The sequence below is a fragment of the Colossoma macropomum genome, unplaced genomic scaffold, assembly GCF_904425465.1.
Source record: "Colossoma macropomum unplaced genomic scaffold, Colossoma_macropomum, whole genome shotgun sequence".
NCBI lineage: Eukaryota > Metazoa > Chordata > Actinopteri > Characiformes > Serrasalmidae > Colossoma > Colossoma macropomum.
In genome coordinates, this window is record NW_023494800.1 from 29,627,275 (window position 1) to 29,699,363 (window position 72,089).

General features: G+C 39.1%; 3 protein-coding genes across 3 annotated transcripts in view; 2 read left to right on the top strand and 1 right to left on the bottom strand.

Annotated features, from left to right (window-relative positions):
• LOC118820680 (corticotropin releasing hormone binding protein) overlaps nt 1–2,965 on the top strand; it is a 14,689-nt gene extending 11,724 nt beyond the window's left edge. The window contains exons 5-7 of the mRNA XM_036589085.1: nt 275–417; nt 1,538–1,655; nt 2,544–2,965. Of these exons, the coding sequence (XP_036444978.1) occupies nt 275–417; nt 1,538–1,655; nt 2,544–2,698 (416 nt within the window). The 3' untranslated portion in view covers nt 2,699–2,965. The remainder of the gene's footprint in view (nt 1–274; nt 418–1,537; nt 1,656–2,543) is intronic.
• Nucleotides 2,966–28,783: 25,818 nt separating this feature from the next.
• On the bottom strand, nt 28,784–38,423 carry s100z (S100 calcium binding protein Z). Its single transcript, XM_036588166.1, has 3 exons — nt 38,344–38,423; nt 36,653–36,812; nt 28,784–29,482 (listed from the first exon to the last, which is right to left on the bottom strand). Exons 2-3 carry the CDS (start codon nt 36,791–36,793, stop codon nt 29,330–29,332), a joined length of 294 nt encoding a protein of 97 aa, XP_036444059.1. The 5' UTR covers nt 36,794–36,812; nt 38,344–38,423; the 3' UTR covers nt 28,784–29,329.
• Nucleotides 38,424–61,375: 22,952 nt separating this feature from the next.
• On the top strand, nt 61,376–63,069 carry ch25hl2 (cholesterol 25-hydroxylase like 2). The gene has a single exon (XM_036589089.1). The coding sequence runs from the start codon at nt 61,628–61,630 to the stop codon at nt 62,537–62,539; it is 912 nt and encodes a 303-aa protein (XP_036444982.1). The 5' UTR covers nt 61,376–61,627; the 3' UTR covers nt 62,540–63,069.
• Nucleotides 63,070–72,089: the final 9,020 nt, after the last annotated feature.

Genomic DNA, 72,089 nt, shown 5'->3' on the forward strand with positions numbered 1-72,089 from the left:
TTGGCTAAGGAGCCAGAACCATGTTTATTAAAGAAGGAGTTCTAGAAACCCACTGGTGTGAACAGTTCTGAGTAGTTCCAGCCCACAGAACTCAAAATGAGCTCAAGCAGATTTCACCCACAGTTCGGATACTCATACAAAAAGCCCTGTATCTGGTGTGATCTGCCTGTTAGATGTTCTTGAGCAAGGACTGCTTGAACCTGCCTGGAATTAGATGCACTTTTCCACCTTGTTCTTCTCATCTTACCATCTTTTTTTCTCTCCTTCTCTCCAGCATGCAATGTAATCTCTCAGACTCCAGAGGGCAGGTTCAGTATGGTTATTCCAGAACAGCACAGGAACTGCAGTTACTCCATCATCTACCCGGTGGAGATCCAGATCGGAGAGCTGAGCCTTGGACACCACAATGACCTGAAGGTGCGTAGCAACAGATCTGCACCCTTCTGGCCAACATACTCAGCTGACATAGCAGAAAAAGCCAGGTGGAATTCTGGTTCTACACCTAGGCTTTTGCTTCAAAAGCCAGTGGAACTTAACCAACTGCAGCACCTTTCAGCTCAAGTTAATGACCTCTTAGCTTCCAACAACCTGGTTCTAGTCCAGTGTTTCCCAGTCCCGCTCCTGGCTCACCCCTTTCCAGCACATCTGGAGGGGCATATTTATTAGCTGATCAGTTGGATGAGGTTACAGCCGAGAAAACATCACACGTATGCAGGGAAGGGGTTCTCCAGGACCAGAACTTGCAACCAGTTGATCTCTGGAAATATAAGATAAACTCTGCAGAATTATTGCAGAACCACTGAATCAATTGTGTAGTTCCTTAGATCAGGGGCTGCCCACCTTATCTCGGGAGATCCTGCACCCTGTAGAGTTTACTTCCAACTTTAATCCATCTCAGTTGGCTCAAATATTCAGATGGCCCTGAAAACCCTCATTAGCTGGATCAGGTGTAGGAGATTAGTGTTGGAATTGAGCTCTGCAGGAGGGTAGATGTGCGGCAGTACAGGGGAGTTCAGTCCTGGTCCTGGAGCACTGGGGTCCGGTAATGTTCGTTGATCTCCTTCCAAATAAACCTAAACTTTGTCCTCAACTGTACTACAAAAATGATTCATTGGCAACATCTTAAATTCAGGCATCTTGAGATTGTGAGACTGTTGTAAGAGTATTACAAGAGTATACGATGATTTGTACTTGTTTGAAGATATAATGTAGCTTGTTTCAATAAACAATGCTTCAATTTCCTTAGATAAAGTGACTTATGGGAATTCCACTGATATATGTTCAGAATTTCTCCATAACTGAGTGTGAGCTGTAAACAGAGTGATTCAGAGTGGTTTGGTGTGAAATGGTTCAGATGTCTTTACAGTGGTGGTGATAGCAACCAGGGGTTGCCATGACTACAACACAAATATATTTTGTGTACTATTATTTAAGCAAGAGAATCATCAAACTGTGCTGACGCCTCTGCTCAAATGGACCTGAATCTTGGTTGCTGGTGCTGAGGCTGACCGCTATGATCTGTTTTCTTCCTGTGTAGCGTTCAGTCCCTGGCTGTGCGGGTGCAGGGGATTTTGTGGAGCTCCTGGGGGGAAATGGGGTTGACACCTCCAAAATGTTCCCAATGGCAGACCTCTGTTACTCATTCAATGGACCAGGTGAGCTCTTTCTATCAGTCTCTCTCTCTCTCTCTCATTTTCCTCCTCTCCTCTTGCCTATCTTGCTCTACCATGGGCAGACCGTCCAGTGTGTGACTGTCAGGTGGTACTCAATGTAAAAACTAAGTAAAAATCATAACACTAACGAACTTTACCAAATGTTTCAATAGTGATTGTTTCGGTACTGTTTTTAATTTTTTTCTTAGAGACAAAATGGAATGTTCAATCATTAGTTTTAATAAAATAATCATAATTAAGGTGGAGGGTCACTCAAAGCAAAAGAATTATAGTCTAAAGTCCAAGTCAAAAGTCCCAAATGTGTTTTCAAATTCTGCTCAAAATGAGCTAAAATTGTCACTACCGAAACACTCACTACTGATTGTTTTGGTAGTGACTGTTTCGGGAGTGACAATTTTAGCTCTTTTTAAGCAGAACTTGAAACACATTTGTCAGAACTTAAAAACAATGTATCACTACTGAAACAGTCACTACCGAAACACACACCCACACACATCATCTAAACCGCTTATCCTTCTGGGTCGCGGTGGGGTGCTGGAGCCTGTCCCAGCTGTCATTGGGTGGAAGGCAGGATACACCCTGGACAGCTTGCCAGTCCATCGCAGGGCAGACAGACAGACATACACATTCACACACACACACACTCACACCTAGGGGCAATTCAGCATGTCCAATTGGCCTGACTGCATGTTTTATGCAATAGTTATTGTTTCGGTAGTGACTGTGTCAGTAGTGACAATTTTAGCTTATTTTGAGCAGAACTAAAAAATGCTAGCCCAGTACATGACCAGCAAACACAGCTTTTCTTTACTAAGGAACCCTTGAAGAGCCTTCATTTTAAGTGTGTATGTTTATGTGTTCCTCCTTCAGCCCAGCTGAAAGTAGGCTGTGATAACACGGTGGTCAGGATGGTGTCCAGCGGGAAGTTTGTGAACCGGGTCACCTTCCAGTACCGGCTATTGGACCACCAGGAGCTGCAGAAACTAAAGGGGAACAGCGTGGAGGACTTGTGTTTAAGCGGATAATGGCCTCTCTCTCTTTCTCTCTCTCTCTCTCTCTCTCTCTCTTTTAGTGTCCTTGCATTGATCACTGGGTTCCAGGCTAACTGGAGGCTGATATTTCAGAACCTCTCGGGTCTTTATTGTACATTTTTATTTCCAGAAGAGATTATTTATTTTATACCTCATCCTTTTTTTTTGCGTTCATTTCCTCTCTAAGCTTGTGAAATCCAGTCTGTGGCTGAAGTGAACTAAAGAAATAAAGACGCATCGTGTGTTTGTGCTCACTGCTAATGTTTCGATGGGTATTTTTATGTTTGTGAAAAAAGGACCCCTGCCCCGGACCCGCTGCTCTAGATCTCTCGTTTACCTGAAGAGAATGAATGATAAGCTGCCGGTATATACAGTGACATGAGTATTACGTTCTGTAGGGGGGGACACACAAGAAAAAAAAGAATTGTTATTGTCTGTATTTATTTGTATTAAACAATTTTTGTAATAAAATCAGTCTGCATGAGCAAAGCAAACTGGATTTTCTAATCTCATTTTATTGTATTCCAACTGAAAGAATATTTTGCATAAAAAAAAAAAAAGTGTAGGCTGGACAATTATGATTGATGCAGCTCTCAGCCAGTGGTGGTTCTAGGATTTCGTTTTAGGTGGGGCCATAATGGAGAACAGGTGGGGCTTCCTGTTCAGAAGCCAAACAAACACCTTGAAATTCAAAGAGCTCCATAATTATCTCAAAATATCTCTAAAAATATTTGCATATCGCTGCTGTCGGAACAAAACCTTGTATGTCCATTTTTTCCGTTTTTCTGTTTTTGTCATAATATAAAAATACCTGTTGTTCTTTACATTGTAAGTAAATTTCATGATGAACGGACCAAACGAAACAACCCAAAATGACTTGGAAAGAAGTCTGGTTCCTTTGCCTTACATTAAAAGTAAAGTAGGTTCATTCCTTTTCCTGTAAAGTTACTTTTTGGAGATAAAAGGTTTTGTTCCGAAAACAGTGATATATTATTCACAATATACACATATAGTATTCACTGTGTTTGGTAAAATATCTAATCAAGAGGCTAATAATCTCACAACTACCAAATACAGACTTGCAAACATGTTCAGAAACCAACCTGTTGTATGGGGTCCATTTGAATGGCTTTTAAATTAAAATGAAGCATGATGGTGCCCTGCAAGAAAAAAATACAGGGAATTAAGTAACTGCTGAACAACAGGGTCACTGAGTTCTGGTCCTGGAGATCTACCATCCTGGAGACTTCAGATCCCTGTTATGACCTCATAGGTCTAGGGGTTTTAAAAGAGGTCGTACATAAGGCCAAACACCAACCCAACCGCCAGACCAAACACCACGAACCCAGATAAGACAGCAAAATGTCAACATTTATTCCTTTCATCAATCAGAGTTGCCATTCTTTAAATGCAACATAGCGAGATAGTAGAAAAGGGATAAAGTTGTTTACATTAGCCGTCTACTATAGATGCAGTACAGTAAGATATAATAAAAGGAGATGAATGTCTTCAGGGAAGAGTTATCGCCTAAAACCAGCTAGAAACAAAATCAGCTAACGTACCTAGGATGAAAAGAAAGATACAGACAGCTACCCTGAACCAAACCAGGAGAAAATGGAAGCTAAGAAAACAGGGCACCCCTGACTTTAGAGAACAAGAGTTACAAGAAACATGAAGGCTGATTAAGACAAGCTAAACCAAAGTGCTGGGTTTGATCTGGTTGGTGGGAGAGCACTCCAGACCCCTTTTATAGCTATAGCGCCCCCTGAGGCAGCCAATCAGAAGTCTGCACGTGCAGGTCCTACACCGTGTCCCAATTCAGGGGCTACATCCTTCACAGTTCTTTAAATTTCTTAAAAGATCTTTAAAGATGTTTAAAGAGCTAGAAACTTTGATTTTATTTTATTTTTTTCATTTATTAGAGCTGGAGATGCTTCTCTCTGTCGGCTCTTTGCTCCTTAAAACAAACGAAAGTTTAGCGTAAGTTTAGCTTCAGACCACATTGGCTTTTTTAACATTTGTATCATTCGCTATTCGACTCAGTTTAAACCCAATGCTTACATTTAAAGTGTCTCCTCAGCCGCCGTTCGCTCCTCTGTTGATGCCGCCACGTTCTCGAATCTTCACCACCACACAGTTAACCTCAGGATATGTTGGCTGGTGAAGGATCCAATGGGTGGATCCTTTATTGCCATGGAGAAGAAGGGCGCATTTCTTGGCCACATATGAAGGAGCCTTTGAAATGGGACAGCCTAGTCACGCCGCTGTGACATGATTGGTCTCCAAAAGCAGCCTCTGAAGGACGCAGCCCCTGATTTGGGATGCAGCTCTAGTAAAAGGATAGGTGGGACAAGACGAAGACAAAAGGCCAAGGCAGCAAAAACAGGTATATGCACTGAAGGGTCGTAATACATACCTGACTCTACTATTCAGTTGCTTCTGAAGGTCTTCATTACCTGGCTGCAGGGTGCTGGATCTTCAGGACCAGGACTGGGTAGAATCGGTGTATATGAAATAATTCAGGCATCTTCTTTTGATATCCCTCCTCAACAGTTATTATAAAGAGCTCTGCTTATCATCAGGTCTGCGTCTTCAAGTTATCAGTCCTTGGGCACATATAATTAAGGGGGGGGGGGCTATCTGGCTTATTGAGTGGTCAGGAAAATTTTTAATGGTTACTAAAGTGTTGCTTAGATGTTTCTAGGTGGTTGCCACAGTATCCAAGGTAGATGGCAATGTGTTGCTAGGTGCTACCTTCAACTGCTATTTTAAAACCACTGCCACCTTAAATTCAAAGCCACCTTAAATTTACTGATATCTTAAATAGAGCGCCACCTTAATTTTACTGCCACATTAAATCCACTGCCACATTAAATTTACTGATGCCTTAAATTCGCTGCCGCCTTAAATCCACTGTCACCATAATGCCAGTGCCACCTTAAAAATCGTCCGTTTGTCGTCCGCTGTGCAATACCATACATCAGATTGCTTAGAAAAGTGCAAGCACACTATTCAGGCTTTTCCAACTTAATTATTTGGTTAACTAAGTAGCCATACAGTGGAGAAATCCTGTTTTGGAGCTCGCTCTGTTGAACTATACATTGTTTTTGTGTTGGATAACATTAAGGTAATATATTCGATGCTTTGGGGTTCAGAACTGGCCTCTAACCCTGCAAATACTTTTCCTCTTTGAACCTCATCCTGCATGTGCTTTGAGAAATATAAATAAAAATAGAAAAATACAAACTCAATTCATACACAAGGCCTAGGAAGCACCATGATGGCAGCATACTAACTGCAATGTTGCAAAGTTATGGTGGTCTACCAGGTCTTCCAGGTGGTTGTTAGGAGTCTTTAGTTTATAATCAGGTTTTGAACTCCAGTTTCGGAAACTTACTTATTTCCATGTTGACGTTCTCCTTCTTTATGGCAGTGAATTATTTAATATATAATCTCCTCATAAACATCAACAAGCTACTTTCGTGTGGAGATTCAGTAAATGAAGGTGGTGGTGGTGGGGGGCGGGGGTATCACAATTTAGGACGAGTTCCCTGAGAATCAGTCATCAGACGTGTTTCAGAGAAAGTAGTTGTTTTACAGCAGTCATTGTAAACTGGGGGGGGGGTGGGGGGGGGATGGGGGTCACGCGCCTCTCGGCAGGTTTTAATGAGACGCGCGGGCTCACGCTTGATTAAAGGTCGCGGCGTGCATTAGCCCGGTCGGAACCTTCGCGCGCCAGAGAGACTTTAGCGGGATTAATTGACAACGATCTGAAACTCCCCGCGGGGGGCGCGCGCTCAGAGGTGATGCAGCTGCGCCGCTCCCCCACCGCGCGCATCAACGGAAAAATCACCACCGCGTCGGAAATTACTCTACCTACTCACGCGCCTCAGACATCAGAGAGAGAGAGAGAGAGAGAGAGAGAGAGAGAGAGAGAGAGAACATAAGAGACAGAATAAGAGAGGGAGAAGAGTGGAAGAGAGTACGAGAGAGAAAGTGACAGAGATGATAAGGGAGAAAGAAAAAGAGAGAGAGGAGAGAAAGAAAACGAGAGTGAATATGGAACAGAGAGAGGAAAAGAGAGAAGAAAGAAAGAGTGAGAGAGAACAGAGAGAGTAGAAAGAACAAGAGTAAGAGGGAGAGAAAAAGAAAGAAGAGAGGAAGAGAATACAAGAAAGAATACGACAGAAAGAGAGAGGAAAAGAGAGAACGAGAAAGAGAGAGAGGGAGAAAAAACAGATAAGAAAGAAAGAGTGTGTGTGAGAGAGAGATAGAGAGAGAGAGAAGAACAGAGAGAGTAGAAAGAAAAAGAATAAGAGAGAGAACAGAGAGAGAATACAAGAAAGAACACAACAGAGAGAGAGAGAGAGAGGGAGAGAGAGAGAGGGAGAGAGAGAGAGAGAGGGAGAGAGAGAGAAAAAGAGAAGAACAGAGAGAGTAGAAAGAAAAAGAATAAGAGAGAGAACAGAGAGATAATACAAGAAAGAACACGACAGAGAGAGAGAGACAGATAGAGAGAGAGAGAGAGAGAGAGAGAGACAGAGAGAGAGAGAGAGTGAGTTGCATCATGGAACGCTGGGTGCATCTATAATCAGCTGTCTGTGCTGGTGAGGGTGTTAATGAACTGTCTAATCTCTCTCAGGTGTTGCCTAAGACATCCACCTCCATCTTCTTCTGATCTGGGATCAGCTCCCACAGGACTGTGTTGGGAAACAAAGGGTAAAAACTGACCCTAGATCAGCTGTTTGTGGTCACTGGTGGGTCACTGTGATCCTGAGGTCAGTAATGTCACTTACGAATTCATGCCTGGTTTCCTGAAAGGAGCTCTGATGATTAGAGCTACTACAAATGTGATCTGATGCCTCAGTTTTGGGGAAATTGGAGTAAAGATTTCTGGGTGTTGGAGATGCAGTGGAAGCACAGTTCCCTCATGTTTTCCCACCTTCAAAGTAATGCAGTTTTGACCGCTGCACTTTCTGACAAGCAGACTGTTCAAATGAGTAAAATTGGCTGCTTTCTGGAACAAAACGATAGAACGATAAGAAAGTAGGTGAACAAACTGTAAGTTGGCTTGAAAAAGCCAACTAATTACTTGAAGACATTAAAATGACGGATGACTGCTGTTGGTAGCTAAAGTATTGCTTAGATGTCGCTAGGTGATTGCTACGGTATCCAGGGTGGATGGTGACGTGTTGCTAGGTGCTACCTTAAACTGCTACTTTAAACCCACAACCACCTTAAATTAAATGTAATCATAACTAAAATTCACTGCCACCTCTGACACCTTAAATTTATTGATCTCTTAAATCCACTGCCACATTAAATCCACTGCCACATTAAATTGACTGATACCTTAAATGCACTGGCACCTTAAATTTAAATTCGCTGTCACCTTAAGTTTAGCCCCACCCATTCAGCCTACAGCAGTTTAGTCTTGCCCATTCAGCCTACAGCAGTTTAGCCCCACTCATTCAGCCAATCAGAACAGAGCTCATTTCCATATATCAGTCTAAAAGTCTTAAAAGTACAGTAAGATTCATTCATTCATTCACTGTTTCCCAAGTTCTAAAGAGTGGTACCACTTTATCATAAGATTACCATTATGAGTGGTTTACATTTTAAAACACCTTAAAAATCATTCATAAGTAGTGACCAGATAGTGAGCTCACATTAATCTATAATGTTAAACCTCAGATCTCCTGGTTACTGACTTGCCTGTCAGCTTCCGATTCATCAGATATAACAGCTTATGGTTGTGTTATAACTGCTTGTCAATGATTTTAAAGTGTTCATGATCTAATCAATAATATTTAGTAATAAACTTACAAAGACAATTCCAAAAAACCTGGGACAATAAGTAAAATGCAAATAAAAACAGAAAACAATGATTTGTTAGCTGACTTTTAGAGATATTTAGTGTTCTACCTTTTTAATATCAGTGAAGACAGGGCAATGTGAGGCTGAGAAGTTTGTAGAATGATCAAAAACATCTGTTCTGGAATACCACAGGTTAACAGGTGATACCATGATTGAGTGTAAAAGGAGCACTCACAAAAGACTCAGTCTCCCATTTTGCAATAAACTGCGTAAGCAAATAGTCCAAAAGTTTAAAAACAACATTTCACAATGTGGCATTTGCAAGGAATTTAGGGGTTTCACCAAACACAGTCCATAACATTATTAAAAGATTCAGAGAATCCAGAGAAAGTCTCTGTGCTTAAAGGGCACGGCCAAAAACCAGTACTGAATCACCGTGACCTTTGATCCCCAAACAGCACTGCTTTAAAAACCAACATGCTTCTGTAATTAATATAACAATATGGGCTCAGAAACACTTCACAAAACCCTTGTCAGTAAACAGATTTTGTCACTGCATCTACAAGTGCAAGTTAAGACAGCTATGCAACATCAAGAAACGCCGCCATCTTCTCTGGGCTCTGATGCACAGTAGAGATGTGTGCTGTGGTCTGACGAGTCAACCTTTCAGATTGTTTCTGGAAATAATGGATGTCGTGTTCTCCAGACGTAAGAGGAAAAGAAGCGTCCAGATTGTTACCAGCATAAAGTTTAAAATCCAGCATCTGTCATGGTTTGGGAGGAGTTTTAGTTTGTAACTTGCAGACCTGTGAAGGCAACATTAATGCTGAGGGGTAAATATGCTGCTGTGGCTTTGTCGTAAGAGAATGCAGGTGCTGGACTGGCCTGCCTGAAGTCCAGACCTGTGTCCTATTGAAAAAAGTTATAATTTATAATTAGTTAAATTTCTATTTTTCTATTTTTTCTGTTTTTATTTACATTTTTCTTACTGTCTTAATATTTTTCTAATTGGCTTTGTAGTTAACACTGTTCATAAACCCTTTATAAGTGCAGTGTTATTGTAAAGTAGTACCAGTAGCTCCATATTACCTCTGTTAGCCTGTTCAGAGTAATACATAATCATCTCCTGCTTATGCAAGACACGTATTGGGCCGAATATGGGTGCCTGAAATACATCAAGCCCCCTTTAGTCTTTCATATTAAAGCAGTGTTTATCTCAAAGGCACAGCTAGCATTAAGGTCATTTTGGAAAATGGAACCAAGTTCAGCATCGGTTTCATTTGTCTTCTATATGACAGAGCCATAATTCACATGAGTCACAGGGTGAGGGCTGAGATACAGAGAGATGAGGCGGGGGGGGGGAAGATGAGTGGAAAGATGAGCAGGTGATGAAAAGAGGGTGTTATTGTGTGATTAGGTTAATAACCTGCTTCCTGTTTGCCAGATCTGCTCAATGGGAGCTAACGCTAGCTCGTGCTGTACTGTGGGGTTAATGATGTCATCCAGGCCAAAGCTGCTGTAGGCCATTATGGGTCAGGGTGGTCCACACGCAGCAGTTATAATTTCAGATAAGAGAGTTATTGTAAATCTCTGCATGACCAGTGTGTTGAAAGGTAAACAGAAAGATTTAGGAGCATAAATCAAAGTGTGGGGCATTACAGTCAGGACCCTCGCTGTGGACAGGCCTCAGGGGGCCACAGACAACCAGGTAGACTTGCTAACAATTGGTTAGCGTTTACATTTTCTAAGGACTATGTTATTTATTGTTTTACATAAAGCTCAAATCTGTGAAACTGTGAAGGAGTCTGGAGGCCAAGAATCTGAGAGAGCATAACTGACCCCCCATCACTCATGAAGATGCTAGCCAATGCAGGTGTCTGTTAGCTCATGTAACAGAATTAGCAGTTAGTGTTCTCCTGCCACCACATATGACGTTGCGTTAGCCGCAGTTTGTGAAGAAGTGATGGACCTTCACATGTCTTGGAGCAGTGGTCTCCAACCCTGGTTCTGGAGAGCTACCTCCCTGCAAAGCCACAATTTCCCACACCTGCTCCAGCTAATCAACCTCTTTCCAAGTCCCTGATTGGCTGGATCTGATGTATTAGACTTAAATAAGGGGCGGAGCAGCTTATTGTGTGCAGGTTGAAATTAAACTCTGCAGGAAGGCAGCTTTCCAGGTCCAGGGTTGGAGGCCACTGTCTTGGAGGAAGCTAATGCTAGCCTTCACCCTCCTAGCATGGTAGCACTGAATAATAGAAGGAGACCTAGCTAAAGGAAGGGGGAACCAAATACATATATGTACGGTTCCTTACTATATGTTTGAGTTTTATGTTTAAATAGCCATTATGTTGTGGTTGTACTTGAAGTCTTGCTCATTCTGTCCAAGATGTGCTACGAGTTCATTGAGGAGGTCATTTCACTCACCTTTCATCATTTAGATCGCAAATAACCCTAAAGCATCAATTATTCTAGCTACATAAATCACAATAACAACAGCTAAGAAGAATAGGATGGAATGAAGGAACAAGCACCCATTTAAGCAGCTGTTAGCATAGCTGGCTAGTTAACACAGCTGGTTGCAGAAAAGTTCAAGAAACTTGTTGACTGTTTTCATGGATCAGGAAACCAACAAAATGAAAATCTACCATCCCCCTCTCAAAGTTACTCAGGAGGATCTGCTCTTTAATCATCCAATAAACCACCTTGTTTTACTTTCTTGTCAATCAGTATAATCGTGATAATCGTAATGTGTTACCTGCATTTTGACTGAAACTCGTCTCATAAAGAGATGCTCGCAGCTGTTGCAGCTGAGTTTCAAGTGAGTTGCAGGACGCTTTACGTTGTGCAACTCAAAGCATGATTTAGTTTCATGTAGGTCTCGAGCAACTAAAGTTGCATGTAAGTTTCACTGCTGCATTTTAAAGACGTAAAGCACTTTAGGCCAGCTTTCTCATTTTACTCCATACACATCATTGAAAAGAAGCATTCTTTAGAGTTTAAAAAGGCGACATCTGAAGGCCCCCTAATGCTCGGCCTGCATCACGTCTGCGCCCCTGAGAAAACTCGAGAGAATTCACTTGTGGCTGAGTATAAAGAACAAAAGGCGCAGGTTGAAAAACAGCTAATGCAGAATGAGTAGCGTTTAAAAGCTGAGACGTGCGGCCTGTTGCGACTCTGCTCTCTCTGTCTCCGCTTATTCGGATGCACAGTTTATAGTGCATTCACACATACGTGACCTGAAGGTTGTTATCTGCTGCTCTGTTCTGCCGTAGGCGGTTCCTCTGCCCACTCTCTATTGCTATCAGTCCGAGCGCTGTGAGTGTTTGTGTGTTTTGCTGAGATTCTTTGGTGCGTCGTATCTCTGTGTGCATGCGGAGCCATGGAGCGGAGTGGTGGAGCGGTGGAGTGATGTTATCACTGGTTGGAGAGTTTGGGCTTCTAGACAACACAGCTGTATGACTCACCTTAACCCACCTGAGCTCTGAATCACTCGTGTGCACACATACAAGTGTTTGTATATACACTCACAAGCAAACGTTTGTGTGAATGATATATTTGAAATATTTTTGACATGTGAAAAGAAGCACAACTCCATTTTTTGACATTTTTCTGCATATCAGTGCACAATTTCTTTATATTTGATTAACTTCAAAAATAAAAATGTAAAAAGTCATTATGGCATGTGCAAAAGTGAAAAAATGTCTGGTTCCATTGACTTACATTAAAAGTACAGTAGGTTTTTTCATTCTCCTGTAAAGTTATCATTTTGGAGATACAAGGTTTTCTTCCAACAACAGCGATATATTAGTATATACATAAGTAAGATGAAAATAGTGTGCAAATGCAAAATCTGGATTTTTGTTTCACATTTTTGCTGAAACATGAAAACAACTGAGTAATCTGATCAGTGAACCAGTTTATGGTATATATCTATGCAATGTAAAAAAATGTTGTTTTAACTCAAGAAAGTTAGGGTTTGGGCTGCCTTAAAATGTTAATTGAGTATATTTGAATGTTGAATAGTAAGTTAACAGAACAAGACATTGTGTTTTTCGTCCTATCAACTTCTTCATTGAAGTTTAACCCCTTAAAATCCCAAGCTTATTGTTAGGTTATAGAAGTGTGTTATAAAACCTTGCGCCTGTTGGTGGGCACTGGCCATTTATGGGGTTAAATAACTCAAAATTTAGGTCTAAAGTCTAAAGTCAAACATTGTTAAATATTTCAGAAGCATGTACTAACACTTTGTTGAAAGTGATGTTTTGAAGTGCAGTGTGGGAGGGGCTCTAATGCTTAATCCCTGCTTGCAATGATCCAATTGGTTACCAAGTGATGACAAAGAAAACAAAAAAGTTGGTCGATAAACCTTTATCGATATACTGTCACATAATGGACTGGCAGTACAGCTGTAGGCCCAATCTCATTTCCTATTTTTAGCCCTACCCCTTGTTTTCGAGTGTTGCCCCTTGGAACTGAGTTACAGGGTAGTGGTTAAAAATCTCCCTCTGAAATGGGAGCCTCAAATAAAAAGAGCATCACTTCATTATCAGCTACTAACGCTGCTCTGTAGGCGACCCTGCCAGTCTGCAGTGACAGCAGAGGAGGGTAAAGTTCAGCTCCTCACTGCTGGGCTTTAGTTACCTTTAGGGCATCATATGACTTCAAAGAGGGGGGCAATTACTTATTATTACCCACCCATAATTCTTCAGAGATATGAAGCTGAAGTCAGATTTTCGCCAGCTTCTTGTTTGAATTTTCCTGTTCCACCTTAAATGGACCTTAAGGTGGAACGTAACACTCTGTTTGGAGTGAGCCTCTGAAAAACCTGTGTTTGGAGGGCCATATAGCCCTAACACTTCACCCTACCCCTCTAACTCAACAAGAATTAGGACACCCTACCCCTAGACGTAAATGTAAGTGGTAGGGGCAAGGGGTAAAATGGGATTAGGTCGCAGTATAGTTCCGGGAAATACAACCCACAATATATGGCCTATAGTCAGAAAGCTCTGCTTCTCGACTTAAGGTGGAATTTGAAGTTCGTTGATGTCTCCAGGAGAGTTATGTTATTTAGGTCTAAACCTAACATGTCCTGAACGTGAGGCCACCTCGACGTTCATCTTTAAAAAGTCAGTCATCTGTACTAGAATACATTACCTCCCAGCCTCGCACCTTCTGGAAAACAGAAGAACAAAGGAACATGCTCTGAATCCACATTCAGGCTCCCAACATCTCCAAAGCTCTGTTTACATTTCTATGCATAATTCCAGTTCAGAGCCTTTCCGAGCGCGGCGGCATCTTTCAGCACACAGCAGCAGTGGAAAGTTGGCCGCTGGCTCAGGAATGTTCTGACTTCATGCCAGTTTAACAGATCATCTCAAACCCCACTGAGCCTCACCTCCCGAAGCATCAGCACAGAGCTCAAAGACGGCAGCAGCCTCCAGTGCTCTCGGCGTTCCCTCCGGCCACTAAGATTCAGCACCATCCTCTGTATTTCAGCCTCTTGTCCTTCCCTGATTTCTACTTCTGAGGAAACTTATTTGAGTAGAGATGCAAAGAAGGAGTATTTAGGTAATAGAAGTTCACTGTGCATCTCCCAAATCTCAACTACATGCTGTCTGAATCTGTGGTGCTGCACATCAAGTCGATTGGTTGGGAGAGTCCTAATAATACAGTGACGTTTGACACTTTCAGAGACGGGGATTCGAGATCTCGAGACCTAAGATTGGTAAAATTTCAGCTAAAAACATGAAGAAAGCTGATTAATTGGGAGCATCAGTACTGCAATGCTGTTCTGCTTCAGGTGGTAGAAGCACCAGTTTTGCTACGGTTTCAAATTATGAGCCTTTTATTAGAGAAAAACCTTCAGTCTGAAGGACAGAGTTAAATGTGATGTTTGAAGGTGCATTTTGTAAGAGTTTTGGTTTAAAATATTCCAAAACTTACTAAAATTATCAACAGAATGTAAAGAACTGACAGTAACGTCACGTCAAAGATGTCTATCTATCATGTTGCAGAGATATCCACTGAAGTTAATATGCTATCCAGCTAGTCCTGGCCCATCCTGTCTCGTAATACCACTTTTTACCTCAAGAGGCAATAATGAGTCATTGTTGTGTCAAGTCTGCCCTGAGAGTACAAAGAGGTAGCACTGCCCCGAGGGCATATACTAACCTCTTGTCAATCACGTTGTAGGTGCTGCCCCTAGTATGACCTTTTAAGGACAGATGAAATGAAATGAAAGGAACAGTAATCGACACAATGGCTGAAGTCCCTGGCAAGCAACCATTATCACCCCCGCTGCCTCACTCCCAGCAAGAAACCAAAACTAGAGTTAGCATTGAACTCCACCACTGGAGTTCTTAGCGATGAAAGGGATGAAGTTTGATGCCAAACTCGCAACATTTCTTCTAGACTGGCAAGGATTTGCATTTCCTTGTTTTCTACCATGGGGTGGAAGCCACAACTTTCTTGTGATGTGTTGCCCCCTGTTTGTTTGGAGTGTGCAGTATGAATTCGACAGGTTGTGTCATCGTACAGATTGCTCCTTTAAAGGAAAGAGGCAAAACATCTGCATTGTACATATTGTAATTTTGGGTATATTTTTGTGTAGTTTATCTTTGAACTAAGTTTTAGTTTATTTTACAGATCACATTCCCTTTAAAATGTGATAAAACTTCAGCTAGGCTAGCCATTATGCTAGTTAGCTAGTGTACTTGCTATATAACCTCTAGATTAACCAACCATTTCAAGTTGTTTTGCATTTCCGCACTGCAAAAATGGAACCTTTTCAACTGAAATAATCCTAAATCTAGTCAATATATCTAGTAATCAAACAAAGAAGCTGAACGATGGACTGACCACCCCAGAGTCCAGACCTCAACACCACTGAATGTGTTTGATTACTTCAGAAAATCATCAACCAGCTTCTAAGACTGAACTTTGGAGGTGTGTCTGCAGATTCTTTGAGGAACTGAAAGTGAGTCTCCTGAAAAGAATGGAAGCTGGAATAAAGTTCTTTACGAAAGGAATGGTTCTATTTAGAACCAGCAGTTCTACATAGAACCATTTCATGCTTAAATGGTTCTTCAAATTAATGGAGAATGTTGTGTAAGTTTCTATACAGAACCTTTTTCAAAATGGTTCTTTATAGCACCAAAACTGGTTCTGCTATTGTTACGATGTCAAGGTTGTGACAGTAGAAGAGCCCTTTTTGGTGCTGTATAGAACCATATACAACAAATTCTCCATTAATCTAAGGAACAATTTTACCATGCAAAGAACCATTTGAGCATGAAATCATTCTATAAACACTCTTTAAAAAGTGGTTCTTCATGGGTTCCTTAGTAATGACAATGGTTCTATAAAGAACCTTGAACACACAAAGAACCATTTGCATGCTTAAAGGGTTTTGAAAAGGTTGTTCAGATTAATGGAGATGATGTTGTATGTTGTTCTCTATAGCACCAAAAAGGGTTCTATTCCATTGTTATGATGTCAAGCTTGTAACAATAGAAGAACGCTTTTTCGTTTTCAAAAAGGTTCCACGTAATATTGTGCGACACTTTCTCCATAAATCAGAAGAACCATTTTACCATGCAAAGAAGGCATGCAAATGGTTCTATATTTAACTCATGGTTCTAAACAGAACCACTATCTTTGCTAAAGAACCCTTGAAGAACTAAATTGTAGTGCAATTTAGTCCAAGACTAGGTCTAATAACTGTCAGAGACTCCATCAATCTGATTTAACCATGTAAAGAACCATTCAAGCATGCAAATGGCTCTATATAGAACTCATGGTTCTAAATGGAACCATTGTCTTTACTAATGAAGTGTGCAGTTAACCTTGACTGGTGACGCTGACCGGCTGATGGCAGAAGAGAATCTAATCACTGGCTGCCGTTGGTGATGACTGTGCTATTATTGAGGCAATAATTTCATCAATAGGTCTCTCACTGATAGGACGGTGCGATCTGGCAGGTTTAAATTCTCCCCTAAAAGAATTAAAGAAGAACAGTGTGTCCTTAAGAAGTCCACTAGAGTGCAATATCAGCAGAAACACCGTAACCTTCTGAGGCTCACACATAATCTGTTTGTGTGCGTGAAGTGATGTCACAGCTCGCGTCACCGCGGTGTGAGATCCTGTGTGACCAAACAGTCAGTGTAGCATGAATGAGAGAGAGACAAGAGTGATGCAAAGCCCTGTGGACACACACACACACACACACACACACACACACACACACACACACACACACACACACACACACAAAGCCCTGTGGACGGGAGCAGCTTTGTTTCCACAAACAGACCGTAAAAGGATGAGCTCTGGACAAACGCACAAGAACACACTCTCTCAGGTTTGTTTATGTCAGTTATCAGGATATCAGTGTCAGGGGTGATTGATAAGTTCCATATGTAGGTATGTATATGTATTAGACATTATATGTCCCAAAACATGTAGAAAGAAAATATTTCCATTTCCATTTTAGAGATACTTGTTTTTTAATTTATTTATTATTAATATTAATATTATTATTATTATTATTATTATTATTATTATTACATGTGGATACTCAACATATTAAGTAAAAATACAATATCAAAAATAAAACATATATATATATATATATATATATATATAGTGTGCCATAACTTTTGCACAGGCCACATTTTATTACATAATGTTTGCAAATATGTAATGTAAAAAAAACAGTAATTGTGCATTAAAATGTGCAAAAGTGTGTTCTCAGTAGAGAATGTCTTGACTTATTTTCAACAACATGTAATTTGACAGGGGTGCCAAAACTTTTACATACAACTGTGCAGAATTTTCTAAAGGCTATTGTAACAATATTTTGTGGATGGATGAGACCAAAATAGATCTTTTTGGTTTAAATGAGATGCATTATGTTTGGAGAAAGGAAAACACTGCATTCCAGCATAAACACCTCATCCCATCTGTGACACATGGTGGTGGTAGTATCATGGTTTGGGCCTGTTTTGCTGCATCTGGGCCAGGATGGCTTGCCATCACTGATGGACCAATGAACTCTGAATTATAGCATCAAATTCTAAAGGCAAATGTCAGGACATCTGTCCATGAGTCGAAACTCATAAGAAACGGGAAAAGCCACTCATACAATTAAGGAGATAAAATTAAGCCAAATGTATGTTGATTTCTTAATTATGTTGCATGCCGTCGATCAGCTAGTTAAACAGTGAACTTTCTCATGTTAGTTGTATGATTAACACTATACAACTTCAATTTCTCATCTAATTGCTAACATAACAAATTATGAAACTTTGAGGCTAAACTGAGGAACTAGTGGAGCTAGACCAAAGCATGTTCACTAGCTAGAAACATTACGAGTGGTCCAAATACAAACAAATTATGGGGTTTGCATTTTACAAGCATTTGTATAATTTGTAATTACTCTCACATTTCTTCCATTACAATGGCATATGTTAGCCTGTAGTATGTGTGAAGCCAAAGACGCTCTTGACGCAGTGGTCAGTTCAGTCTACGGCCAAACCACAGCTGTTCTGAGGTCAGTAGTTGAGAACCAGTCACTGGTGTCCATCACTTTTTCCACCCTCAAACTCATAGAAGCCCTTCAAAAATACGAAGGACCTAGTGTTGATAATGAACCGAAGGCTTGAGGCAATGACAGAAAACAACAGTCGCTAAGCTAGGCTGAAGAAATGAGGTGGAGCTTGGCAGATTCTCACTGGACAGTGCTTTTAAAAAAGTCTTTAAAAAGTTGGCATGGTAAATATTCTGTCCCCATTTGATTGGGCAGTCTTGACATACCCATGGCTCCACCCCTCAGTAGCCTCCTGTGTTATCAAGCTGCCACTGTTTCCACATTAACCTCTTGAAACCCTTTGGACTTCAATGAAAAATAGTCTAACTATTCTTAGGTTGTAGAAGCGTGTAATAAAAGTCGGCAGGCCCTGGCCTTTTAAGGAGATAAATCTCCTGACTGTAGATTTTAAAAACCCTTATGAAACTTCTGAGGTCTTGAACTCAATGTCCTCATAGCTAGTAAGGGTCATGAATCAGATCCAAAGCTGTGGTTCTCATATTCCAGGCTCTAAACGGCTCAGATCCTCACAACCTCTGCACCCCGGGCCACAACTACACTGGCACGCCAGTTCAAGTCCTCAACTTCTGGGCTCCTGACTTGTCCTTCCTGGAAATCTAAGCATGCCTGTAAGGCTGGGGTTTGTTTTTTTAGTGTGCCCCTCAGTGGTGGATGGAACTTCCCCCTGACGTCCACACTCGGTTCCTACTGCTGTGATCTTACTTCTGTCTTTAATTACTTTACTTTAAAAATTCCTTAATTCATCTTCATCAAAGTCTACATGTCTTCATTTGTAGATCACGCTGTGGTGTACATACATATATATATATGTATATATATATATATATATATATGTATTATGTATTAGTAATATGCATGTTATATATATGTAATTACCTGTATGTATTAATAATGTATATATTCTATATATGGCCCTGCCTATATGGAAAAACAATATTCTATGTCTAAGTCTCAATAATCAAACGGAAAAGAAACATGGAACATGTCCTTAAAATGTACAGCCACAACCCCCTCATCGCCCCCTCCCAGCCCCTTGCGCGCCGCTCCTCATGTGTCGGGGGTTTAATCTGAGTCCCTCCTTCTGTGTAAGGCTGTGAGGGTGTGAAAAGCAGTGGGCAGATTTAGGATGATTTGGGACGACGTGACGCGTTTGGCACAGCCGGACAGTCGCTGACCACGGCGCCCCGAGGGTCCATCCCCACAGAGACGTACGTCACCTTCCTCGTCACTCTCATCATCATCATCACCTGATCTGGACGCTTATGTGGGTCTGAATGGAGGGTGTTCACATGTTGTCTCACACTGCAGCTCTCGTTTCAGGGCTGGAGCTGGAGTTCAGCTGATCCCCTCTATAAACATTACTGCTGTTAAAGAAACAGCTCGGCCAACGGTCTCGTTTACACAGTTTCCTCCTGACCTCCACTGTGGTCAGTCAGCCATGATCGAGACGGAATTAGGGTCCTGCTTTAGAGTTATTAAAGTTATGATCGAAAACCACAAAAAATATATTTTTTTTCAATTATTTAAATTATTTATTTGTACACGACATCTACTTCACTATTTATATTATTCTAAGAAACGAAATCAGGCAACACTTTCTTTTACAGTCCCTTAGGTTCTAGATATTAACCAGGTAAGCATAAGGTACAAACTCAAAAGTACTAGATAATTACTTTGGGTAAGAGACAGGCTCATAGGGACTCTGACTCATTCGTCTTCATGTTCTCAGGGAGTATCTCCTTTTGAGTCTCGGTTCCTCTCAGTGGTTCTTCCTCATGCTCTTAGAGAGTTTCTCCTTTTGCATCTTGGTTCTTTGCAGTGGTTCGTCCTCCTTTTCTTAAGGAGTTTCTCATTTGAGTCTTTGTTCCTTTCAGTGCTCCCTTATCATGTTCTCGGGGAGTTTCTCCTTTTGCGTCTTGGTTCCACTCAGTGGTTATTCCTCATGCTCTTAGAGGGTGTTTTCTTTTGAGTCTTGGTTCCTGTCAGTGGTTCCTCCGTATGCTTCTAGAAAGTTGCTCCTTTTGAGTCTTGGTTCTTCCTCATGCTCTCAGAGAATGTTTTCCTTTGAGTCTTGGTTCCTCTCATTGCTTCTTCTCTAATCTTGTAAGGTGTTTCTTCTTTTCCATCTTGCCTCTTATCAATGGTTCCTCTTCCTCATGCTCTTGAGCAGTGTCTGATTTTGAGTCTTGGTTCCTCTCAGTTGTTCTTTCTCAACCTCTTAGAGAGATGGTTCCTCTCAGTGGTCCTCCTTCATGTTCTCAGAGAGTTTGGTTCCTCTCAGTGGTTCTTCCTCTTGCTCTTAGAATGTTGTTCCTTTTTGAGTCTGGGTTCCTCCTCATACTCTTAGAGGATGTTTTCTTTTGAGTCTCGGTTCCTCTCAGTACTTCTTTATCTCCTTTATGTTCTCAGGGAGTTTTTCTGGTCACTGTCTCCCTTGACTCTCCCTGGAAAGCTACTTTGAAAAATGACTGCTGTAGAACCAGCAGTACAAATAAAACTGAACTGAATGGAATCGACTCTGTTAGATGAAGTTAGGAAGTGAAGGCAGTAGATCTCCAGAAGTTGCTACCGTACAGTGTTTTAAACAAGAACTCGTCCACACTATCCATCTCTCTCCTGTTTGCGTCTTAGAGAGAGAGAGAGACGGATGGAGCCGCCCCTCTTTCTGCTGTATCACTCACTTAATGAGGAGTGGGGAAGTGAGGGAGTGAGGCGGTGGCTGACGGAGGAGTGGACGGACGGAGGGAAGCTGTGTGGAGAGATAAGAGGAGAAGGACGAGGTTTCTCTCTGATAAATCACGCTGAAAGCTGATGATTGGGAACAGTGGGTTTATCCTCTGAAACAGCAAGGAAGCGGATATCATACATTCAATAGATAGACCTGAAACATCCGCCGTCCACCCCTCCCTTATCTCATTCTTCTGTTTTCCTTTTCCTTCATTCTCTCCTGTCTTTCTAACTTACAGAGTCCCTCCTACTCTGTCACTCTCACTTTCCTCTCTTAAAGCAATAGTCTGGGAAAAGAAATGAAGTTGGCCCATTTTCTCCTCACCGCAAATGTAGTACAAGATATGTTTGGTGACTGAAGTTTGCTTCTTTAGTGTTAGCACTGGAGCTAAAGGCTAATGAAGCTAACGAATAGTGGAAGGTTTTTAGCATTACAGACTAGCATTGTGTCAACTGTGTTCCCCAATCCCAGAGGACAGAGCGGTCAGATTCTAAACGGCTTTAGGCTTCACATAACAAGGCTTTGTTTGCAGAAAACCTTCAATTGTTTTTCAAAGGAAAAAGGCAAAACATCCTAAAATGGTTAGGATGAGACTCAACTTAGACCAGCACCCCAGAGACCTCAGAGACTTGAGACTTGACTCAGACTCTCACACTAGAGCAGGGGTGCAGAGCTTCAGTCCTAGAGGGCTGGTGTCAAGCACAGTTTGGTGTTTTACCTACTCAAAAACTTGATTACACTTATCTTTGATTGCCAGGTTAAGTGGGTGCATTTGAGTAGGGAAACCTCCAGAATGGGCTGGACATTGGCGCTCCAGGACCCCTGCTCTGGAGACCAAAGGCTCGACTTAGACTCACATCTCAAACGCTAGACTTGACTTGGGCTTGCACTTCAGAGACTCGAAACTTGACACTGACTCGCACCTAGTCTCAGGCTCTCACCCCAGAAACTCCCTTCTCAGAGACTAGACACTTCAAAGACTCCAGACTCGATTCGGACTCCCTCCTGAGACTTGAGACTCGGACTCTCACCTCACTTACTCGATGCTCAACTTAGACTCGGATGAAGCAGCTTGTAAAAATCTCTGCTATGGCACACTGTGGTCTATGAAGCATAAATTATCAGTACAAAAATCGTATTTAATCACAAATTAAGAATAAAACTAGACATAACTATAAAAGCTTCTCACTCACTCGTGCATTTCTTGCTCTCTCTCTTTGTCTGAGATCCTACTTTTCTGTTGCTGCTTTTTTTCAGTTAACTTCCTGACCTCATGTTCTCTCTCTCTCTCTCTCTCTCTCTCTCTCTCTCTCTCTTATCCTTCTCACGGTGGCTCTGCTGTTGGATCCTAATCAACACCCCCCCACTGAGTGACGTTAATGGGACTCCTGCATCGGTCTCCGTGGTAAAGACAGGGTAAGTCTTATCTTACAATCTCTCAATATGGAGCTGCCAGCGGCCTCCCATATCTCTCCTGCCCACGGCTATCAGACTGCTACAATGCCCTGAGGTAGCAGTCCATTCAGGGCAGACTGGCCCGAGCATTCTCACACAGCTCAGCTGTCCCCAAAAAGGAAAAGCTAGAATTCCGTGCTGGTTAAAACGCAACACCAGTGAAATGGACAAGATCAGTGTCTTTTCACCAGCTAATTTCCAAGTGCTGGGGTGGTGTTAGGTGCCAGGTCATAGGGGGGACATCTAGGGACAGAGCTTAAAAGCAGTACTATATCATATAACAATATAGGCAAACCTGCGATCGTCTCACATCCGATTCCTGTATTAACCCCTACATGGACCCCTGGGTGTCCTGATAGATGGAACCATGCATTAGTGTGGATATGCAGTAAATGGCCTGATACAGTTCTAAACATACCCTACATAAAAAATTTTTGTTTAAAACTAGATACATATTTAGGAGTCTAGCAGGCTGTTCTATTAATCTTCATCATTTTCTGAATATATCCATATGTTTGGTAGATCTGCCTTAGTATTAAACCCAGTGTGGAAAATGAATGTGTTAGCTTAATGCTTACATAGTGGGCACCAGTGAAAATTGGCATTATCGTCATAGTGGTAACTACTGGAATATATATTACAATGATGTGTGACTGAAAGTTCTATGTCTATGGATTCTTTGCAACAGTAAAAAACTTTAAATAAGTACATTTCTCTATAGAAGTTTATTGCAATTACTTTTACTAAGAAATGAAATTATTATAAAACATTGGTGTACATGTAAATGCTTAACAGCACCATCCAAGATAAAACCACTGTAATGTTTGGTCTCTTATGGCTGTTTGCTTTATTTTCATTGGGTATCTTGTTAATGCTGATTGGACACCACCTTTTGTCTTGCTAATTTTAGCAAGTTAGTTTAGCTAGCAGACTTGCAAACTATTATTTCTACCTTACTACTGCTAAGTCAGCTTATCTAAGTAAAAAAGGTATGGTTGTTTGGACAGCGGTCTTTCCATGGATGACCCACCCATGACTACATCACAGTGACCAATAGCCATCAACCTAGAACCATAGAGGAGGGAGGAGAATGGAGGCGTGCTAAGAACTCATTGGTTTTGCTGATTAAACTCTACTTTGAATAAAGTAATATTTAACTGTCATTTTTGTGAATTTGCAAAATTCAAAAAACAACAAGCAAGAGGGAATATAAATTAAAATATAAAAATATATTTCACTTCCAATTCATGCAATGTTTTACTTAAACACTTTTGACATCTACATAAATGAACAGATGTCTCAAAGAATTTAAAATAGAGTTTAATGTTTTAAAGTTTTAAAACATTTAATATTAATATATTTGTTGTCCTGCATGCTTTTTTATTGATATAAAATTGTGATGTCAACAATAAGAAGTTATTTTCAAGACAACTTTTGGACTGAAGACAGATGGAGAGAGAAGGAGAGACAGACAGAGAGACAAAGATAGAAGGAGAGAGCGAGCGAGAGAGAGACAGTGAGGAGGAAAGGAAGACGCAATTTTCGCTGCAAATGAAATGAATATGATTAGAGGTCATTATGAGAATGCAGTCAATTACGGTGTCAGAGATACTCTCATTACAGACTATATATAACCTCCTCTCAACCAGGAGGGCCTTTTTAAATCAGCCAAGGCGTGTGCCGCCTCTCCACCGTAGGACGTGGCAGAAATAGCCAAAGTCATGCTGGCCGTCCGTTACAATGAGGAGCTCTGTTTGCTTTCTCCGTCACGCTCCTGTGTCCAGACGCTCGTCCGTCCTTCGGGATAAAAAATACTGCTTTTGACTGACAGCTCCTGGAAATGAGGACGTGTGTAGAACTATTACATCACACCCCATCACTGCAACAAGGCCTAAGCAAGATCTATCCTTCAGAAACTCAATAACCCACCTGTCCTTCAGAGACTTTACAAGCCCACCTGTCCTTCAGGAACTCAAAACCCACCAGGCCATCAGAAACTCTACAAGACACCTGTCCTTCAGAAACTCAATAACCCACCTGTCCTCCAGAATTTCTGAAACCCACCTGTCAGTCGGAAACTCTACAACCTACCTGTCCTCCAGAAATGCTACAACCTACCTGTCCTCCAGAAACTCTACAATCCACCTGTCCTCCTTAAACTCTATAACCCACTTGTCCTCCAAAAAACTCTACAACCCACCTGTCCTTCAGAGACTCAGTAACCCACCTGTCCATCAGAAACTCTACAACCCACCTGTCCTTCAGAGACTCAGTAACCCACCTGTCCTTCAGAAACTCTACAACCCACCTGTCCATCAATAACTCTACAACCCACCTGTCCATCAGTAACTCAGCAACCCACCTGTCCATCAGTAACTCAACAACCCACCTGTCCATCAGTAACTCTAGAACCCACCTGTCCATCAGTAACTCTACAACCCACCTGTCCATCAGTAACTCTACAACCCACCTGTCCTCCAGAAACCCTACAATCCACCTGTCCATCAGTAACTCTACAATCCACCTGTCTTCCAGAAACTGTACAACCCATATGTCCTCCAGATACTCTACAACCCTGTCCACCCTTTGGCTGCACCCCTGGTGTTCAAAATTGGTACAGTCTGTTAAGCCCCTAATAAAACCTCCTGAGCAGTGTTCACGATTTATTTGTATTCATCAATTAATAAATTCATTCATTTTGTTTAATAGGATGCGAATGTATTCACATATGTGGTATATATCTTTGTCATGGGGGAGACATTATGTGCTTTCTGACCATAAATATTCAGGTACTGACACAGTTTTGTAGCTCATTGCGGTTGATTTGAGGGTGTGTACATCCAAGTAAATCAAAAATGTTTTAATACTTTGTCCTGCAAGAAAGTAATGGCTTCTTGTGTTTCTTGTACTGTTCATACACAACAGTAACAACAGTATATTACTGTCTCTAGATTGTTTTTGAGTTCATTCAATTAAGTTCTAATACCTATAATGTGCGTGATTACTTCTTCATACTCACACAACACGCACACACACAGGCACTGACTGGTGTGTGCGTCATGCCTCTGGTCATTATGTCTTTGTATCAGCGCTCTCACAACAACGTTACTCCACTGTCACGTTCACACGTCACGAATCATCAATTTCATCAAATGACACATTGTTCTGATGGAGTTTGACGTATGTCTCAACAAGTTCACCCATTATTTTTATAATCTACGTTGGAAGCAGGTTCGTGCACAGACATTTTGAGGGGTTCAAGGGAAAAAAAAACAACAGAAACGTACGTTCAACTTAATTATTTAATTTACTGTGTATTGCAATCACTCTTATAGAGAGTGTCAGTGTAATTATGTTTTTCCAAAAGCAGCCAAAAACTGCAGCATTACTATCTGTCCATTGATTTGAACCTCAGCCATCAACATGCTAAGCTGTAGTTTTACTCGCTACCCTGTTTAACTCCTTAAAATCCCAGGCTTATTGCACATTAGGATTGTTATTCAGTGCCTACAGGGACTTCAGTGCTAACTGGTTGAGCTATTCTTAGGTTATAGAAGTGTGTAGTAAAACTTTGGGCCCACCGGTGGGTGCACTTTATAGTCCACAGAATGTGATACAAATCCCCATATTTTCACAAAAATTAAAAATTATTGTTGTTATTAACTTAATGTAGGTATTAACACTAGTCTCAGTCCCGGTGACCCTTTATTGGCACTGTTGTCCCAGTTTTGGACCCTTTGCTCTACTCTATACCCCTGACCCAGCCAATGAGGCGCTTGTTAATGAGTTGAATTAGGTTCGCCCGCTAAGAAAAGCACAAAACTGTGCCTAGTGTCGGGTTGGCAAGACTGGGATTGGGAACCCATTTCTTAAACAACCACATAATGGAATGTAATGCACCAGAGAGGGCGCTCAAGAGCGATGAATCTTGTAGACCCACAAGGTCTATTCCCACAGTGAAAGTGAGCCTCAAATTTATTACACCTAACTGACCAAGACTGTATGGTCTGAAGGCAAAGGGGGAGGAACTCAAGGAATGGAGTCATTTCCTCAATAATATTTTTAACATTGATCCCAAAAAATCTCATTTAGCTTGATTAAGCTCAGCTAAAACTGTCCCCATTTCTCCTCTGTCAGTTTCCTCTGAAAGCTTTAAAGCTTGTTTAACCCTTAAAATCTCAGGTTTATGACACACTAAGGCTTATTACTCAGTAATTACAGGGACTTCAATGCAAATGGCTGAGCTATTCTTAGGTTTTAGAAGTGTGTAATAAAACGTTAGACTCACTGGTGGGCCCTGGACATTTGAGGGGTTAAATGTTTATACTGTTATCCTGAGAGGGAATATTTTGTGCTTTCATACACACCTAGAGAGACGGTTCTTCAAGGGTTCTTTAATTAAGGGAATGGCGCTATTTAGAACCATGAGTTCTATACAAAGCCATTTCATTCCTTAATGTTTCCTTGCATGGTGAAATAGTTCTTCAGATTGATGGAAACTGTGTTATGGTTCTATCTAGAACCTTTTTGAAAATGGTTCCTCTATTGTTACAAACACGACACTGTAACTATAGCACAGCCCTTTTTGGTGCTGTATAGAACCATTTTCAAAAACAACATTCTCCATCTGTGTGAATAACCATTTCACTCATGGTTCTAGATAGGACCATTCCCTTCACTAAGGAACCCTTGAAGAACCACCTTTTTCAGTGTGTATGAAAATACAAAACATTCCTGAATAACAAGCCTTAGTATGTAATAAGCCTGGGATTTTAAGGGGTTAAAATATGAATGGTATAGCTTATAAGCCTCTTTGAAATATATATACATATATATATATATATATATATATATATATATATATAGTAAACTTAGTAAATAGTCTTTAAAAACAGTGTACAGTGTAAATGGACGCTGCAGTCTAAATGAATGAGCATGTCTGCGTGTGCAGGTGTGTGGATGCAGGTGAGGGACCGGCTCTAATTGATAACGAGCCTCTGGAGCTCAGCACGCTGGAGAGCAGCGGCGTGACGCAGAGCTGCTGGAGAATCATTCTCTAAAGATAGCACAACCTCTCACTGCAGTGTTTCCCACCGGCTCTAAAGCCCGCCTGGAGCACTGCAGGGGTTTACACACCAGCAGGACCAGATTAGCACATCACTGAGAGCTCGGATCATCATGTACAAGTGACATCTAACCATCTCTAACAAGCAGGAAAAATATAAGACATATGAAAGTGTCTGTATGACACTGGACTGTAGAAAAAGCATTATCTAACTTAAATTTGTTGGCCTGTTGGCATTTTGTGGTAAATATTGGAATAAAATGTTCATTTTAGTTAATCAGAAAAGTAAACTAGTACCAGAACACATAAAGTATAGCTAGAAAAACTTCAAGATCTAAGTTTAAATTTAGTTTATTTTTGGCTAAATTTGGCTTATTTTGGCTATTTTGAGTTCAGATCTACCTAAAAGTCACTTCATGTGGTAACAAGTTAATTTACTAGTTTTATTCAATCGAAATAAATACTTCGAATGATTGATTCTTTCAATCAACATAGTTTTAAGTTGAATAAAACTAGTTCAGTTGCTTGTTACCACATGCAGTAATATCTGATGAGCCATTTTTTACAGTGTACGCTAACAGAACAATCAAACCTTGTTATTCCATACATATAGGTCAGCTGTGTTACTTTTTAATGGTAAACCATATTTTTTCTATGAAAATCAGAAATATATGTTACCTCCTGAGCTCCTGAGGGCTAAAACCATCTAAGTGTTCACCCCAACATCAGGACACTATGAGTTTAAACCCCACCCAAATTGAATAAATTTCCTGTTAGGATTTTATGATGGGAGTCCCAGGCAGTGTTGAAACCGAGTAAAACTAATTCTATATATTGTTTACCTAAACGTGAATTTGAGTTATCTCAAGAAAAGCTTTACCTTAGACTTTTGATTTGAGTGACTTTTTCTTTTTTCCGTTTTTTTACAGTGCATCGCTATCTAAAAACCTGGAAAAGGCATAAAGTCGAGAGTTGTGTGCAAATGTTTTTTTTTTTTGTCAAATTCCATGTTGTTGTCAGTTTTCTAAGCGAATATAAGTGAAAACATCCTCTACAGAGAAAAAAAAAACACTTTTACACATTTTGATGCACATCTAATAGCTGAATTTAACATATTGAGAAAAAAAAACAGAAAAACCACAAATATGTCTTGAGCAAAAGTTACAGCATATTTTAGATTTTGTGTTTTATTTTTTCCCAGTAAATTAAACTCAGCTAATAAATACAAATTGTGTACAATAATTTCCATATTTAAGTGTTTTTGCTCTAGGATTTATTTTGCTATTAGACTGGGGGTGTTCAAACTTTTTTATAAAGTTATGGACAGATTTGACTGTCTGTAGTCTCATGCTTTCTTGAAGACACTAGTGCATATAAGCTGCAACAAACATGACCCACATACACACCTTTATTTCCAGTATGTTTATTAAGTATCATCAGTGTAGTACAGTGTATTAAATTCTATTTTAATAACATTTATAACAGACACACAAACGCAGTGACTCTGAATCATTGCAAAGCCCAGTTTAGATGCTGATTTCATTTAAAAGACCTTTCTGATTTTTCAAACCTGCTTTGCTGAACACAAATAGTTAATTAACATTCTTTATGTTGCTTTTAATGCACTACAATATACAGTAAGAAATGCATATAAAGTATTTAAGTAAATTAAGATCCAATTACAAATTACGCCTGATAAATTAAGATTCCACGGAAGCCGACTTACTTTAGCCGGCAGATCTGTAAACTTTAGATGACAAAGACATGGAACGCTAGGAAATGGATCCTGATTCAGACTCACACACACACACACACACACACACACACACACTCAGTATAGCTGTAAAGTCATAAAAGGCTAACAGCAATAAAAGGTTATAGCATGTAATATAATGTGTATCATCTACTGTCTACGTATGAGTGCGTTATACATGCTGCTACTGGAAGCTGTTTTCATTTGTTTTTCTGCATCTCCTGGAAGAAATCGTTGCAGGCGACGGTCAGCGCCGCCACCAGCACCACAAACTCGTTAAAATCCACCTCGTTGTCTTTGTTGGAGTCGAGATCGTTCATGATCTTCTCCACCAGCATTGGGTCCTTCTGGGACTGAGAGAGGGAGAAGGAGATGATAAAGATGATTCCAACTTTTGGTAACAATTTATTTTAAGGTGCGCTTCTTAACGATTACTTTGTTTTTAGCTAGCAATTAATAATGCCTTAGTAAACAGAGCCACATCATTTGTAAGCAAGCTTAGAAATGTGATATAAAAAAGGTTTATATGATGTTTTAATAATGTAAATTAGTTATTAACTGTTTGTCGCCTAAATGTTAATGAATCATAATCATTCAGTTTCAAGCATACTTGGAATATCTTTGTGAGATGTCAATCAAGAAATAATGATCTGAAATCACAATGATCAAACATGGTAGTACATGCTATGAAATGGTTATATATAAGTTGCGAGTATAGGAGCAGAGAAATGGCCTTAACATCCTGAAATATTATCAAATTTATGGTTATAATCAAATCGTTCTTTCAAATATCTTGATTAATGAATTTGCAAGACAAAAAACTAAAGTGGAACTTATTCATTCGTAATAACCACTGTGTTAGTAAGTGCTAACAAATGATATCTTTATGTAATAAATTGTTAATAACAGATATTGGCTCCCAGATCTTACAGTAAAATGCAGTTAAATAATGTAATTTGTGGAAAACGTTGTTACTAAGAATTTATTGTAAAATTACAGCGCTTAGATTTATGAAGCATGACCGTTCACTAGCATTTACTACCATGTCTGGTCACTGTGAAACCAGATAATTATTTCCTGTTCATCTTCTTCATTAAGACTATCTGATACCTGCATTTGAAAGGTTGCAATAAATTGAACTCATTAGTCAACACATGGTTTATAACTAACTTGGAGAAGGTCGTACTAATACATCATATAATGCTTGCTTGCAAATGACGTGTTTCTATTTATTAAGGTATTATTAAGTGCTTGCTAATAGTTAATAAACTGTTAAGATGCAGTCCTTAAAATAATGTTAGCCCATTCTTAAATTAGTTGTAATTCACAAATCCATGCTCTGCCCACAAATACATTCTCTACTCTAAAAAAGATGGTTCTTCAAGAGTTCTTTAGTAAGGAAAAGGGTTCTATATAGTGCCATTAACACTCAAAGAACCCTTTGCATGATTAAGAGTTCATTGCATCATGAAAAGCTTCTTCAAATTGATGGAGAATGTGCTGTAGATAGTTCTATTTTTAACCTTTTTGAAAAGGGTTCTACATAGCAGCCAAAAGCGTTCTTCTACTGTTACAAGCATGTCATTTTAACAATAGAAGAACCCTTCTCAATATAGAACCTTTTTCAAAGAGGTTACAAATAGAATCATCTACAGCAAATTGTGAAAAAACCCTTTCATAATGCAAAGAACTCTTAATCATGCAAAGCGCTCTTTGAGTGTTAATGGTTCTATATAGAACCCTTTTCCTTACTAAAGAACCCTTGAAGAGCCATTTTTTAAGAGTATACAGCTGTGAAATTGGACAAGCTTTAACAGAAGATTAGCATATGAGTGTTATGTCTCAAAATGTTTACCTTCAAAACTGCATCTGAACCATCCCAACAGTGTGGCCTGTTACATGCATACAAAATAAATACCATTTGGAATGAATGATGCCCTCACTAACAGGGTTGTTGTGGTGGTAAATTCTCAATTTTATACTTTTTTATAATATCTGCTATCTTAATTTAACCCCTTACATGGCCAGGGCCTGCTAGTGGTCCAATGTTTTATTACACATTTCCATAACTTAAGAATAGCTCAGCCAGTTTGCATTGGAGTTCCTCTAGTTACTGGATAATAAACCTTATTATGTAATAAGCCTGGGATTTTAAGGGGTTAAACTCTGGCTGTAAGCTAAAACATTTCTGCAATGCTGTCCCAAGTGAATATTGTCTGTGCTTCTAGAGATACAGCGCTCAGAGCAAGTGGCAAAAATAGACTTGAAGCTCAAAGCTTTGCTTTCTTTGTGAATGCCTAGTACAAAGGGCCTCTTTGGTTACACAGGAACACAATTCTGTCGCACTTCTGGTTTAAAATGCACTTAACCCTGTCATGCTTTTGTAAAAGAGTTCAACTAAAATGGAAATATGCATGTGTTGGGGTGATGCGATGAGCTCTGAAGCCCTGCTCACTAATAAAACTCAGTTGTGTGGTACAGTTTCTCTTTAGGCTGATGAGATTTTTGCTGTGCATTGTTGTGCAAAGCTTCATCTCACAACAATAGCTATGAAAGAATGCATTTGTGGGCGGGGCATGGAGAGGTCAGAGTGTTCATTCTTATTTACACCTCATATAACTAACCAACTTTCTGAAGACTGGGACCAAATTATGTAACAAATAGAATCAGGTGTCCTTCTGCTTGATTGGAATGAAGGCCTGGAGCCACACTGACCCTTTGCGGATAAGGTTGGTGCAACGTGTAGTGTACCATGATTGCAATCAATGTTTATTAACTTAGATGGATTTAGATCTGACAGTAAACCAGGTATACGTTAAACAGACCCGGTCACTAAAAACTAATCAAACGACCAAAATAAGCAGCCTAAACTGAATTAAATACAGTTTGTGCAGATGAAATATGCTAAATCACCCTGAATGTGTCACTGTCAAAAGGAAATCTACATGCAAATAGAACATTTTCCTTCTTTTCCATTCCTTTGGCTCAGCCTGATTCCAACGAGCCCATTCAAACAGAAAATGAACAGAATGCCGTCGTTCTGTTAGGGGTTAAAAGTGTGGTAAAACATACATGCCTCAAATTGCTCTGGCTGTACAGTGTATTTCTTTTCCTTTCTTTCCATGGCCAATCACGCAACTCCCCTCCTGCAATTTACACGCAGTTATCACCACGGAAACCCATCAAGGGACCAATGGTTAAATCCAGTGACCCGCAACACAAGAGCCATCAAACTCCAATAACCCCCATTATATACTATCATAAAGAAAGATTACTTGTATGATGACTCAGAGTTTGATAGAGACAGAATGTCTTTAATGGACTCATTCCAGTGTCTTCTCTTCGTGATTAACACCAGCTCACGCTCTTCACATCCATCCATTCATCCTCTCTTTCTTTTGCTCTCTCTACATCTCTCTATTTGTTCTTTTTTGCCTTTTTTTTGCTTCAGTATCTCATTTTCTCAATATCTCTTTGTCTCAGAGTTCAGAGTTATAGGCACAAAGGAACCCTGAAAATCTTCTGTATGTATTATAAATGTACAGAAAGTCATTTATTCATTTCCACTGAGCCACTGATGTTTCTGAGGAGATAATATAAGATAATATAAGTTTATTCTAGAATAGTGCGTTTCCTGAAGAAAATGCCAAGTGATTCCACAGCTTAAGCGATTTGAGAACGGTTGCTAAGGTGTTGCCAGGCGATTGCAATGGTATTTTATATGGTTGCTAGGGTGTAGATAGGTAGTTGCTGTGGAATTCCAGATGCTAGGTGGTTGGTATGGTATCCCAGGCGGTTGCTAGATGGTTGCTATGTATCCCGAGATGGTTGCTAAGGTGCTGCTAGGTGGTTGCTATGGTATCACAGGTGGTTGCTTTGGTGTTTCTAGGCAGTTTGTGTGGAATTCAAGGTGGTTGTAAGGTGTTTTTAGGTAGTTGGTATCCCATGGTATCCCATGCAGTTGCTAAATTGCTGCTATGCAGTTGCCATGGGTGCACGGGGTGTTTATTTAATCGATGGAAGGAAGTTGCCACGTGGTAGCCACGTGTTGTTGAAAATGAATAGAAGTATATGAGAGGAAAGAGAGATAAGAAAACGAGTGTGGGTCACTATGGCTATAGATTAGAGCTTGGGGAGCTGCCCTGAGTGAGAAAAAAAGAAGAAGAAGAATATAAATTGAATAATCACTAATAAGACAATAAAATCCACTTCCATAAGGAAAGAAAAAGTCAAACATGTGAGTTTATGAAAGTCCAAAACCTGATTAAAAGCTACAGAGAAAATGGGGCTACTAACAATCACCTGAAAGACCTGCTAGACCACCAAAACTGCCTCCATCAGATAAACAGCACTTAAAGCTACAAAACCAGAAGTCAACATTTCTAAAAGTGTTGTTATTGTGGTTAAATGCTGTTTGATTATTGTGTCAGTTGTACAGGATTGTTTGATATGAAGAAGCTGAAGTCAACCATTTTATCATGGGACGGCCATCTTTGTGGAGAGGTGTGAATTGTGTTTCGCAGCAAGGGGGTCTTACAATTCCCTGTCCACCTCTCATTGCTCGCTAGCAGCTCAACAACATTTCACACAGAGAGAGCGTCCTAGTTCATTTGATAACAGAGCTATGGCAACAATATGTTATTTAATTATATCAATTAAAAATATTCAACATAATTTCAATTCTGCAAGTGGAATGGCCACTAGGGGGCACTGCAGAAAGAAAAAATCTGATATTATATTCAGTTGTTGAGGCTTCCGTATCATTTTCAGTTATAAATGTGCTTTCTGTTACATTGTACTTAATGGCCTTTTTTGACTGGAAATGAAATAAGTAAAGTGTCTCTGACTTTTAATAAAACAAACAGTTCCAGTTCTAAAATCTGATTGGCTGAGACTCATGTAAAGTAAAATATATATGCGAATGACCGGACACATCAACTGAGCGCTGCGTTAATACATTAAGTGCATCCACAACAATAAATCATTAAAACACATTGTATTGCTCATGTTGTTTAGCAACTGTGGCCTAATCTTAGCAAACCACATTGCTTTGCTGAAGCTTTTTGATGTTTTTAGTACCTATAGGTCATGTGTTTCATATATATATATATATATATATATTTGTTACAATTGTTTTGCATAGCTTTCTTACAAAGACCAGACAGTTTTGTCATGAAAATATACTAAACGAACACTGTTTCAGCAACCAGCCGCAGAACTAGAGGAGCATAACAGAGGATAAAGAAAGATGGAGAAGCAAGCAGGGAGAAAGAGAGAACAGATTCAGACTGACCTGACCTCTGATTTGAATCAGAATGCAGCAAGGAATAAATTAGCATATATTAAACCCTTTCTAACAGTTAAAGCGTCCCTCAATAACAAGAGTATTTCCAGGGCCTTTAACACTATTTTCTTTATCTTCTCATGAGCGCTTGTGCATGTAACCTCCACCTCTCGGCCAGTGATCCGGACTAAGCGGCTCTCCACGCAAGAAGCAAATGAAACAGAAAAAACATGGACTGGCTGAAAAGTTCACAGTCGAACGAGCCACTGATAATCAACATGTCATGAACACACATACAGATCCGGCGCTCATAATCACCATCTCCATGCGTTACTGTGGTGATTTTCAGTGTTCTGATTAAAAAACATCATTAACTGAGGTTCAGTGAGCAGCTAATAAGGGAGATTTATGCTTAAACGTGTCATGTTTTCTTAGAGAAAAGAAACTGACTTGTGGCACCACTGAGCGCCTTGCGAACTTGCCAAGTAACTGTTCCTACTCCCCCCCCCAACTCCTTTTCCCTCTCACTCCTTCCATTCCTCTTTTTCCTTTGATCTGATTGCGTGTGATGAGCCGTTGTTTCCACAATTGATTCCAAATTTTCAAACGCTAAAATATTCATATGAGACAACAACATAACAAGCTTGATGTGAATTTCCATAAACACACGCAGCCCACTTTCTCCTTTATGAGGTTGTGAAAGATGGGTAAAGCGACGAGTGCAGCCACTCCCATCATTTCTCATTTCCATAACCACTCGCTCTCCTGTTGTATCTGCCAGAGATCAGAAATAGTGAGTTTTAAAGCGATAGTTCAGCCAAGAACCAAATTTACACTTGTTTTTCCTTGCGTCAAATGCAGGCCATGCTTGGGGTCTGAAGTTTGCTTCTTTAGGCTGGCTTTACACGGTGCAGCTGGTTGCATGTTGACAGTTGCCTGCAACTTGAGGTTTAGATGATGCAATTAAAAAACAATCTCTGTTGCACGCAACACATCTGATTACCGCACTAATTGGGCAACTCGGTAACATATCATCGCCGCTTTCAGCTGATTTGTTAATAAATGGCAGGTAATGGGAAAGAAGTTTACATTTCATTTGTTGCAGAGATGTGAAGGTTAGGTTTGCTTGTATAAAATATATTTAAACTCGATTAAATACTTATACAATTTTTTTAGCACACACCAAAATGTAGGCAGTGGGTAACATTTTAGGCCTTCTCTGAATGATTTCTGTGAAATCAAAAAAATACTTCTGTAATCTTAATTGATCGTCCTTGTATTTAAACTCTAAATATGGTAGTAAAACTCTTATTTCATTGTTTTGTTGGAAACTAAATGGTTAAAGTCTAGAAACAGCCAACAGCAAATGATCCAATCAGAGCTGTTTTCTCTGTGGTATCTAGGTAGACACAGCCAAGGGAGCTCTCCCATTCGTTAGGACTTCAGGAGCTGCACTGAAGGCCTTGCATGATAGATTCACAATTACGAAGTGACTGAGAGATCAACCAATCATGCTTTGGGACCAATTTTGAGAGAAATAAAGGTCTTTTGGAGGTTCCAGACACAGCTGACTGTGAATATGAGTCTAAGAAGTGTTTCAGTTACTTGTTAGGAATGTAAAACAGCGGCACCAGCACTTTGCCACACTTTAAAGAAAGAATCACTGGAAAACTGATACATACAAGCTCAAATATATGTTAACATCTGCCACAAGCTATACATAAAACATGTTTCACAGGCTTTGGATGAAGAAGTTTAATCTAAAACAGACAAAAAAGGTTGATGTGAACTGCCAACTTAGTACTGTCATACCATTGCAAATCCCGTAGGAGTGCTAGCAGAAGTTCACATCATTGTTGATGTAGAGTGCTGATATTTTAGGCCTGAACTGAGGCACTAGCCCTCTCAATCACTGCCTCTCTCTACATTAGCCTCATAGCTCTAGTGCTAAAACTAAACAAGCAAACTTCAGACACTTCTGAATCATAAACAAACACTTCTTGGCTGACCGACTACATTTGGGGTAATCAGATAAACCTGATTTTTGGCTGAACCTTTGTTTTCTGTGTTTGCTGTCGCCTCACTGAGCCGAGTGGATAACGGTTTCTATAAACAGGTGTTGGCGTGGAGAAACCTGTTACAGATAAAGGCTTTGTCGCTGGCTCTGCTGGGTGAGAGGTTTGGTTCTGGCGTGGGCGTGTGGTAAGAGGTTTTGTGTTTTGGGGGGTGGGGGGCTTACTGTGAGGAAGTTGGTGAGTTCGCTGTTCAGAAGGTCCTTCAGCTCCCCCTTGTTGAGCTTGTACTTGTCTCCTTCGCTGCCTGAGTAGTTGTGGAAGACTCTGATCAGGGCGTCCATGGCTCCTTCTAGCTGGCTGGGCATGATGACTGCACAGATTAAACTACACAGCAACAGTCAGTAATTAAACCACAGGTAATGGCAGATTTCCCGCTCTGAGTGGTGTGGTTTGCAGTCTTTGGCCTACATGAAGTGGTTCTTCTGTGGTGTCACTCCAAATAACCTTTAATCCCTTAAAATCTCAGGCTTATTACATACTGGGGCTTATTATTCAGTAACTACAGGGACTTCAATGCAAACTGGCTGAGCTATTCTTAGGTTATAGAAGTGTGTAATAAAACTTTGGGAACTGGCCATTCAGGGGGTTAACAGAACGTTTACTTTTTAGGAGTGTAGGCCAAGGACTGCAATGAAACCACAGCTAAACCACACCGAGATTGAGCAGAACATGTGTCTTTGTCTACAGTTCACAGCGCAGAGACCACTTGCTTAAAACATTTTAAGTATTTATGTTAAGATAAACGGGATAAAAGGGATGCACTTAACATTTTGCAACTGGCAAAAACTTTCCACTTAAACATTCCCTCAAAGCGATTTTACACAGCTTATTTAAGACAAAGGCCAAAATGCGCCTAAGATGTTTTATGTAAGTGACCACAGAACTCAGGAATTACACTGCATACCATATATACAAGTGCAGACTTGAACATTTTGATGTAAAATGTAAATCAAATGTAAATGTAATCCAGTAAGTCACTATATAATCACATAATTATGTAAATGCATTTGAAAAATTATGCATTGTAAGATGAATATATGGCAAAACAACAATGATAACTGTAGACTGTATCATCATTAGCATCAGGCTCCTATTATTATACAGTGGATGCAGTTTCATCTTCATTCAGGATCAACCAGCCCTGATTAAACTACTTACATAATTCCTATGATTAAAAGAACTCAGTGAAGTGATTCAGAGGGGTTTGGTGTGAAATGGTTCTGATGTCTTTACAGTGGTGGTGATAGGAACCAGGGGTCGCCATGACTACAACACAAATATAGACATTTTACCATGACCCTATCTGGACTAAGCGGTTAACGATGATGATGATGATGATGATGATGATTTACTATCCAGAACCACCAGTGAACCTACACGAGTCTTCTGAGTTTATATGGAATGTTGATGATGGAAAACAGTGGAGAATCTGAAATAATCAGTTTTCTTTGGGGACTATTTTGCCTCACAGCGCCCTGCATGTATCCCTCCACCATGAATGGAGTTTAAGGCCTTAATCTTCTCAAAACTATCATAAAACAGTGTCTCAGTCATCAGGCAGTGAATTCATAACCATTTCATGTAGTAACTTTCTGTGAGGGAGCTTTTAGAGGTGGACGTCTGGTTCCTATCACCACCACTGTGAACAGTTCTGACTCTAGTTTCTCTAGAATGCAGCGTTTCACACCAAACCACTCTGAATGACTTTTTTTTGCATCTTAAATGCTTAATTATGCAAAATGTTTATGGTAATAAATAAATAAATTAATAATCCCAGTGATCATACTGAAATATGCATATAGTATAGTATATATAGTACATATATATATGAGAGAGGCAGAGAGAGAGAGCTTACCTGAGTGCTGGAGACAGGTGAGAGCTGGGTGTTGATGTTCTTTGAGATGTCCGGAGAGGCTGAGGGTGGAGGAGAGTCTTCGGTCTCAAAGCCAAGAGTCTGGGCGAAATGTCTCGAAACAGCTTGTTTATGAACTTACCTGTGACTGTGCCCCTCCTCCGATGCCATGGCGACAGATGACAGGCAAGGAGTGGTCCCATGGTAACGCTGCACATCCTACCTGAAGCTCCGCCCACAACGCACCTGCTCACCTGCGTCAAAGGAACAGCAGTCTGTTGCAAGTATTAAGAATGGAGTGGAGGTGCTGTTTTTCACCACCTCATTGTTTCTCTTTTCATCCATCCATAGAGTTTATTATGGATAAACATAATATGGATATATATAGATAATATATGGATCATGTTCATTTTTTCCCGTCTCTCCATTCTTCTATAAACTATTACTGTTCCAGAAACCAGTTTGATTGAGGTACAATGTTCACTTTAACAATCTATATTCAGCTGATCAAAGTGATGAAAAAAATAAAGTGTTTCCATGTAGAACCATGAACATTCAAAGAACCTTTCGCATGATTAAAGGGTTCTTTGCGTTGTGAAAGTATTCTTCAGACTGATGGAGAATGTGCTGTAGATGGTTCTATATAGCACCAAAAAGGGTTCTCCTATTATTACGAGCTTGACATCATAATTATAGCAGAACCCTTTTTGGTGCTATACAGAACCTTTTTAAAAAGGTTCCATATAAAACCATCCACAGCACATTCTCGATCAATCTGAAGAACCTTTATATGATGCAAAGAACCCTTTAATTATGCAACACGTTCTTTGAGTAATCATGGTTCTAGATTCTTAAAAAAAAAGATGGTGCTTCAACAGTTCTTTAGTAAAGACAATAGTTCTATGTAGAACCATGAGCACTCAAAGAACCTTTTGCATGACTAAAGGGTTCTTTGCATCATGAAAGCGTTCTTCAGACTGATGGAAAGTTTGCACGAATGTGCTATAGATGGTTCGATATAGACCTTTTGAAAAGCGTTCTATATAGCACCTAAAAATGGTTCTTCTATGGTAACAGTGTAACAAAAGATTCTCCATCAATCTGAAGGACGCTTTCATGATGCAAAGAACTCTTCAATCTTTTATATATATATATATATATATATATATATACCTTTCTTGCTTCTTTATCCTCGTCTCTGATTACTGCAATTTTTTTGTATTTTTTTTCTTTTTTTTCTTTAATAACATTAAAGGAATATGTCTCAATGGAAATGTTTATGATTTCCAATCGATCAAACACAGTGATCACTCAGTCATCTTAGACCTACACATCAGTTCAGAGATCAATCAAGCTCTACAGTACAGCTACGATACCTGTTCACCCACAACCAGAATACATAGAATCACTGGAGTTAAATACAGATCTTGTACGTTACAATAGTGACCTTTAAGTTCCAAAGCAACCGCCAAAGCTTAAAAATTCACTGCAAAAAATGGTTTCTTGGCAGGTGAAATTGTCTTAAATCCAGTTAATGTATCTAATGTTCTTCATTCTCAGATTATTATAGGAGCTTATTATAAGATTACTTAGCTTATGTTTACTTGTTTTTAGTGATTTTAGTAAGTTGCTTGTTGTACGAAATGTGCTTGAAACACATAAAATGATCTGAAACACAGTGACATCATTTAACTTACTAAAATCACTAAAAACAAGACAAAAAATAGAAATAAGTTACATCATCTTATAATGAGCTTCCAACAATCTCAACATGATAAGAGTCAGAGAAACTGACTAAATTCAAGATATTTTCACTTACCAAGACCCCATTACCAAACTATATGACATGTAACAACTATCATATCAATACAACCACAAACATAGGAAAAATTTAATTTACTCAGGATGAATATGAATATGAACACCTGTATTGTGCACTTCACTACAAGTTCAAAACAAACTACAAAATTCAAACAAAATAAAATAGAATAAGTTAATATAAAATAGAAATGTAAGACGCAATACAGCCTGAGGTGTCTGTGGACACGCCTGTGGTGTGGGTATGTGCAAGTTCTAGAGTGGGGCGTAGTAGAATAGCTCAGGATGGAGCACCATAGCTGAGGTAGTGCAGTACACTTGCAGGACACAAATAAACATGCTCTCACTGGAGAACTTCAAATCACGCGCTTTATTTTACTTTCAGCTTGGAATAGTGAAAGTCAGTTGACAAAGAACCAGAACAGAAAAACAAACAGAGATCCACCTTAAAAAATCAAACCCTGCAACAGAAATGATCTAAAAACCCCACTGTAAAAAGTGGCTCGTCAGTTCAACCTAAAAAATGACTCCGTGTGGAAACAAGAAATTGAGCTAGTTTTGTTCAACTTGACAAATGACTTTGATTCTAAAGAATCGTTCATTCAAAGTAACTTAAAGAGTCAAATAAAACTAGTTTGATTGCTTGTTACCACATGAAGTCATTTTTTTAGGTTGAACTGATGAGCCAGTTTTTACAGCATAGTCAAGATATATACACAGTCTAATTTGGAGATTCTTGTAAGATTATTATGAGATGATTTAACTGATAAGTTGGTAAGCAATTTTATCTACTCTAGTCATCTTCTTGCACTGACAGGTAAATTTAATTGTTTCAAGAAAAAATTGCATATCATTTTGTTGGTTTTTGAGAAAAATATAACGCTTAAAATAAGTACTTTTTTGTGAATAGATGTGGATAATTTAACTAGATAAAATGACTTAAAACAAATAAAAAGTGTCGTTCCAGTCAAACAGCCATTAAGTACACGTTTTTCAGGACAAAAAGCAGAAAATGACTCAGAATCCTCAGCAGCTAACTCTACTCTCAGCTGTGTGAGTCAGTGACTCACTCTTTCCCTTTATTCCAGCTTCCATTCTTTTCAGGAGACTCACTTTCAGTTCCTCAAAGAATCTGCAGACACACCTCCAAAGCTCAGTCTTAGAAGCTGGTTGATCATTTTCTGAAGTAATCAAACACATTCAGTGGTGTTGAGGTCTGGACTCTGGGGTGGTCAGTCCATTGTCCAGCTTCTTTGTTTGATGTGTCCGTCTCCTTTTCTCAGTGAGGTTCTTCTTGATCAGCTACACATCCTTTCAGACCCACAGCGCTGAGTCGTCTTCTCACAGTGGAAGGATGGACAGAAACACCTGTGGATGTTTTCAGATCTGAAGCAGCTTGATTTTCTCCTCTCTTTCTCTCAAAGATGAAAGCTTTAAGTGCTGTTTATCTGATGGGGGCAGTTTTGGGGTCTACCAGGGTCTTCTAGGTGGTTGTTAGGAGGCACATTTTCTCCGTAGCTTTAGGTCAGTTTTATTATTAGTGTCATCATCATCTTTTATCTAATCTCCTCACAAATATCTCCTCCGAAATGAATAACTGGCTGTTTTAACTGGAGATTATATAAATAAATGGTGAGCTCTGACTTTTATACTGTAAAGTATGTAATCTTATAGTCTTTGTCCAACAATAATCTGAAAATGAGAAACTTTTGCTACTTTGTCTTGGCTTGAATGATTTCACTTTGCAGTCATTAGACTTTTGATCTTTATTAGAATCAGTTTTATTACTATTTCTCGTCATTTATTCAACTATTTTGCCCCCTCACTGCACTGAGCCCTGTGTATGAGAGTGTAATCTGGGTTTTGCTGTTGTAACAGTAGAGCTGCTGTGTACACTGTGGAAATCTCCTCACCCTGGAGAGATCTCTGACACACCTGCTGCAGCTCACAGCACACAGCACGTTCACATTAATACACACACAGTCTAGAACCCTCCGCCCCCCGAGGCTCTGTAAAATAAGCCCGGACACACTGCTGGAATAAACAATCAGCCTCAGCTTTACGTCACGTCTCCGTGATCACGCAGCGTTCCTCCCCAGCAGACACGCTCTCCAACAGCTACGGTCAGAATATGTTACATTAATCACACTACAGCTACTTTAAACATCATCAGCTCATAGGAGATTCAACTCCAGAGCTGCTATATGTTCTTAACCAATTCTTTACATAATGATTAATATTAATAATAGTAATAATACATAATAATATATTAATAACAAATAAATATTTATTTACAAAGTCAATAAATACATTGATATATAACTAAGTGATGAAATAATAATAATGTTATTATTAGTAGTAGTAGTATTTCTTCACTTAGTTATTTATTTAAATATTTATGTACTTATTTACTTTCTTAGTTAGTTATTTTGTTAAAATTAAAATATATATACTTTTTTTTATTATTATCCTGTTATTATTATATTATGCTATACATTTCTATTTACAATTTGCCCTATGCTATATGCTATATGCAAAAGAAGTGCTATATTTATAAAGTTATTTTAAAAAAATCATTTTAGTTTGAACATTATTATTTCTTTGTATAATTTCTCCTTAGTTATTTTGGTAGTTATTTCTTTTTTCAAATGACTTTTGTTATTTATTTATTTAGTTAGTCATTTGGTTATATTGTAAGCATTGTATTCAAATTCTAAAATGTTATTTTATTGAATTAGTTTTTTATCTGTAAGTTTCTCCTTTTATGTTTTTGATGTACTATTTAATTGTAAAGCATGAAAAGTCTGCTGTATTTATTTATTTATTTATTTATTTATTTATGTTATTGTTTGTATGGAGGAAAACATAGCTGTAAAACACCTAGAGGCCAAAATTTGGCCATTGCAAAAAGTCATAGATGTTTTTAGTGCTTATTTTTATTTATAATGTTTAAAATTCTCATAACTCATTTTTTTTTTGTATGGAAATAAAATCATTGCAAGTTATTTTACTGTTCCAGTCATAATTTGTGTACAATATTATATCATATCTTAGTGGCTTCAACATGATTCTCAGTCATGCATTAAATATGAAAGTAATAAATAAATATATAACAATATAAACTAATAAATAATAACAAATAAGCAGGTGCATGTGTTTTGAAATGTGTAATTCAGGGCTGTTTTGGAGCTGCAGAGGCAGATATTTACTATGGCAGTACAGATGTAGAGTCATCTTTTAGCGGTCAGAGATGACCCTGATGACTCTCCCTGTTGGGTCCAGGCGGCGGTCTGAGCCGTCCGAGTAAGAACGCTGCTGAAGGACTGAAGATGCCACCACAGTGATGTACAGATTTACTGTGAGGGAAATAAAGGAAATGAGCTCCTCAGATTCAGGAACAACGTCTCCCCTCGTCTGTTCGGGATGGACGCAGGGGAGGCTATTTTTACTGCTGTTGTCTTACCTGAGGGACAATCAGAGGTGAGGCTCAGGTGCATGTTTCTCTCTCTCTCTCTCTCTCTCTCTCTCTCTCTCTTTTCTTGAACCTGAAAGTGTTTTCCGTTTGTTAGGATGATGAAATGTTTCCCCTTGAGAGTCGTAGCTGCTGCTAAACGCTGGAAGTGAGAGATTGCAATACTTCTAGCAGCTCTCTCTCCCCCTTCCCTCTCTCTCTTTCTAACTCTATCTATCTATCTATCTATCTATCTATCTATCTATCTATCTATCTATCTATCTATGTATCTAACTCTAACTCTAACTCTCTCACTCTCTCTTACTACCTATCTATCTCTTAACTCTCTTTAGCACTCTATCTCTAATGCTATCTCTGTCTAACTCTATCTCTCTCTATCTCTAACTCTATCTCTCTCTTTCTGACTTTCTTTTACTCTCTCTCTATATCTAAATCTCTCTCTCTCTATCCCAGTCTCTATAACTCTATCACTCTCTATATCTATATATCACTCCACCTCCAACTCTCTCTCTTTCTCTCTCTCTCTCTCTCTCTCTCTCTCTCTCTATCTATCACACCCTATCTATTTCTTTACTCTCTTGCGCTCTCTCTCTAATGCTATCTGTCTAACTCTATCTGTAACTCTCTCCCTCTGTATATACCTAATTTTATCACCCTCTTTAATTCTCTCTCTATATCTCTCTAGCTCTCTCTCTCTCTGTCCCTCTCTCTATCTAACTCTCTCTCCATCTCTAAATTTCTCTCTTTCTCTCTCTAACCCTTTCTATATCTACGTCTATCTATCTATCTATCTATCTATCTGTCTGTCTGTCTGTCTGTCTGTCTGTCTATCTATCTATCTATCTATCTATCTATCTATCTATCTATCTATCTATCTCACACAGACATATCTGCAGTTCCAGAGTCTCTTATAACCCATCACTATGAATATGTGAAGAGTCTCGACTGAGAACTCCAGTCTTCAGTGGTCTCATATAAAATAACACCTTTTTATGTTGAAATGACCTAAAAGGGGATTCCACCAATATTTTCAAATTCCTCGAAAACTCAGTGTTTGAGATGTAAACAGAGTCATTCAGAGTGGTTTGGTGGTTTCTTGACAGTGGTGGTGATAGGAACCAGGGGTCGCCATGACTACAACACAAATATAGACATTTTATTTACTATCCAGAACCACCAGTGAACCTACACGAGTCTTCTGAGTTTATATGGAATGTTGATGATGGAAAATAGTGGAAAATCTGAAATAATAAGTTTTCTTTGGGGACTATTTCACCTCATAACACCCTGTATGTACCATTTTAGGGGAAAAGAAAAGCTGTGCAGATATTATTATTGCATTGAGATTCTGTTTTTGGTACATTAGCAGGCTGATCTGGGGATAAGGGGAAGTTCAGGATTCAGTGTCTGTGTTAATTTGTTATTAATCTTCCATGTGTCAAAGCTGTACTGTGAATTGTGCATAATTAAGTGAGTATATGCAAAATGCTGGTGCTTTCCTAGCATGCATAATCCAGTATATGAACATCACAGGCACTTCAGTTCTGATAACCCTGAGAAACGATGTTTTGCTTTCTATGAAGCACCACACAGTTTCACCCCACTGTGAACCAATTATGGTGCACTCGTTAGCCAGTTAGTTGGCTGGTCTAAAAAGCACCTTGCATCCTGGTGGCAACTGCTACACAAAGAAATATCTGGCACAAAGCTAGTAAGCTTGTCATCAGTGTCCTCAGCTTATGACTAAAAATTGCTATCATGTTTCCTGATAGCATTACTTAGAGGTAAAGAGAAAAAGCAAAGGCCCTAAAACTGAACCTTGTGGGACTCCACAAGAACTGTTAACATTTCTTCCTGAAAGATTTCCCAGTGAAACTGAGAACAGGACTGTCTGTTCATCAAATAGGATGATACCATAGCTTTAACACATTTAGAAACAAAAGCACATTAAAAAAAAGCATTAAAACGTTACCAAAACACATTTTGAAAGAGAGCTAGTGAAAGTGGAGGAACCCAAAATTAGCACAGCCAGTCCTATTTTGTTACGCTCCATTTCATTAATACACCTGAGCCAGGTATGGTACATCCTACGCCCTTGATGTTCTTGGCTGAGGTGCGTTTTTAGCCTGAGCAGAATAAAAAGTGGACTCGCTTGGAGTCTCTGAAGAGCAGATTAAAAACCCCTCGATTTAATGAGCGCAGATTCACAGTATTGCAGCTCTGAGCTGTTTCAGAGAACTGAAAACTGACCTGCCAGCTGCAGAACGGGATTTTATGCATGTTAAAGTTCTGCAGTTTGCACCATGCCAGATTCTTTTGTTCTCATCTCACTCATATAGATGGTGCATGTCTGACCCCTGGAGGCATCATGTGGTACTGCAGGTGCTATAATAAAAGTTTAATCAGTAGAAAAGTGCACAACACACCCCGTGGACCCTCAGAAGGCTCCAGAATCCAAATTAAAATGAGTACTGTGAAGGTATTCTGACTTTATGATGTTGATTAAGAATACAGGGTCTATGAGAAATAAAATGAAATACAAATTCAGAAAAAAGGCCATTATTACAGTTAAATTGCAGCCGACTGTATGCTTGGATAGATGAGCTGTTGCCCTCACAGTAGTGCTGTAACAAGTTCTTGCTCTTGTTTTTTACTCTGTGTGTATATCACAGAACACAGAGATAACACTTCAGACCAGTTCCTGACATTAATTAGACCTAGTCTAGAATGAAACTGCAGTACAATTAGTTCGTCAGTTCTTTAGTAAAGGCAATGATTCTGTTTAGAATCATTTGCGTGCCTAAATGGTTCTTTGCATGGTGAAATGGTTCTTCTGATTGATGGAGAATGTGTTGTACATGGTACTACATAGTTACAACTGTTACAATATACTCTATATATATTTATATATAGAGTCCTCTATATATACTCTACTGTTACAAGCTTGACATCATAACAATAGAAGAACCCTTCTTGGTGCTACATAGAACCACATACAACACAATACAACTCCATCAATCTGAAGAACTTTTCCAAAACCCTTTCTTTGGATGTCCATGGTTCTATATAGAACCACTATCATTATGGAAGAATGCTTGAGGAACCACAAGAGAACTTTTTCATGATTAAATGGTGAAATTGTTCCTCAAATGGAGAATGTATTGATTATGGTTCTATATAGCACCAAAAAAGTGTTTTTCTATTGTTATGATATCAAGCTTGTAACAATAGAAGAACCCTTCTTGGTGCTATATGGAACTCTTTTCAAAATAAAGCACATTCTCCATGAATGTTAAAAATGATTTCACAATGCAAAAAAACATTTAAGCATGCAGTCGTTCTGCATTGAAGTCATGGTTCTAGATAGAACCATTGCCCTTACTGAAGAACCTTTGAACAACCATGTAATAAATCATCACCACATATAAACATAGCTTAACTTACATTGTAATACAAAACCAAACTGTGCTTACATGGACATTCTTCCACACCAAACTAACCCAGTCAGGCCTTTATGGAGCTGCTTTGTGCACTGGGGCTCAGTCATGCTGGAACAGAAAAGGTTCTTCCCCAAACTGTTCCCACAAAGATGGAAGCACAGAATTGTCCAAGATGTCTTGTTCTGCTGAAGCGTTAAGATTTCCCTTCACTGGAACTAAGGGTTCTAGACCAACCCCTGAAAAACAACCCCATATCATCATCCCATTATTTTATATTTGGCACACATGTAGTCTGAATGCAAACATTTGGCCCCAGTTTGGCTCCCATAGTAATATCATGGCTCTTTTTTGCTTGAAGTCTATGCCATTATCAATAGCCGCCAACATGAGAGTCATCTGAAGGGGTCGCTAATCTACATTAACCTCTGATCTGAAATAAAGGTAGAGCAAGCTCACACGTCATGATGGTCCAGCTAAAGCCAACTATCTAGTAAAGCAAACAACGCTAACGGTGCTTTTGTTTACTGCACACCGAATGTCAGATTTGTTGAAAGGTGGAACGATGGCAGTGCAGTGGGTCTAAATGAACTCAAGTCGTCACTGAGGGCATACAGTGTCTGTATGTTGCAAATGTTGCAGCAGCATTGGGAAAGGGCCACATTACAGACACATGCTTCTGTGGAAACACTGCAGTTCAGTTGGATTACAGATCTCCCTCTCTCTCTCTCTCTCTCTCTCTCTCTCTCTCTCTCTCTCTCTCTCTCTTTCTGTCACATGCACCTCTAACTCAGCTCATTCCCCGTATGGTCTTTTAGATAATTTAGCACAGTGGTTCTCAGTCGTGGTCCTGGAGAAACCTGGTCCTACATTTTTTATTGTTTTCCATGCTTCAAATAATGAATCTTTCATTACAGAAGAACCTTCAATCTAAAGGACAGAAATGAAGCACTACATGCAGTCAGTGTGGTGTTTAAAGGAAAGAGGCAAAAACAACTTTAGTGTGTTTGGATAGCGTGTATGCGAGCTAGTACAATAGCTAATTTAGCAGCTGCAGACTAACTACAGCCTAAACCCTTGTTTAATGTTGTTGTTTGGATAGCACATATGTTAGCTAGCACAGTAGCTAATGTCGCAGATGTTTAAGCAAATTACTGATCATATCACTTTGAAAACTACAACCAAACTACCTGTTACGCTAGCGAGCTAGCATGCCTGCTATACAAACCACAGGCTACCCTCCTGTGTGAAGTTGTATGATAACGCTCAGTGGTGAACCATGACTATTAGTGCTAGGCCTTCAGTTCACAGCCATAACTGCCAAACCTTCATCAAAAACGAAGAAAAAAAACCACCTTTGTGCTCATTTCTGCTAGCCCCACTAAAGGATGCTAGTGGTAGGTTAGCACTAAGTTAACAGTGATTCATGTGACCGTTTTGCAGCTGTTCTAGAGAGACAAGGCATTTTTCCCTATAGAATTGGTTCCACTCATTGTAAATCAAAGTGTGCTTGACTCCTCCATCACTTCCTAATTATGTTGGCAGTTAATCTAATGTGTAAGGCCTTCAGTGCAGCTCCTGAACTCCTAGCCAATGGGAGAGCTCGCTTGGCTGTATCTACCTAGATACCACAGAGAGAGCAATCCTGAGTCAATAATTTTCCATTGGGCATTTCAAGACTTAACACTTAAAACACTCCAACGAAACCTTAACAATGAAATAAGAGTGTTATTACAATACAAACAGAGTTTAAATGCAACAAACATGACGATTCTCACAATGAAGTAAGGCCTAGATGGTCTTGTGGGTTCTCCACTGGTGTACGCGTTAACTAATAGTTTAGTTGGTTGTTAGCTTATTTACCCATTAACTGTACATTAACTGCTGCTTATTACATTATACATATAAAGAAGCAACATGAGACCATGATTCTTATTTTAAAAATATATAATATAATAAGTCAGAAGTTGATGAGTAAGCAGCTCCATCAATCAGTCATCAAAAAACAAGGCTCACTCTGAAAAACAGCTAAGAATCAAATAAGAACCACCGAAAACAAAACCCGAGATGAACTGACACAACAAGCAACAGGTGGTGTGAATAATGAGGGGGTGGAGCCGGAATGTTCCAAGGAGATCCAGGAAGGTGGTGGGCCTGTGATTTTCAGCTGCATAGTCATAAGAACTGGACATTTGCTTTGGTCTTAATTAAAAAAAAAGAGAAAATGTATCTATAAATCATTAAATTAACACATAAGTATCAGTTAGTTGCTTCTTTATATGATAAAGAATCATTAATCAGTTCATTATCAGTGTAATAAACAGCATTTAGAACAAAATTAGTTAACAGCATTATCAGTTACGAACTAATAAGTACTCGAACAGTTACTAAGTAATAACTAATTCTTATTGAAGAGTTGACTATTATATCAATAAGTGATGAATGAATTACTAACAACATCACTGATAATTTATATGTGATTAATGTGAAGTGTTCCCTTTCAATTCAAATTAGCCCATTTTAAAGCTTAGTTTTCAAGGTTTCTGTATCGGAAAAAAGCAGCATCGTACCATCTCTAGCTGTGACCCCTGTGTTACAAAAGAAGAGCTATAAAGAAAGAAAAGAAGAGACTCTTGAAGGGCTCATCATTAGCTGTTGAGGTTGACTGGGTGCTTTGGTGCTTTAGAGCAGGGAAAGTGCACTATGACCAGATTTGGCAGCACTGCAGTTCAGTCACACACAGAAAAGGAGTTGGCACCAGTGCTTTACACTGAGTCATGTTTTTTTATATGTATATATATATATAACTGTCATTCTTCCTGTAATCCTTGTGTTGGTGTAAAGCGACTATGACTCATTAGAGCAAACGATTTCAATGCAAAATGAAGCATGCAAACAAAACCTAACATCTCCATTTTTGCTGGTTTTCAGTTTTTGACATAATCTGAAAATATCTGTTACCCTTTGCATTGTCTGTAAATTTCATATTGAATGGACCAAAAGAAACGACCCAAAATGACTTGGAAAAATGTCTGGTTCCATTGACTTACATTAAAAGTGAAGTAGATTTTTTCCTTCTCCTGTAAAGTTACCATTTTGGAGATTTTTTTCCGATAACAGCGATATATTTGTATTTACTGTAACATTAGTGTCTTGCATAGCAAATAAACTTTTTTTTTAAAAATATAAATTAATGATATGCCTAAAACTTCTGCATATAAAAAAATGTTTTAAACTCATTTTTAGCAGCTGCATTCAAACAATCGTGAAATTTGTGAGTGCTGTGGCCCCTTCAGTACCCCCACGTCCTCCATCCCAGCTTCTCCAGACCTCCAGTGATGCTCCGGAGTACTGTATTCACAAAACATCTCAGAGGAAGTGGGCTGATCTTAGACCACAGGCATTATTTATAGAACATACTTCATAAATCATTTCAAATTTGTTCTTCTGATATATCCTCAGCATTTGCATATGATTGAGTTGTACAATTGTTTATGAATCTTGCACTGTAATGCTTGAAACTGGCTCTGTGTTTATAGGTGAGGTTGGACATTTTCACACACTTTCAAGTCAAATTCACATTTTACTCACATGCAAACTTTCAGATACAAGCATTTTACAGTCACATCGAACTAAGGTTTTATAAACGAAGCCTCAGACTCTTCTTGTACCAAATGGTCATGTTCAGGTGTTCATAGAAACAGAGGCAGGATCAGCCTCCCTCCTTCTGAAGTGGTTTATGATTGCTGGTTCTGGACACTACATGATAAAGAATTGGAAAAATGTACAGCAGAAACAGTTGTAATCTGCTGTAATACAGCAGTTCGCTGTAAAAATGGTGCATTCTGAGAAATAAGAGTCAAGCTTTTAGTCAAAGAAGGTAAAATGTTGGACTTTTAATTAGCTGTTATCGGCAAAGCACGTTGGGAAAGTGGGCAGTACTTTGTGCAGTCTTGAGCAAACTGTTTCTGAATATTGTAGTGATAAGGGTGGAGCGTCCCACCAATTCTTGTTGTTCAGTTTTGTAATTTCCTATTTTAATTTCATTTTTCGTATCTCTTTATTTTACAGTATGTAGTATTTAACAGGTAGATATGTAGTACTTACAAGTAATTTTCTGGTATGTACTTTGCACTTTCATAGTACAGGCCAGTGCTTGGTTGCATAAAACACTTTAAATGAATTTTCCTCAAGATTACCCTCAAATATTTCTAAAGTGTGTTGCACAGAAGAACCTTATTAGGGTATTACTTAAGGGTTTCCTTAAGTGAAATCATCATACATCCTTACACTTTCCATTAACGATCAACTTTCCCTTAAATTATCCCTCAAACATTGCACAAAGTTCCTTAACTGTCATTTCCCTTTGTTTAACTTTAAGTTTGAGAGGGCAGATTTGACCATCGCTAAATGTATAAGCTAGTGTGCTGGAAGATGATCTTGACTGCCACACCATTAGCCAGTAATTGTTGCTTTGCTGACGCATTTTCATGACACCTATCAAAGCTTTATTAATAGAGGGATTTATTTGAAGCTGTGAGCTGAGCTTTGCTCTGCTTTGCTCCACCCATATAGACTGATAGATGTCATTAAATTTGATCAGAGTGATTTTGCATGACGTGATGTAGGCACGTGTAGAGCCATGATATATATATATATATATATATATATATATACACAGACACACACACACACACACATATATATATAGTCTTCCGGACAAGTTTCCAGTGGAGTTTTTGCCTGAAGTGGCAGACATTCTGCATGTCTATTGTTTCTGTGTGCTGGTTGTATGATGGTTAAATTAAGGACCGATGGTTAAATTAAGCAGTTCATTTTTCTTCTTGGCAGAAGCAACAGCTTATCAAAACTCATTTAGGAGAGTCGGACGGTTTCTAGAGCAAAACTTCAGTAATAAATATTAGCATTTAGAAGTTAGGGTAGATGTGCTCCTGCAAGGATGCAACCAATTGGTGCATACTGAGCATGACCAGAGATTCACTAATGTTAGAGAAGATGGCAATTTTCTGGCAGAAATCATAACGCCAAGAGCAAGGGCTGCGAGCTGGACAGGAAACTACAATAGCACATCAAATGCAACAGTGTTCATTTGGTGGAATATGACAGAGGTGCCTAAATAGTCAAAAGACCATGAGAAACAAAAATTACAGGGATATTTTTACGCAATTTTTACAGGATGTGTATATATTGAAGGGAGCTACAATGGCCCAATATAAAAGAACACCTCACTCTTCCCTAGAACAGAAGAACTGAGCCTTCAAACAGTCTCATAACTGGTCTTAAACCAGAACTTACCTGCTCAACTCTGCTGGTAACTATTTTTAGTTAATTTCTACATTAATCAATTGACTATTCATACAAATAAAATGTCAATTTTTGAACCTTGTATCTCCATTTTTCAGTTTTTGACATAAATTGAAAATGCCTGCTGACCTTTACATTGTGTGTAAATTTCATCAAGAATGGGCCAAAAGAAATGGCTCGAAATAACTTGGAAAAAAGTCTGGCTCCATTGACTTACATTACAAGTAATATGTGTTTTTTCCTTTTCCTGTAATGTTACCATTTTGGAGATTTTCTCTTTGCACAACAGCGATATACGAATACCAAAAGGGTGTTGTGGAATGCATGACAACGTTTGGACACTTGAGAACAAAAACAGAAAAAATACCATTCTATGTATTTGTTACCCCTTTAAGGTGAATACAATCAATTGGTGCTCACTAAACATGTCCAGAGAGTCTCTAATATAAGAGGAGATGACAGTCCTCTGCTGTTAGACATTGGTGAAAAGCATAGCGCCTGGCTTGGCCAATCAAATGAGACCTCATAAGGTGTAGGCTAATCGTATCCATGATGCTCTTCTGAGTGTTACGACAGTTCTTTTCAGCAATGACAAAACAGGTCATGAGTGCTGAGCCATTAACGTTAGCGCTTTACAAAAGTGAGTTTTGGAGAAATCATTACTGATCACTGCTGTTGTAATGCACTGCAATACCGATGGCTACACACTACAGCTGTTAGGTCTGCACATACTTGCACTGCAACCAAGTGTTTGTTCAGCTGCTGTAGCTAAACTTAACAGCAGTTAGGGCCACCATCAGAGATGCTTCTCTGAGTTACTGTCTGCTATGAACTGTTGTGTAACGTGAAAATGCATTTTATTGTCGGAAGATGTGTGAAATAAAGGTAAATTAAAAAGAGAGAGAAAAGAGCACCATTTGGACGGTGACTTGCCAGTTAAATGGATGCTATTTGTCCTGCTTTAGCTGATTTGTCTGGTAGAAAACAATGAAAATTACTATGAGTAAAGCTGATTCATCTTGAGTGCATTAACTTTGGCTGGGTAGAGTTAAATCTTGAAGATTAATGGGTTGTTTAGAACATTAAGGTATTTCTGATGGGCTAATGTCTGAGAAATCTTTGGTTATTTAACTTTGTAAATGACCAGGGCCTTGCCAGCAGGCCCAAAGTTTTAGAGCTCCACCAGTTTGCATTGAAGTCCTTGTAATTACCGATTAATAAGCCTTAATAAGTATGTAATAAGCCTGAGTTTTTTTAAAGAGCAGTATATGTTACAACTATATACAACTATAACTATAAATATAATAAAATATAACAAACAATATATAGCCAAATCATTATGAATTGCTATTATATTATAGTCATAGTCCAACTTTGCATTTGTAACTGGAAGCAATGGTCAGGTTATTAGTGAGGTTATTTGTATTACTACATAGTAATAATAACATCCTGATCTGCTCCCAGGGGATATATGGAAAACATATAATACTTAGTTAAGCCATCCTGGAAGGATCAATTAGATCCTCAACACATATTTTATAACATATACAGCAGTGGTTTTCAGCCTGTAGGCTGCAGCCCCCTCAGTGGGCCATGAAGGTACTATAGTAAACACAAACATTCATTACAATATTCATTTAACCAAATGTAAGATTAACCCTCTTTCGCACACATGATGACAGCATCATGAATTGTTTCACTTTACTTACATAAAATGGACCTGACTATTAAAACCTAAATAAAAAAATGCATGCATAGGTCCTTCGGGAGTATGTTGCCTTAAGGCAACGTTGTGCAATAATGGAAAGAAGTTATCATCAGAGCATCATAAACAGAATTTGTTATTCTAAATATTTCACATTAAACTACCCAATTTGTTGATCTTTAAATAATAAAAATGCTAAAAAAAATCTTTTTCATGTTATTTTCGAAGAAAACACATTATGAAACTCTAAAAAGTAATAGAGGTTTAAAAATGCCCAAAAAGAGACAGCATAACCAAATACACATTTTTTTTTTTTGGTTTATTCAAACTATTCCCTTCATTTTGCTTCATTTTGAGCATTCCATTGTCATTAAATATGTATAACGTCACTCTAAAGTGAAGAATATGGGTTTGTTGCCCTGAGGCAACATCATGCAGTAGAGGGTTAAATAGGACAAATATTACTGATTATTATTTGCAAAAATTAAACCTTATATTTATAATATGGGAATATGAGAACTGAAAATGAGTAACTACAGCTCTGTGCTGTTTGGTCTCAGGTCTTTTCACAAGACTAAACACAGTGAATAGATATCTAAACCTGTCGAATTGAGCCAGAACTCTGTTTGCTGCATTCCTCTCTTCAGCCTGATGTCCAGGACTCGGTAGCTGCTGAATCAGCTTTCTCCTTTAGGTGAGTTCAGCTTCCAGTTACCTCAGACAGAGTCATCGCATTCAATTTCCACCTTACCCCAAGACCGAGACAAGTCCAAATGAGGTCGAGACCGAGACCGGACTTGAGTACTGCAACACTTATAAACAGGAATGCACCAGTCATTTATCACATACTACTCCACAGTATTTTATCTTTTGTTGATGAAACTGTCTCTGTTGAAGATGAACGACAGGACAGTCGATATGTCTTTACGATCTACGTCCACAAAACAGCGGTTTGCTGAGGGTACTCAGGCATTTCCTCTGTTTACTCTGAATCACTCACTCAGAGCCTCTGGTCCCCCTGCTCGCACCCATCACCCTGCGGAGGGTCTCTGGCAGGCCCCAACTTGCCCTAGCATTATTAAACACAGTTTGGGTCCTTTCTCCAACCAGGAATCTGCAGTGTAGACAGGTAACTATCTTGAATGATGGAAGTCAGTTAATGTTTTGAGAAGATAGAAATATGAAGTGTTTGCTTGTACACTCTTAAAAGAGATGGATCTTCAAAGACAATGGTTTTGTATAGAACCATGAACACTCAAAGAACCATATGCATGCTCACACGATTCTTTGCATAGTGAAATGGTTCTCCAGATGGAGAATGTGTTCTATATAGCACCAAAAAGCTAGCATAAGTTGTAAAACTACCATGAATATGAATAAAATGGGAGACTGTTATGGGAATTATAGTAGTAGTAGTGGTGAGTACAGCTGCTTCAGTAAATACATGCCTATGTGACAGTGTGATACATGCCTAGGTTACAGGGCACCTACAACTCAGTACTTTTTTCCAGTACAGTAATTCAGTCCATATTAATTGGTAGTTTGAGCTGAAGACAATAAAACAGGTCACTACTGTGTAATTACTATGGACAAAAGCTCACTTTATTCCACAGGCCTGTTACTACAGTGTAACTACAGTGGGGCAGTCATGGGCTGGAGGTTAGGGAACCAGCCTTGCGACCCCCTGATTGATCCCCTGAGCCAACAGTACATTAATATGTGATTAATTACTGTACTGGAGAAAAGCTACATACTGTGTATCTCTCTATCAAGGATGCATAGTTAATGCAACTGTTTGTAGTACTTACCACTATTTCGTAACTTATGTATACCTGCTGTTTCTCATATTAGTTACTCTGTACTTACATATTGAACATACTGCAAAGTATGCATTAAGTATTACTTGTAAATGCTACATATTTACGATTATCTTCTGAGTAAATACTGCTGTACATACCTGTTGGTTTTTATGTAATGTAAACACAAAATATGTACCAGAAAATAACTTGTAAGTACCACAGATTTACTAGTCACTGACCATACCTTAAAATAAAATGCTACCCTTTTTTATTTTTGTTTTCACATGTTATTCCCATGCAGGAGTGCCCCTGAAATCTGATTGGCTACCATACACTTTTAGTAATAAAGATTCTTTGCAGGTACATTTTTCATCCATCAAAGTACAAACAGTGTAAATGTTCCCTCAAAGCTCCAACAGTGGTTTTAAGGTCTGATTGTGAACCTTAAATAAGTGTTTCCAGGTGAAAAGTTCGTATTTGTACCTTTTCATAACCGAATGTTTTAAACAGAACAGTAAAATAAAGTCCTGGAGACGAGACGGGGTGTGTGGAGTCAGTACAGCTTAGAACATATCATTTCAGTGGATTATGGTTCAGTTATGTTCCCTGACTAAAGGTACTGAGATGTACGCTTGAGGGTCCCACCCCAGTGACAAGAGGGGCACTGCCCAAGTGACAGTTTACCTTTATTTCTGAGAGTGTAGATGCAACCCCAACATTTCTACCACGACATCGGCTGCCACCTCGCTGTGGGGTGGGTGTATGTGCCCTAAAGAGGAGAGTTGTTTCGCAGTTGGTGATCGATGGAACAACTGCCCAAACTCTCCAACCCCAACACCAACCCATTCACATTGTGAGTACATCTCGCCTCTCCTGCTTTGGCTTTAAGGGGAGAGTGGTTTCACTACTGGCAATTGGTGGAACAACTGTCCAATCCCTCTCAAACCACCCCTCAACCCCACCAACCCCCTCACCCATTCACAATGGATATTTGGTAACTACCATCTCTGTAATAATAATAATCATACATACATACATACATATCTCATCTAAACCGCTTATCCTTCTGGGTTGTGGTGAGGTGCTGGAGCCTATCCCAGCAAATTTTATTTATAAGTGCCTTTCAAGATACCTAAGGACACTGTACACATAAGATTAAGACAAAGATATAAAGAAAAGATAAAACATATAAATGAATTTTAGCATTGTTTTGAGCCTGCAACACTAAAAGCCATCTTAAATCTCCAAATGTATGCAACCTGAAGGGTGGGACAGAAAGCAGGTAGGTGTCAAAGGACTGGAGAGAGTGTGAAGGTGAATAGGAGCAGTAAGGTAAGGAGATACCAGATCATGCAGGGACTTAAAAACCAAAAGAAGTGTTTTATACTGTATATGGTAGCAGACAGGGAGCCAGTATAAACTTAAGACAGCGGGAGTTTTATGTTCCCATGGTCTCAAATGTGTAAGAACCTTAGAAGCTGAGTTCTGGACTTCTTCAGACCACAAGCAGGAAGCCCCCCAGGAACAGCATTGCAGTAGTGAAGCCTAGAGGTCATGAAAGCATAAATAGGGGTCTCAGCTACAGAGTGGGAAAGAGAAAAATGTAACTGGACAATGTTCTTAAGATGAAAATATATGGTTTTAGTGGTGTTTTTAATGTGGCCATTGAATGACGATGAGAAGACCAGAACGACAACATGATTCCTAACCTGGGTGACAAAGAACATCATAAAACCTGGGATAGCCAGTGTGGATTGTCCTATTATCTAAGGTGACAGAAAATGCAGTTAGTATAGCCTGAGGTCTTTGATTTAACCAATCAGCAAGTGGAAGTCTGTTTGAGGATTTAGTGTATATATAGATTTGCATAGCATCTGCATAGCAATGGAACTAGAGGCCATGTTGTCTAATGCCACATGGAAACATATACATCATTGTCGGAGCAAAACCTTGTTTCTCCATACTTTACTTTTAATGTAAGTCAGTGGAAGCAGATTTTTTTTCCAAATAATTTTGGCCCGTTTGTTTCGGTTCACTCATCATAAAATTTACAAAAAATGCAAAGAACAACAGGCATTTTTAAATTATGTCAAAAACTGAAAAGCAACAAAAATAGAGATGTGAGGTTTTGTACAGATAGCAGTGATATAATGAAAAGTAAAGGGCCAAGAACTGAGCCCTGGGGAACACCATTGAGGAGAAGAGATGGGTCAGGCCTAAACCTGCCAATAGAAACAAATTGTTGTCTGTCAGAAAGATATGATCTGAACCAAGTACAGAGTCAGTGATAACAGTCAAGTTCTCAAGTCTGCACAGCAGAACAAGTATGTGTAACAAGCCAGCATTAGCTACCAATAAACCATTTGTAACTCTAACCAGTGCAATTTTAGTTTTTTTTTTTAATTCTTAATAAATTTACATGACCAGTCTGAATATGTAGTTAATTCCCAAAGGTCCTTACAACACTGGGCCCAAGAACGATGACAGTCCAGATTATTTAACTTATTTCTAGATGTCATTTTTTTCTGAGGGATTTTGCTTATTTTTTACATCTGCCAATATAGTGAAATAATGCCACTACATAAAATCCCTACACGAAGATAACATCTACAAATATGTTAAATAATTTCACTATATTGACAGGTCATTTTGCTTGTCTGCAAAAAGAAGCAAAAATAATCTGCCAATAATTTCCATAAGTACTCCATAAAATCACTCCAAATGAGAAAATATGTCTGTACATAATATTATAATAAGCTTGCAACATCTCAAGATGAGAGATATTAGATAATTTTGAGTAGATTTTCAACAATTTTACTTCAAAACATAATTTTTGTGCAGTGTAGTTGTGGGTTTTCCTGTTAATACTGTATCTCTACAGAAAAAGACTGTAGAAATACTGTAATCAACTGTATAGTAATTGTATAATTCAGTACTGTAAATAAACAGTAAATTGCACTCAAAAATGTGTGGATATGAAACAAATGAGTTGTGTTGTCTTCAAGTAACTAGTTTATGTGAAATGGACAAAAATGAATGCAAGGACATTTCAATGAATGAAAACTGTTGTTCTTGATATAAAAACATAAATTGCACTGAAATGTGTCAATTTTGTTCTATCAATAGTTAAACTTGACATTGAGCTAGCAAAGTCTATACCGACTCTGTTCAATTTGGCTGAATGCAAATGTGTGACATATTTTAATTAAATTCATAAAACAGTTTATTTTTCTGATGCAGGACAATTCCACCAAAATTCTTTACAGTGTAGAGCTCTGGTATTGCTTAGTGTCACATTATAAAGATAACAGCTGTATCATCTGTACTGTGGAGCCAGTTTGATAGGTGAGATTTGCATAGCTTGACTGGTTTTGCAGTACTACAGATGCATATTAATATGCCTGGCATGGCTTGTGTAGAGGCTGAGTTTAATAACTCAACAAAACTCCATAGAGACGGGCGCCGCAGCTCCCTGACCTACCCCCCCCCCATCTCCGCTTTTCTCTTCCTCAAACTCCATCCGTCTGAGAGAGCAGCGCTGCTACTGCTACTTCCTGCTGTAAAAAAAAGAACAAGCTATGACACATCAACAGTGTTTCTGATCTCTACAAGAGAGCGACAGCCAAGACATGATTAATTAGATCTGTGTGAAAGAGAGAGAGCGAGAGAGAGAGAAAAGGAGACTATACAGTTACTCAAGCCCAACAACTATATACATATTTATGTGGATGTTACGTAACGTGTCCTTTATGTAAATATGGAAATGCTGAATACTTATGAGGTGCAGATTATGTAGCAAACTCCAAACGAACTCTTTTACAAAATGAAAACAACAGGAGCAAGAGCACTGCTTCACATAACGGGGAAGAGCCAATTAATAAATCTCTTTTTCAAATGCTGTACCAAATTCTGCTTAAAATGATGGTAAAATAGGCAGATCTCGCTGCTGTGGGCTGTTTATTGGAGCTGTAACTGTAAATCAGTGACTCATCAATTTATGTGCACTGAGATTGACATGATTTCTGATGCAGGTCTGAGATCTGAGATATGCTCCAAAAAAAGATCTCATTTAGGAAGCAATTCAACATCATATGCAATGATTTGGACTGCCTGTGAAAGATACGTAATCATTTTTGACCATGTGAAAAGGATATTTGGTGATTTTTGATCATGTGAAAAGGAAAATCATACTGAAATCATAAAAAAATCTGGAAAATCATATTAGGGAAATCATATTCAATGATTTTTGACCATGTGAAAACAAAAATTCAAATATTTTTGACAAACTGCAATAAATATTCGACATTTTTTGATTATGTAAAAAGATATTACATGATTTTGATCAAGTGAAAAAGATATGTAAAGATTTTTGACCATCTGCAAAAGATATTTGATGATCTTTGACCATGTAAATAAAAGAAATTCAATTATTTTTGTCCACCGGCAAAAGATATACTGTAATTTTTGATCTTGTAAAAAAATATATGCAAAGATTTTTGACCATTTGAAAAAGATATGAATGATTTCTAACTACCAGCAAAAGGCAATCAATGATTTTTGATGAAGACATTGAACTGGTAAGAGATATTTCATGATTTTTGACCACTTACAAAAAATATTCAATGATTTGAAGTCAATAAATATGGTCCTAAAATATGTCATGAAATTTGGTGCATAAATATCATTTAGTGACTTTGGACAATGTACAAAATACATTCAGTACTTTTTGACCATCTGTGAAACTGAATGATTTGAAACCTAAAAAAGGCATTTATTTTGTTTTTTTGACCATATGAAAAAGATATTTAATGGTTTTTGATCACGTGAAAACAGATATCCAGTGATTTATGACCACTTTCTAAAAATATTCAACAATTTGTGACCACCTGTGAGAGATATCTGAAAGAACAGCACAGAACAAGCACCAAAAACTGTTTAATCTCTGTCACAGGTGGTCAGAAATCCCTCTGGTCCTCGAACATGCTGTGTCTGATGGAGCTGGTTATATCAGTTAGTAAAGTAATGTTGAAATCAGGCTGAGTGCCTGGTTCAGGCTCTCTCTCTCTCTGATAGAAATCTCTGGAGAAAAATGCTGTTGTAATTTTGTGGCTGAGCTCCTGGTGGCAGTTATTCTTGCGTACGTAAAGCAGCCAGATTTCTTCACAACGCTGTGAGTGACTACCCGTTTTTGACTATCGTTTGCCGGCTCTGTCTTGTTATTCCTTTTACTGTATAAACCCTGTGATGGTCTGAAGAGGCACATCAGTCATATTAGTTGAATACATACATCCTGTCTTTTCACACTGAGATATTTAGGTCAGAAATTAGGCAGCGACAGCTTCGCTATTCAGATGGATGCTGGATCATTCTCAGTCTACTGATGAAAGCTTTTGCACATTCTCTCTCTCTCTCACACACACACATAGAGGAAGGGAGAGGACTCGAGAGAGAGATGGAGAGGCAGAGAACGAGAGAGAGAGAGAGAGAGAGAGATAGACTGAGGGAGAGAGAGAGTGTGCGGATGTAGGAGGTGGTTCTTAGACAGACATTAGCCGTTTAGTCCTGCCTCGTTTGGCTTCTCAGACTGCAGATTATCTCCCATTTACAAAAAACCATTCAAACCCTCAAAAGACTTTCACGCAAGCCCTCCTCCGGCAACCAGCAGGATCCAGACGAAGACACGCTCCGAGCTGTGGGTTCATCTATCTCTCTCTCCCTCTCTGTTTGCAGGATGAGTGTGGAGAGACTGGGGATGGCTCTCTCCAGCGTCTGGGACAGCGGGAACGCGACATGGCCGCTGCCCGAGCGTTCCGTTCTTCAGCCGGTGTGGGACTATCTCCGGCAGAACCACGAGAGCACCCTCCGTTCGCCTCTGTTCCCCGTTCTCCTCTCCGTCTCTACCTATCTGCTGCTGATCCTGTTCTACACCATCCTGGACTTGCTAGCTCCCACCTGGCCTAGCATCCGCCGCTACCAGATCCACCCCGACCACACCGTTACCTGGTCCAGCATTGGCAACACTCTGGCCCTCACCACCTACAACCACCTGCTCTACATCTTCCCAGCAGCTGTGGCGCAATGGCTCTGGCGCCCCCCAGTGCCTCTCCCCAGCGAAGCACCTTCGCTAGCTGCCTTCCTGCTCGGGATACTTGGATGCACGGTGGTTTTTGACTTCCAGTATTACCTGTGGCACGTCTTGCACCACCGTGTGAGCTGGCTGTACAGTACCTTCCATGCAATCCACCACCAGTACAGGCAACCGTTCAGCCTGGTGACTCAGTACCTGTCAGGCTGGGAGCTCTTCAGCGTGGGTCTCTGGACCACAGTGGATCCGGTGCTGCTACAATGCCACTGCTTGACTGGCTGGGCCTTTATGATCTTCAACGTGTGGGTCTCTGCGGAGGATCACTGCGGCTACGATTTCCCCTGGGCCATGCACCGCCTGGTGCCCTTCAGCCTTTGGGGTGGCGTCCTGCGCCACGACATCCACCACCTACATCCCGGCACCAACTTCGCACCATTCTTCACGCACTGGGACTGGCTGGCCGGGACTGCCTGCGCTCCCTCCGCAAAGCTTCGTGAAAACGAGAGTGACGAAAACAACACGAAAGCCAACGGACGGAAAGCAGACAAAGGGGCTTGAGAGACCATCCATCAAGAGACGATCTATAGCACCTACACTGCCGTTCAAAAGTTTGGACTCACTGCTCCGATGTTTGGAATCAATGTTCTCAATAATATGAAACAAATTCTGTTGCTGAAAAATGTAAAATTAGTCTGATATGCTAGTCCTGTGCAACTTTATACTTCTGAAATCACTTGTAGGATAGGAAGCTGTAAAATAACAAAAAGATGTTAGATACGTTCAGAAAGATGAACAGAGCTGTGGACTGTTCTAAAATTAGAAAGCTGTAGAGCATCCAGAATGAAGTTATGATTCTTATTATTTTCATATCCAGAATCGATCATATTCAACAAGTGGTCAAATCTCAAAGTGGACAGCTTGGCAAGAAATGACTGTAAATAGATAATCACAGCAGTTAATAATGCAAATACTTGAAATACTTAACGTCTAAAAGAATAGCTTTTTGGTGTTTAGTTTAAAAGACTTAAATCTACACTGTATAAGTTATTATTGTGTATGAAATAACAAAACATATTAATATGACAAGTGATTCCAAACTTTTGAATGATACTACTCCATCCTTCGCACCATTTCCTCTCTATCTCTGTCCACATCATTTTTTTCTGTCCAAGTTTTTGTTTCCAAGAATGTGAATCAGCCCTTATTATTTATTTCTCCTTCATTCATTTTGCTGTTATTTTTTTACTCGAAGTTAAAGATTTCTTACTAACTCCAACGAGTAGTGAAGCTGAGCTATTCGACTGGAAGCTTTTATTGAGTCGTTTGCTGTTAGTTGACTGGATTGTATAAGGCATTTTATTCTTGTGAAGCATATATATTTTTCTAGAGCCTTTCTACTGTTAGTGAATGTGTGGGCATTTCGGAGGCTGTCTCAGGTTAGTAGCTTTGGCCTTTTGTGTGATCCCAGAGTGCTGTGGGTCTCCTGACCCTGAAGACGTGAAGATGTTTTGCTATTGTTAGCTGGCACTGGCATTTACAGGGTACATTTTTTCACTAAAGATTGTCCAATAAAATGCTGCGCTTAAGTCCTGTCTGGTTGTGGCTTGGAGAGATTTTGCTTGCTTTTATTTAGTATCACCATTGAAGAACCTCTTTTGGTTCCCTTAAGAAATGTGTGAAATGATGTTTATGCACAAAAAAAATACAGCATAATTCATATTATATGTCCAATTTCTAACCTCTATCACTTAGAACTAAACAGTCAGACAAAAAGGTACTGTACTGTAAAGGTACATTCATCAAGGTCAATGTAAATGTGCCCTCAAAGGTACAACTATGGTCTTAAGGTCTAGTTGTGGACCTTGAATGAGCTTTAAAGGTACATGACGTTCACTTTTCCAGGGAAAAGGAGCATTTGTACCATTTTATAATGTTTAAAATGGAAAAAAATACATAAAATACCTCAAGGTATATGGAGTACATGCTGCTTAAAAAAAGCATAATTACATAACTGTACAATTATGTTCTCTAACTAAAGGTACTATAGACTTACCTTTGGGGGCACCACTTAAAGACAGTTTAGTAACTTTTATATGTAAATTATGTCTGTTCTGATTGGCTGCCGATTCGTAAAGTAGCCCAAAAACAGTCATTTGAAGTGTGAAGGGGCGGGGCTAAACTGCTATAGGCTAAATATGTGAATGTATCTCAAAGCAACTGAATCAAAACAGGCTGTTTTTTGCAGCTTGGATTCCAAATATGGACTGTATGTACGTTAAAGCACTTCCTAAATTGCTTTACGAAAGATCCACATAATGTAAAGGTTCTAGAAAGAACCATACAATTGGTGTAGAACTTTTACAACATGTGAAGAAGTTCTTCACACTGACAATCATCGCCCGAGGAACCCTCTGTGGCACCTTTTATTTTTGCAGGGTGCAGAATTCGAGCTGAGACTGAAAAGTTGCTAAATCAGTTACTGAGTCGCAGGCAGTGCAGAGCAGAGCTGATACTGTAGAAAAGAGACGGTGCTCTGGAAAAGAAGTGCTGTTCTCAGAATGTCACCCCAGCAGGAATGCAGAGCAGAGCAGTTTTAGCACATAACAGCTGATGCTAGTGTCTAACAGACAAGTGCGTGGGGGAAAGTACACTACAGTAAATGCGCAAGTAAAGCGGCACACCGTGCACTACGTGCTCGAGAGAAGGTAAGGCATCACCAGCTGGATGCTGCAGACAAGCGCTGGCTCTTTGCTGCAAAATGCTAAATGATAAATAATGTTATCCATCAGGATGAAGGTGAACATGTTCTGTGATGGCAGTGTAGTTATAATGTGGTAACAACATGGTAATAACGCAGTAATGCAATTTATTAATAATAGCACAATTAATTTGTTGAAGTTATTATTTTTTTTTCAAAGTACTTCTAGGCTGAAGCACAGCTGCAGAACAGCTGCATATTGCTCTGATTGGCTTTAAAATCAATATTGTGTGCAGACCAGAGCAAAAGAGCGAGAGGCTACGATCACAGAGGTGTTGAACCATTGACTTTATACATGATACATATGATATAAACACTCATCGACTGTGTGGGGTAAATATGATACACACCTTCACTGAATGTGAACCTGATAAACATGACATAAACTCATTGACCGTAAATTTGATAAATATGATACATCTTCATTGACTGTATATAAGATATATATGATATATACTCTCATTGTGTATGTGATATTTATGATATATACAATCATTAATGATATGATAAATATGATATATATGATACATACACTTATTGACTGTATACACACACACACACACAAAATATATATATATACACTCATTAGTTCAGGTTTTCATGTTCAGGTTTATGGTTGGCACACAATTATTACACAACCACCTGATCACAATTATTTGATCAATTGATTGTTTTCCCCAGTTCGTTGCTTTCACAACTGTATATTTATAAACACAATGTGAACAAGAAGAAAGTAGAAAACACATGAATTCAGATACATCATAGGTCTTAGTTCTACTCTCTGACTGGTGCTATAACACCTATAGAGGGCAGCTGTGAGTAACACATGTTTATTTGAGTTCGAGCTTTATTTGTCATCAGTTGGCAACTACTAAAAATGTATATTTAATAGCTACACACAATAAACATAAAATCTCCTTTCATTATTAATTGTAATTATTATCTGAATTAATTACCCTTCTTTTACACACTGTTATTGAATTACTAATAGTATCAAATACATTCTGATGGAGATTAATTTGTCCACTCTTATAGCAATTTGAGCAAATAAGACACATCACGATTCCCAAAACAGAATAATGTGATAAATCACCTTTAACTACACAAAACTGTGATTATTCACAACCAACGAGGCAAAAAATGTGACCAGTCATAGCAACTATACAAAAAATATCATTTAACAACACAAACATTAATCATTATTAATCACAACATTATTAATCACAATAAACTGCACAAAATAACACAATTAATCACAATTAACGACACCATTTACATTTTTACATGTACAGCATTTAGCAGACGCTTTTATCCAGAGCGACTTACAAGAAGTGCTTTGCCTATCTAGAGAAATTATCATTGCTGGTTACCAATAGGTTAGAGAGAAAGCCAGTCCTGAGCTCAGATACTGCTAGAATCAGAAAGTCATTATAGACACCTAGAGAAAAAGGGACAGAGTTAAACACAGCGCAGTGCAATACAATATAATACAGTCAGCAAGATCAGCCAAACTATCATCTGTCCTGATTCGTCTTGACCTCTCAGCAGCTTTTGACACGGTCAACCATACAATCCTTCTGAACGTCCTCACCAACCTTGGAATCCCTGGATCTGCATGGAAGTGGTTCAAGTCCTATCTGGAAGGTCGGTCTTATCAGGTAACCCAAAATGCAAACAATCACGGTTAGCTCCTCAAAATAACGCGATTAATCACGATCAACACACAAATGTGATGAATCACATTTATCATTTTGAAAATAATGCGACTGATCACAATTAACTGCACTAAATAATAAGTTACATCAAAATTAGCTGCACAGAAATGTGATCATCAGCTATCAGTGTGCTTACACACAATTAACTACACAGAAAATCACCATTAGCTCCATGAAGTAATGCAATCAATCGCAACCAACACAAAAATGCGATAAAGCACAATTATCTATGAGAAAACAATGTGATTGGTCATAATTAGTTATTTTAATCGTTTGACAGCCCTGGTTTGTAACACATTGCTGTCGCAAGATTTCGCAATATAATCACGATACTAGTGTGTTATCCACGTCGCGCAGCCCTCGCTGACGGCGGATCATCTCACACTGCTGTTGCTTTGATGCAGTTTCACTCTCAATGCCAATTTCAATTAATCATCTCTTTCAGCCTCCTGCAGCCTCCACTGACACGAGGAGAAAAGCTCTCCATCCTTCAAGCGTGCACTCACACTCACACGCAGCTCAGACTCAATCTCTGATTTGTTTTGCCTTTGTGGAGCCGAAGGTCAGTACCAGTGCGGCGTGTGAATGTGCACGTACATGCGTGTGGATTTGTACGTTTGTTTGTGTGCGTGCACGCATGTGCTAAAGGACGGGTTCTAAAGAGCAGTCGTTGGCGGAGGCCCAGCTCCTCTGCGGCTCTGCAGAGCCGAACAGTGAGCCGTTATCTGAAGCCCAAAACAGGAAGTGCTGATCCATTTTCTCCTCAGGCAGCGCCGCGGTCGCCCCCCTCCGCTTCTGGCACGCCAACAGAGGGTCCTTGAGGAACGTGTAGACCAGCAGGAGATGTGCGCTGGGTTCAAAATGAATGAGAAGACCAGCAGGAAAAGAACCACAATTATGAGAACAGGGTCAGTCAAAAGCAGCTATAACTTACAAAACATCAGCTCAGACTGAGCCTCGTTAAAGCGATAGTTCAGCCAAAATTCAAACGTTTTACACCTCAACACCCCAAATGTAGTCGATCAGCCAAGGCATGTTTGGTGTCAGAAGTTGGCTTCTTTAGTTTGGAGCTATGAGGCTTCAAACCAAGCAAACGCCAGCGTACCCGGTAGATTAGCGGCGAGCTGACATACAGTTAAGTCTTAGTTTACATGCATGCTATAAGTAATCAGATCCAAAATTACACGCATGCATACAGAACTACTAAGTCTAGATGTTACCATGACAACCAGCATCACGTGAGTCCAGTCAGAGTGAGATGAGCAGCAGTGAGCAGTGCTTGTGTTTTTAATTGCTTTAAAATGATGTCAGACTCAGGAAAACGTCCTTCACATGTCCTTATTAAAGAAGGCCGAGAGGAAGACGTCGTGTTCTGAGACACATAAGCTGGACGTCCGTCCCCCCGCCGTCTTTTAAAGATCAGAGCATAAACTTTGTCTCCTCTGCAGACCAGTTTCTGCTCCACAACGTTCAACGGTATACACTTTCACTATGGCGCAACGAACATGATCAGAACGTACTTTCAGATAGGGAATGTAATCAGATACAGACATTTACACGGATATTATTTTTCTATTTAACAGATTATTTACAGAATTACCCACCTCAATCAACCGGATAGAAATTGTATTCTGAATGGCCTCAATTGGACTAGACTATTCAGTCTGTTTACATGGACTTATTCTATTCCAGTTGAGCTATTAGTTGGATTATTAATGGTTAGGCTGCATGCAAACACGGCTACTTATTCATACCACTTTATGTTCGAAGCAAAGTTTAAAGAAACCATGCATTTGAGTTTTTATGGCAAACTCAAATGCATTCTGGATGATAAGCCAAACTGTCAGCCATCGGAACTTTTTAGCTTCTGCAATGCTGGCCGAGATGAACCTCCGGGAGCTGCTTTTACTGTTGACTCCATTTTGATTGTTTACCTCTGGATGAGCTTGTTGCATGAAGCATTGTTCCTTTGCACATGTTCAGTTTAGAAGCGTGATGTGTTCAGGCTAATGCTGTGTATAGGTCACATTTAAAGCTTACTGTGAACAGCCTAACAAAAACTGGGTTTGTTGAGAAAATCAGATTTGGGCCACTTTTACCTTTTTTGCCTTAGAGATTACTAAACAACTCCACACGGTTTGAGGTGAGTGTGAGATGACTTAGGCACAGTGCTAATTGGTGGGTATAACCTTCTATTACTTTTTAGATACATTAGCCTCATAGCTCCAGTGCAAAAATTAACGAATCCAACTTCTGACACCAATGTGGCTGACAGTCTACAATTGGGGTAAAGGGGGAAACTTTTGATTTACAAATTTGATTTCTGGCTGAACAATTGCTTTAGTGTGGGTCTGAGCCAGGTGGAGTTGACCAGTGTATAGAAATGACTGAAATTATAATTTAAATTAGCAGTAAAGTTAAAAAAAATCATGAATCCCTATGCAGTGAATGATGAATTCTGTAATCACTAACACATAAAAATGTCCTGATCTTTTTCACTGTAATGACTGTCACGCTTTTCTAAGATATCATTTATATTTGCAATTATTAAACTCTGATTATATCTGTGGGAAGCCTCCGACCTGTAATCAGAGTCCCGGTTTATCCAGTGTTTAATTTGTAAATCACAAGCAACTCATAGCAGGAGATCACTGACGGGAATTGAAGGTCCAAACTTCAGTTCCAAAAAGGCTGGGACAGTTTGTGAAATGTTACAACAGCATGGCTGTGTAATAAAAAGTACTGACGCTAGACTGACCTGCCTGCAGTCCAGAACGGCCTCCTTTTGAAAAGGGCAAAATATGACAACAAAGGCCTCGTACTATTGCACTCTGTGTCTTTAGTCTCCAAACGTCTGTAAACATGATCCAGTCCCAACTTTTTTGGAACATGCTGCAGGCATCAAATTTAGAATGAGCATAAGTTTACAAAAACAACAAAATTCAACCAAATAAAAGATCAAATATTGTGTTTTCATACTGTTTTCTGTTTAATGCAGGACAAACAGTATTTGCCAACCACTGCTTTCTGTTTTCATGAGCTTCTCATCATGCTGTCTTAGCTTTTTTGGATCTTACGTTTGTACATTGTGGAATGTCACAGTCAAAATCAATGCTTATCAATGCCTACTTCACTTTTATAATTCTGATGAATCCTCACTGACTGATGTCTGACTGAAGCCAAATAAAAGTAAGATTAGCGTCAAAGTTTAAACAAGTTTTGTCTTTATTCTGTTTGTTCATATAAAAAAAAATCTACTTTCATGTCAATCTGAAGGCAGCTGGAGGTCATCGGCACAACTTAAACTGGCCTTATTATGTTTAACTGTGTAAAAGGTCAGGGCTATCTTGCAACTGATGCAGAATAAGTAAAAGACATGTGTAATAGTGCTTTATTTTGTATGGACATATCTGTTACTGATCAATGACTGATCATTCTCAAGGCTCAGACATGAGCAAGAGGCGCAAGGAAATGAAGATGCACGATTTGATTTCTTTAATTGTGCGCCTTCGTTTCCTTTCCTTGCAGCCTTTTCTTGCATCTTAGCACCTCTAAATGGATTAAACAGATGGAATGTCATTGATCATTCTGCATCTCCGAGTCTTTATGGGAAAAATGAACCGTGTTCACCTCTATTGCTTGCTGTGGTAAACAAAATGCTCTACTGCTGATACATCTTGTCCTACATATACATTTTTCCATTGAATATCACCGTCTGAATTACAAGATCATTAAATAGACACAAATACGAATATCTCTACGTATGTGCTGCACAGTTACTTCAATTAACATCGTTAGGATACATGAAAATATATCACTACTACTCGGAACTATTCAGCACTATTGTATAACACCATCTCAAACTGCCTCAAACTGCCTTAAATAACACATTAGATAACGCTTGCTGGTTTGTGCAGAGTATTCTGTGAGGTTGTGAGTCTTGTGGTGTTGCATGTTTGTTGCGTTTACATTACATTATAAAACTGCTGTTTGACCACACAACTTCATAATTCAATTCACATGTTTATTTGGGGGCAAATATCAGGAGAGACGGTGTCATCATGTTTGAAATGTTAAGAGTTTTGTCCAGAAGGCAGCCGAAAGTTTTGGCATTACTGTCCACACAGGGATTTGAACCCTCTTCTTCAGCATAGAAGGCTGACTATGCTATCTGACTCCTAATTACTTCTGACAGTATATTTGGTTGTTCAAAATAATCACATTTTGCAATTTGAAGCTGTTTTTAAAGAGAAAATCAGTGCTTTATAGGCCTGATTTACAAAGTCATCGCGATGCATGCAGCAGGTGGAATCTCTGGGTGGTCAGTACTACACCAGAGGGGGGCGCTCAGGAGCAATGAAGGTCATGGAGCCCGAGCTGACTCACAAACTGTATTGCTGGGAAGAGGTTTGAGATCTTTAACATTGGTATAGTATATGGTACAAAGTATATACTAGTACAGTATGCAGTATGTACTGGTACAGTATATGACTTACAGTATATACTGGTACATTATGTGGTATATAGTATACACTGATACAGTATGTGGTATACAGTATATATTGGTACAGTATATGTCATACAGTACATAGTGGTACAGTATACGGTATACAGATGTAGTATGCAGTATACAGTATATACAGGTGCATTATGTGGTATACTGTACACACTGATGCAGTATATGGTATACAGATGTAGTATGCAGTATACAGTATATATAGGCATAATATGCAGTATACAGTATATACTGGTACAGTATGCAGTATACAGTACATAGTGGTACAGTATGCAGTATAGAGTACATAGTGGTACAGTATGCGGTATACAGTATATACAGGTACAGTATGTGGTACACAGTATGTACTGGTACAATATGCAGCATACAGTACACACTGGTGGAGGATGTAACATACTAGTTCAGTCTGCAGTATACAGCATATAGTGGTAAAGTATGCAGTATGCAATATATATTGGTAAATATGAGGCGGTTTAGGCCATGGCCTGACCTACTGTAAATTTACCAATGTTGTGCACTAGAGGGTGCTCTAGTGAACAGAAAATAATATAAATACTCATTACACAAAACCACTGTTCGACATTTATGATATTGGTAAATCTGGACAGTTCAATTAAATCAATACTTTAAAAAAGTCAACTTACTGAAAGCAGGATGAAACTGGCTGTAACAGGTATCACTGTAGACCACACTTACTTTCTTTTAATCCACAATCTATTTCTTATAAATACGCATTTCCTTAGCATTGGTATATAAATTCACTTTCACCTCTGTTTATTGTTGTAGATAATGTTTTATAGATGCATCATCATATAATATATTAAGCATAGTATTTGAGCAGCTTTCTTTGAACAGTGGTAAGGCGAAGGAGCATTTTTACAGCCAAACTGTACAGGCAGGTTCTTATTTAGCTTTTAGCCTTTTGCAAATGAGTTGATAAGGAAGTTTACAAGCATCCAACTAAAATAAATAGAAATCAGTTGTGCTGAAGTGTAAACACACCTGATTTAATGCAGAGGCTCTTGTGTGATTTGGCCACTAGATGTCACCCTCGCGTTTCTCACAGTATTCAGTGCAGCGGTCACTCCTCAGCAAACACAAACCCAGGACACACAACCA

What these genes read in the sequence shown, in the direction of transcription:
- ch25hl2 (XM_036589089.1), top strand. Translation starts at nt 61,628, where the DNA reads ATGAGTGTGGAGAGACTGGGGATGGCTCTCTCCAGCGTCTGGGACAGC.
- s100z (XM_036588166.1), bottom strand. Translation starts at nt 36,793, where the DNA reads ATGCCCAGCCAGCTAGAAGGAGCCATGGACGCCCTGATCAGAGTCTTC. An exon ending in AACTCACCAACTTCCTCACA is followed by an intron (nt 29,483 to 36,652) that starts GTAAGCCCCCCA and finishes TCCCTCTCTCAG; the next exon opens with TCCCAGAAGGACCCAATGCT.